This window comes from Bufo gargarizans, unplaced genomic scaffold (assembly GCF_014858855.1).
Source record: "Bufo gargarizans isolate SCDJY-AF-19 unplaced genomic scaffold, ASM1485885v1 fragScaff_scaffold_778_pilon, whole genome shotgun sequence".
Taxonomy (NCBI): Eukaryota; Metazoa; Chordata; class Amphibia; order Anura; family Bufonidae; genus Bufo; species Bufo gargarizans.
Window position 1 is genome coordinate 117274 of NW_025334185.1, and position 72089 is coordinate 189362.

The window sequence follows — 72089 nt, forward strand, 5'->3', positions numbered from 1 at the left end:
CGGGTCCGCTGAAAACTCAGAAAATGCACCGTTTGTCATTCGCCTGTCCTAAAAAAACACGGATGCACACAAGATTGGCATCCATGTCCGTAGGCTACTTTCATACAGACGGATCCGAAGATCCGTCTGCATAAAAGTTTTTTCAGAGCTGAGTTTTCACTTCGTGAAAACTCAGATCCGACAGTATATTCTAACACAGAGGCATTCCCATAGCGATGGGGACGCTTCTAGTTAGAATATACTGAGAACTGTGTATATGACTGCCCCCTGCTGCCTGGCAGCACCCGATCTCTTACAGGGGGCTGTGATCAGCACAATTAACCCCTCAGGTGCCGCACCTGAAGGGGTTGATTGTGCGTATCATATCCCCTGTAAGAGATCATATTGTATTAATATCATTGGTGGCCAGTGTGCGGCCTCCGCTCTCCCCCCCCCCCCCGCCCGATCATTGGTGGCAGCGGAGAGTTCCGATTGGAGTCCCAGTTTAATCGCTGGGGCTCCGATCGGTAACCATGGAAACCAGGATGCTACTGCAGTCCTGGTTGCCATGGTTACTTAGAAATATTAGAAGCATCATACTACCTGCTGCACTGTCTGTGACCGGCCGGGCGCTCCTCCTACTGGTAAGTGACAGATCATTAAGCAATGCGCCGCACAGACCTGTCACTTACCAGTAGGAGGAGCGCCCGGCCGGTCACAGACAGCACAGCAGGTAAGTATGATGCTTCTAATATTGCTAAGTAACCATGGCAACCAGGACTGCAGTAGCGTCCTGGTTGCCATGGTTACCGATCAGAGCCCCAACGATTAAACTGGGACTCCGATCGGAACTCTCCACTGCCACCAATGATTGGGGTGGGGGGGAGAGGGGAGGCCGCACACTGGCCACCAATGATATTAATACAATAGAGGGAGGGGGGCCGGGGTGGGGCCGCACACTGGCCACCAATAATAATACAATGGAGGGAGGGAGGGGGGGCCGGGGGGCTGCACACTGGCCACCAATGATAATACAATAGAGGGAGGGGGGACGGGGGGTCCGCACACTGACCACCAATGATAATACAATAGTGGGAGGCGGGGCCAGGGGGGGCCGCACACTGGCCACCAATGATAATACAATAGAGGGAGAGAGGGGGGGTCGCACACTGGCCACCAATGATAATACCATAGAGGGAGGGGGGGGCCGCACACTGGCCACCAATGATAATACAATAGAGGGAGGGGGGGGCCGCACACTGGCCACCAATGATAATACAATAGAGGGAGGGAGGGGGCACCGCACACTGGCCACCAATGATAATACAATAGAGGGAGGGGGGGACGGGGGGGGCACACTGGCCACCAATGATAATACAATAGAGGGAGGGAGGGGGGGCCGCACACTGGCCACCAATGATAATACAATAGAGGGAGGGAGGGGGGGCCGCATACTGCCCCCTGCTGCCTGGCAGCCCCTGATCTCTTACAGGGGGCTATGATACGCACAATTAACCCCTCAGGTGTGGCACCTGAGGGGTTAATTGTGCGGATCACAGCCCCCTGTAGGAGATCGAGTGCTGCCAGGCAGCAGGGGGCAGTCATGTACACAGTTCGTAGTATATTCTAACTTCAAGCGTCCCCATCACCATGGGAACGCCTCTGTGTTAGAATATACTGTTGGATATGAGTTTTCACGATGTAACTCAAATCCGACAGTATATTCTAACATAGAGGCGTTCCCATGGTGATGGGGACGCTTCAAGTTAAAATATACCATCGGATTGGAGAAAACTCCGATAGGGACTCCTGACTTTACATTGAAAGTCAATGGGGACGGATCCGTTTGCAATTGCACCATATTGTGTCAACGTCAAACGGATCCGTTCCCGTTGACTTGCATTGTAAGTCAGGACGGATCCGTTTGGCTCCGCACGGCCAGGTGGACACCAAAACGACGTTTTCCTTCATGTCCGTGGATCCTCCAAAAATCAAGGAAGACCCACAGAAGAAAAAACGTACACGGATCACGGAACTACGGAACCCGTTTTTGCGGACCGCAAAAAAAACCGGTCATGTGCCTTAAGCAAACTGTGTCCAAAATCAGACATAATATTTACACGAAATGTTGTCTATAAAGAAATTTTATAGAAAACTTTTGAGAAGTAAAAATAACAAAATTTTTCCTGAATATCTGCTTCAGATATTGTATATTGCAGATTGTTACAAATGTTTTACACTAAGGCAATAATAATTATACTTACTGTATTGTGATATATAGGTTTCCAATTTATTTTTATTATTATTTTACTTTTGACTTCTTGCCAAAATATTTTTGACAAAAAAATAAATAAAACAAGAAATACAATGTGGACTGTTCCTACTAATGTTTAGGCACTACTGTTCTAGCGCCCGTTATTGTAACGGGCTTAATGTCTAGTATTAGATTAAATCCGGTAGAGTACAGAGCAATAATAGCAGAGTACATATAGGCAGGTTACGGGATCATAGATACAAGTATCTACAAGAAACAAGAACCATTTTCACTTCATTTTTTATTTCTTATTTTTATTTTATTCTTATTTCCTTTACTTTCTCATCACTTTAGTTTATCTATTTATCTCTATTTTCCTTCTTTCTTCTTATTCCTTTACTGTTTTTTATTTTATTTTCTTCATTTTGGTTTCTACCTCTACTTTGTATTTCTTTTTGTCGGAATAGTGAGAAAAGGGGGCGAGTGAAGGAGACACTGGGTTAGGCCTCATGCACATTCTCGGCCTCCGTTCCGTTATTTTTTTGCGGATAGGATGGGGACTCATTCATTTCAATGGGTCAGCAAAAAAATCCTGATAGTTCATCCGTTTGTGTTCCGTGTCCGTTGTCCGTGTTTCCCTTCAGCAAAAAAAATTGTGCATGTCCTACTTTTTTCACATTTGCGGACAAGGATAGTCATTTATTACAAGGGATCTGTGGAAAAAAACGGATCCTCCCAAAAAAAATAAAATCAGAAGGCACAATTTGCGGACGCAAAAAACAACTGTCGTGTGCATGAGGCCTTAGTATGAGCGCTCATCTGGATCCTCTATATGCTCCTTCACTCGCTGCATCAAGTGTCTGACAGCAGTGGGTCGTCTGGGGGTTTATATCATAAGTAGTGTTGAGCGAACTTGTGTTTTAAGTTCGGCTTCTAAATTTCGGGTTATCAAAGTATCCCGTTATGGATTCCGCTACCACGGACCATAACGGAATTTAGAATCCATAACGGGATTCTTCGATAACCCGAAGCCGAACTTTAGACGCCAAACTTAAAACACAAGTTTGCTCAACACTGATCATAAGAGAATAATATTCCGGATGCTCCTTGTTAGTTTTATAACGTATGAAGTAGATCTTTATTACGGTGCCCAGTACAAGCACAGGGCACAGTACTGGTACCAGTAGTGTCAGTGACATTCACAGTATATATGCACACTACTAGTGATGAGCGGCAGGGGTCATATTCGAATTCGCAAATATTTTGCGAATGTTTCGTAGAATATTTGTAGAATATTCTTTAGGAGTAGTGTTGATTGCGAATTTTTGCAATACAAATTTTCATAATGAAAATTTTTGTGATGCGAATTTTCGTAATGAGAATCAATGAGATCGTGAAAACTCATATCCGATAATATATTCTAACCCCCAGGAGTTCCCATGGGGACGGGACGCTTGTCGGGGTGGAGTATGCCAAAGTGGAACAACTGTACAGATAAAAAAATAAAATACGAATATTCTAGAAAACTAATATATTAGTTTTTTAGAATATTCGTAATGTTCAAAAACAAGAATATATAGCAATATAGCGAATATTCAAAAAAACAAAAAACGGATATAGAGCATTTGAGCTAATATAGTGCTATAATCTTCTTTGTCTAATAGTTGTAATTTTTTTCTCATCTGAAGTTCAGATTGGAAAGAAATTACAACTATTAAAAAAAAACACATTAAAGCTATATTTAAAGCTATACATTTTTCTGAATATTCGCTATATTGCTATATATTCTTGTTTTAGAACATTACGAATATTCGAAAAACGAATATATAGCACTATATCGAATATATTAGTTTTTTTTTAGAATATTCGTCTTTTTTTTTTAAATCTGTGCAGTTGTTCCACTTTGGCATACTCCTCCCCGACAAGCATCCCCATCACCATGGGAACGCCTGGAGGTTAGAATATACCATCGGATCTGAGTTTTCACGATCTAATTGATTCTCATTATGAAAATTCGCAATCAACACTACTCCTAAAGTCAAAGATATTGCAGCCTTCTCATTGGCCCACAAGCTAGAAGCAGTGAGGGATCATGTGTACTGATGGGAAAAAAAATCTCGAATATTTGAAATTACGACTATATATAACTATATTCTAAATATTCGCGAATTCTCGAAGTGCCGATATTCAAGATAAAAATTCGCAATTTGAATATTCGTGATCAACACTACACACTACTACAACCCCTGCCGTCTGCATGGAGAACAGCTGTGGTTTACGACCCTCTCACACCCATCATTGTCTTTCTGGTCATTCAACAAACAGAAGTCCCCAGAATCCTTCTTTTACTTTACTGGAATAATTAACTGGAAGATTCTAGACTCACTGGTCAGGAAAACTCTGGAACTTTTCTTTCCTGGCCTCTGACTCCATTTTGTCTGCATTAAACCTCACATCTGTTTCTCCCACATACGGCCTTTTTTTTCATTCACCCACAAATATGATTACATTTCAATAGGAACCAATCCCTTCGGCAGTCCTTTGTGTGAGGCACCCAAGTCCTTTCTGCTGACAGTCCTGGACCCTGTGGATATTTAGCCCTTGTTGGACGTCACACTCCACCTCCCTGCCTTCAGCGGCCGCAATGTCCTCTCCGTGAAGTGATTCCTGTCAGCACAGTCTTTATTGCTTTACACTGCCGCACTTATTCCAGCGTGACATTCAGATGTTGTTTCTGTCTGAAATTTTATTTTATTTTTTACACTTCACATTAATTCTTCACGTGATTGGAGTACATCAATATATTAAAGGGGTTTTGCCATCACATACAATGGAGGCATATCACTAGAATATGCCCCTATTGTCTCATAGGTGACCCACACCTATTGTCTCTGGGACCCACACCTACAACAAGAACGGAGCTGGTAAATGAATGGAGGGCACACTGCGCATGCACAGCCGTCCTCCATTCATTTCAATGGGGCCGCCAAAAATAGCCAAGCGCTGGCTCGGCTATTTCCGTCTGCCCCATTGAAATTATTGGGAGCAAGGGCCGCGTGTGCGTGGTGCACTCACATTCACTTGTATGGGAGCAGCGGGGAGCAGCACTTGGTGGTGGACGGACCCCGTACAAAACTATGAGCACAATACTAGTGTGAGGGGGTACAATTTTTTTAAAAAGTATTGGGGGGGGGGAGAGAAAGGAATAAAATAATTTAACTCACCTCATCCACTTGTTCGCGCAGCCCGGCTTCTCGTCTGTCTTCTTTGATGACCTGGAGGAAAAGCACCTGTGGTGATGTCACTGCGCTCATCACATGGTCAGTCACATGATCCATCACCATGGTGATGGATCATGTGATGAGCGCAGTGATGTCACCAAAGGTCCTTTTCCTCCAGGTCATCAAAGAAGAAGATAGAGGAGAAGCTGGGCTACGCGAAGAAGTGGATGAGGTGAGTTAAATTATTATTTTTATTAAACCCCTCCAGCCCTATTGTACTATGCAGTCTGTATTAAGAATGATAATATTTTCCCTTATAACCATGTTATAAGGAAAAATAATAAAATCTACTGTACATAACACCTAACCCAAACCCGAACTTCTGGGTTCGGGTTTGGGTACCAAGCATGCCGATTTTTCCCACGCGCGTGCAAAACGCATTATAATGCTTTGCACTCGCGGGGAAAAAATCTTGCATTTTCCCACGATGCACCCGCATCTTTTCCCGCACATCACCTGCAACGCCCATGTGAACCCAGCCTTAAGAAATTTGAGCTAAGAGTGTGATTGTTACCCCTGCTACATCTGTACTTTCATTGTACAGGTCAGTACGAATCTAGCGATACCTTATATGTATAGTTTTTCTTGCATTTTGATAGTGATAAAATAATAAAAAAGTTTGTAAAAATTTGTTTTATTTTTTCGTTGCCATATTTTGACCCCCAATAACTTTTTTGTAATTAAGTGTACGCCGCTGTGTATGGGTAGAATAGACCCTCGGAGATGATGAGTGCTGCGGGTAAGAGCGTTCCCTTATGGTGATCCCTGGCCCCAACTAACATGGCTGCTCCTGAGGAGAACCTAAGGATAAGACCAAGGGCGTCAGAGAAGCTTCATAGACATAGACCATCCAGGGGAACAAATGACGGAAGTGACTGACATCAGGCTTTCAGAGTGAAAGATAATTTTACCGAATTCACTAAATTTATTTGTACACAAATGATCTGCTCAAAAATACGTAAAAAATGGCGCACTTCAGAGTTATCCTTATTCACTGTCATTGGGGACAAAACCGAACAGAACGTAGTGCAGCAGAATGCGTTCTATTCCATCTGGCTGCGTTCCCATGACGGATACAAAAGCGCTGCAAGCAGGGTCTTTGCGAGCGTCATGGGAAACGTATCAAGACCAGTGTTGAGCGAACTTGTGTTTTAAGGTTCGGGTTATCGGAGAATCCCGTTATGGATTCCACTACCACGGACCATAACGGAATTCTATGACGGCATGCACTATGGCCAGCATAGACTTCCATTATGACGGAATTCCTCTTATAGGCTTCCATGGTGCATGCGTCAGAAAATTCCGTTATAGTCCGTGGTAGCGGAATCCATAACGAGATTCTCCGATAACCCGAACCTTAGACGCCAAACTTAAAACACAAGTTTGCTCGACACTGATCGAGACGGAAGCGTTTTTGCTGATCCCTGCCGGATCTAGAAAAACTGAGATGTTAAAGTAGCCTTACATGCTGATGGCCACCAGTCTACAGTGTGCACACCAGTCTGAAAGAGAAGAAACGGTTACTGCGTCACCCAGTATTACCATTATAGCTTCAGCCAATCATCACATGTCCTCATTATAGACACCATTTACGCTGATTAAAGGTGCCGATAGGTGTGAGGGTAGGCCGTGCTGTTTTACGAGACCCTCCAAACATTTTACTTTCTCCATATTTTTACACGCTTTGTCCCTACGGCGTTCCTTTTGCGGCAAAACTCTCTGTGCCCTTCATTCTCTGGGTCAGTATGATTACAACGAGATAAGCGATGAAAAAAATGGCGAATCAGCCATTTTGATACTTTTTTCTATTATGCCATTCGCTGTATTGAAAAATATTTTTATATTTTAATAGTACGGGCGTTTTTGGACGTGGTGATGCCCATGATGTTTATATTTTTTCATTATTTACGTATTTATTAGGAAAGTAGGGTGATTTTAATTTTTATATTTTTTCTATTTTTTTTATATATTTTATTTGTACTTTTTTATGCCAGTCTAGGGGGCTACAATGTTCAGTACTTAGTTTTTTAGAGATTATTTCTATATATCCATAAACTGTATCGTATTACATGAATTGCTATTTTCCTATGATGGCATGCCACCTGCTGGCCAACACAGGAACCGCACCTATAATACGCAGGGACTCAGCCTATTAGAATTCATTACCAGCATCCCCGATGCCAGTATTAACCCAGAAGTGAGCGCCTCCAGGTTTTTCGCCCTTTAGATGCCTTGATCACACTCAATTACGGCATCAAAAAGGCTTTAGTGACCACGATCGGCATTATTGCCAGTCGTGGTCATTTGCCGCTATGGCCGGCTATGGTGCCCACTGCATGCACGAGCAGGAGCAATGTTTAAAGATCGCTGGTAGCAAATGGGTTAATATTGAAGATCTTTTCTTTACAAGCTGTGGGACATTATGTGTAAAGCTGGCAGTCTTAAACCTATTGTCCCCCCAAAGCCATAGCAGCTCCTGGACAGATAGACTGGCTGTTTTACCCCAAAGAAAGAGGCCATTAATCTACGTCCTGAACTGATTGTCATTAGTGGTTGGTGCAGGTCCAATGTCTGATAGCAGCACCGAGGAATTTCGGATTGTGATATCGTATTCTACTTTTCTGTTTGAGGTGTTGGGCCTTGGACTGGACAAGCAGGTGCATTATTAATAGGAGAAGGTTTATTCTTCCCACCTTCTTCAGATACTTACACTAAGTTTAATGCTGGACAAGTATCAAGAGAATGATCTCCCTGCAACTTCTCACTTTATAACTTTTTACTCTATGAAGGTTCGCCATAGCATTTTGAAGTTGTTGCCCCTTATCCAGATTTCCTTGTAAGAAAGAAGCTGTACGTACAGAGGGTGAAGCCAGTAACTTTGCCTCCTCAGAACATCTCTCTGCACCTCCTCCTCAAACAGAATGGGAACGTGTCATCAGAAAATGACCTGCTGTTTAAATCACTTTTTTATTTTTAACATATTTTTTAAAAAATTTTGATGATGTTATTTTTAATTTTCCATTTCACTTTTTTATATTTAAACTACAGACATCGCTGAGTACAACATTTCCAGTGAATTCTTATCAGACATGTCCCATGAAAAAGGTCCTCCATAACTTTCAATAAGATCTTCATCTAAACCCATAAACCTTTCAGGATCCCTCCCTGCGTTCATAGCTTTTCCTGCCTGAACCTTAGGTGGTTCCTCTCTCTAGTCAGATGCAACGCTGTAGTCAGGTGTCTTCTGGTCCGTACAGAACAGTCTTGTGCCTGAAGTCTTCTCACTCTTAGTGCATCCAATGCTTCCACTGAAGATTCAAGTCACTGTTTGTTGGTTCCCCAAATCCTTGGTTTCTGGAAATCTTCTGCTTTTTGTTCAGTCCTCTGTCTTCTCCAGAAGTCCCTAGAATCTTCCTTTTACTTTACTGGAATGATTAAGGCCTCATGCACACGACCGTTGTGTGCACCCGTGGCCGTTGGCCCGTGTAACGTTTTTTTCTGCGGTCCCATTGACTTTCAATGGGTCCGTTGAAAACTCGGCTACTGCACCGTTTTGTCACCCGCGCCCGTGACCTGTGTTTCCTGCCCGTCAAAAAATATAACCTGTCCTATTTTTTTCACGGCTAACGGGTCGCGGCCCCATTCAAGTGAATGGGGCCGTGAAAAACGCGGTTGCACACCCGTTTGACATCCGCGTCCGCGCCCGTTTTATTTCATCTTATGGCATGGGCAAATTGTCTGGCCAAACTTGTGGCAATAAAATTGAAAAAAATAAAAAATAAAATGGAAGTTTTAGGTGACAGGATATGCAAATTTCTAGCCATCCGTGGTAAACAGCTTGTGTGTGGTGAGGCAGCCATTTCAGCAGGTTAATTTCATCCACCATGCCGCGATGGAATGTTGAAAAACTAATAACCCTCGTACAGGAGAGGCCCGAGCTATGGGATACCCGTCAAAATTCCTATAGTGACCGATTAAAAAAGGATGCTTCGTGGGAGCAAGTGGCACGGAGCATGCGCAGAAGTGAATGGGCCAAGGCTGATGGCCGAATTAGGTAAGTGTTATCAATGTAGTTGTGCTGTCCTTGCTCTCTGTGTGGCCCTAAGATGTAGTTTTAAATTCCCTGAGGTGACAATAGTGTTTTTTGGGTGGTCCAGCCTCCTTTTGCCGAAAGGCCTGTACAAGGTTTTTTAAAGAGACGTCTATTTTTCCCCTTTATTAATTATTTACCTCACAATTGTCTTCTATGTCATTTCTAAACAGTTAAACAAACCAAAACCCGCTGGGCGAATTGCCGGAACCAATTCCGGCGGGAGATGACCAGCAAAGGCCGGAGTGGGGAGGGAACCTCGAGGAAACGGGCCTATATTTATACGGCCCAGTTGCAGTTTCTGCGCCCAGTAATGGAATTGAGGCCGTAAGTATTTTTAATGTATTTTTCAAAATGTTTAATATTTTCACACTTACGTTTTATTTTTGGCAAGCTAAAGTGTTCAAGAAACTAATGGATACAGTTGTGTTGTTCTATTGAAGACCTATACTTTCTGTAGGGCAGCCATGTCATAACTGACTACATCCAGCTCTTTAACAACTGAAACTCCCAGCATGATAGATTAGCTCTAATCAGTCCTGCTTGGAGTTGGAGTTGGGCATCAGCTGGTGGGCAACAGTTTGTCCATGCCTGGTGTTGGTTGGCTACATCAGTTTTGTGGTGGAGTCAAACCAGGGCCCACCGCTTATGAGATGAATGATGAGACGACACGTGAAGTGTGCAGATGGCGCCTCCCTTCTCTGTTTTGTTTGTGTAGAAGCAATTTATTGTCCCTCCTGGAACATAGATGTTTCCAATTGGAACAAGCGAATAGAGATGACACTTGCGCACTGCACGCATTATTTCCTCATACAGGAGATCATCGTGTTTGTCGGCTCCTAGTCACACACCAATATTTTAAAAAGCTTTCCGAAAGCCTCCCGTTTAAATGGGAGCCCTGAATAGGGTTTTTTGGTAAACTATTTTAGGGCGACATGAGATTTTTACCATAGCGACCTATTATCTAACTTTTGGTTGTTTTAGAAATGGTTACCCTTTAGGTATTGGCATTGGCATTTATATTGCTGAAATGGTATTGCACCAAACACAACATGGGTTCCTTACATTGCTCCTATAAAATGACAATAACCACCTCCTAGGCAAAAGGGTAAAACTGAGGTTACAACTACGCTTGACCAGCAGGATTAAAACTACTACTCTCACCATGGTCAAGTGTGGCCTGGTACATGTTGTTTCTCTGTAAATGATGTTCTACTAGGTTCAAATTACATCTTGTATCTTTGGATGGTGGTAGGTGGGCACATACAGATGAGTTGGCCTGAATTTCAGCACTGGTTTTGGTCCTTGAATGAGGAATCCTCCTCAGAGGCTGGACAGCTCCAAGCAGCAAACAATGTTTTCTCATTTCCGGAACATTAGGCCTTTACAAGACTTATCCCATCAATAGATTCCAAATGCAATTCAAATTGGATTTCCACTTTTCACATTGAAGCAGTTATTCGTTGTGTAAAATCAAATCTCTGATGTATGCTGCCACTCCGTATATATATTGTATTCGCACGGTTGTTTTCGACTAATATAATCTATGTGCTTTTGTAATGTTGAAATCAAATGATCTAATGTTTTTTTTAACAATACAGTACTGTGGACAGTCTGGATCCGTCCCAAGATTCTGATACGTCGGGCAGTGAAACCCCTGCGGTATTTTCACCCCAAGCAAGTAGTGCTCCAACGCCGGCTGAGGACCCGGAGGACTCCACACCGGCCGAGGCCCCCCTACCACTGGCCAGTCCACCCCAGATTGTCCAGCCCCAGCCCAGACGTCGCCGCCAAATCCCTCCCACTACCTCTGGGCAAGAGAGTCGGGAAGTTATTGACGCCCACGTCATTGATTTTCTTGCCCAGAGGAGGAGTGATGGAGTTGAGGAGAAAATATTGCGGGGCTTAGGACCGCTAATGAAGCACATCACTCCTTTGGAGCATCATGAGTGCCTTGCTTCATTAGCGGTCGTTATAAAAATGTTTGCTCTACCGAACCATGGTGACATTCTGGGGAAGCTAAATGCCATGAAAGTCGACCTTGAGAATGCTGGACAGCAGAAAAGGCCCGGACCCTTTGAATTTGCGCCCCAAACATCCCAAGGGCCATCATACCATCAACAACCCCAGTATGGACTACCCCAGGGCCCAATGCAACAAGTGGGTCAGCCCCTTTACCCGGGCAGTTTCACATCTGTGGCACCTCAACAGGCCAATGTAAGGCCACGATCCACGTTTACTCCGGCATCATTCACTCAGGACCTTATGAATTTGTAAACATGTTTAATCTTTTTGTTATGTGCACTATATGTTTTTTCCAAAAATGTTGGAACCATTGGCTTCTATTTTATTACATTGATCTCAAACTTCAACATAAATGTTGTTTGGCCCAAAAAGTAGTCGTCTGTTTTTTATTTGGCACACTACAGAAAACATTTCCTTTTCAATTTTCTATATAAAAAAGAAACACCACACACTTTTCCTCACAAAGCAACACTTTATTTGGATGAGCAACATCTTTTATTTTGGGATACGGTCTTGATGAGGTATTAGAAAAAATTTTGGACCAGAAAATACAAATATAAAGTCTATTTACATTTTGACCAAAACATCATTTATATTACTTTATATGCAGATTTAAATGTGTGATGTCCAAAAAATCTCAGCCCGCAAGCCCACGTCAAGGGTCCTCATTATCTTGCGAGTCCCTACACTCAACTACCACAATAATTGTTTGTATTCTATCTACAAAATAAAAAAAAGCTAAAGAGCCCAGAAGATTTCAAAAACTGCCACGAATAGCGTCCCTTTGCCATGGCACGGACCCCTCTGTGCTGTAAAAGTAGTCTGCATAGAGTTCCCGAACTGCAATGCCTGCAGTCCCAGTTCGTCTATGCAGGGTCCTTTCCAAACCCAAATCTGAAGACGTAGGAAGCTCTTCCATGTCAACAGAAGAGGAAGCCTCGTGAATCCTGGTGAAGTTGTGTAGAACAACACAAGCTTGAATCACCAGGGTAGCATTCTCCGGATCCATCTGTATGGATGACAAAAACACCCTCCACTTGCTAGAGAGTATCCCGAAAGCGCACTCAACATACCGATGGGCACAAGTCAACTGGTAGTTGAAGATACGCCTCCTGACATCCAAACCACGCTCTGGGAAGGGCCGCATAACATGTGGAGTCAATGCAAACCCTTCATCCGCCACGATGACAAATGGAGCCGGCGGACCAGCAGATCCGGGCAGTCTTCTGGACTCGGACAGGGCAAGCTGGTTGGCACGAAGCCGCTCACCCATTCTAGAAGCACTAAAGATGCGAGCATCCGCAGTGCTTCCATAGGCCCCAATATCAACCATTATAAACCGGTAGTTACTGTCAGCAACAGCCATCAGCACTACCGAAAAATATTGTTTATAATTGAAGAAACGGCTCCCTGAGTGTGGCGGCTTCTTCACATGGATGTGCTTGCCATCCATTGCCCCGATACAGTTAGGAAACTGCGCAGAATTTTGGAAGCCCTCAGCGATCCGAACCCAATCCTCCACCTTGGGCTGCGGCATCACCGTCTCTCGGAGTTGCTGCCACATGACATGGCAAGTGTGTCGTACAATACTCGAGATCGTCGAGGTTCCTAAAAGAAACTCAAAATGCAGGGATGCAAAATAGTTCCCAGTTGCAAGGAATCTGTTGAGAAAAAAAACCCCCAGTAAACTGCAAATATAAGGGAACAACAGATTCAAGATTCAAGCATAATGTTGTATACACACCATGATTGTAAACACCCTATGTCTAGTGGTGGGGAACATATGGGACGGGTGCCAGAGGCGGCACTCAAGGCCCACTGTGTGGGCACCCACACCTATTGTAAAGACTATATGGTTTACAAATATACACCCTTGAGTTTACCAAGCATTCATCAGAACAGGGCACACTATGCTTACTACCGGCAGCACTGATTGGAAGCCTGAAATTATAGTAAAATGCAAAACTGCAATGACGTTAAACTATATTGTAGTACATTATTCATGCAAAATTGCTTGGTTGAAAATTTGGAAAAAAATGCTACGGATCTGGCTAGAACATTGCCAACTCAGTCTAATAACGTCTCGCCATCACTGCCCTATGTCCTTGGTTGATTAAACTGAAAAAAAAAAGAAGGTGTATATGAGCTAAACACTAACAGCTATTGGGGTGTGGGCAGTACTACCACAACTAAGTTACATCAACTGTGTTTAGCCCCTTTATAAATGCGGAGAGTGTTGAGCACGTTCAAAATATTGTGAACATTAGGCATGACGAAGATGTTAGCTGGAAATCTCAGGGGTTCGCAGCAGCACAATCCTACGAAATACGGTACAGAACGGTATATAGTCTTCGCTCAGGGTGGGGCACGCAGATAGAGATCCTGACTGAGGGACCAAATTCTTTTCTAAAAAAAAAACAACCTACACTCGCCAGTAATTCAAGAAAAATATGAAATTATTCACTCAGACAGGCAGGTCACAGCTTGCTGTAACATGGCTGACTGACGCAATCAAACAACATTTTAAACAAACTACTGGCGAGTGCAGAGGCTTCATGGATTGTCTGGAGGCCGATAGCTAAACACACGTTTGAAACTTGCACAAAAGCAAACCCCAAAAAACAATATTGGGATGTTAGGTGCCAGGGATTAACGGGATAAAAAAACAAACACAAACAAATGAAAGAAAAAAAAAAAGGGGAAAGAAACGTTAGTTCTGCAAACAGTAGCACATGTCTAACAGCAGACATTTTCTAGCACACGTTCCTCCTGACACAAGCCGTGCACATTACTGTTTTAACTATAAAAGTACTATACTGCTTACCTCAACGTGACGATGAGCCTTTCCTCAGGAGAAATGCTGCGCCTCATATTGGTGTCCATGAAGGTAAGGACAGTACGTAGAGACGACAGCAAGCGATCAAATGTAGGCACTGACATCCGACAGAAGGAATAGAACTTCGCAGGATGCAGGCGCAGATCTTCGTAGAGGGTATGGAAGTGTCCTTTCCAGTACCATTGGGAAACTATCGGATGGACCCAAAATCGTCGCCTTCTACTCGGTTCCTCAGTCAACAAAGGAGGGCGCAGACCCCATTGCCGAGAAACGAGCCAATGCAGTAAGACCTTGTCCTCAGAATCAGACATGATGATACAGCAAAGAGAAGCAGCCAAAATAACCTCTGTACTCTGGAAAGACTACAGAAAATGGCCACAAATGCAGACTCAGGTGCCCCTGATTTATACCAGTATCCTGGGTGGAGTTATTAAAATTACATTTTTTTCACCAGGCCAAGTTTTCTGACGGTGCGCAAAAAAACGGGAACACGGACACACGGAAGCACAACGGAAGAAAAAACGGGCACAGATCACGGAACAACGGAACCACGTTTTGCGGGCCGTTAAAAAATACTGTCGTGTGCAGGAGGCCTAACTGGAAGATTCTAACTAACTGGTCAGCCAGGAAGACTCTGGAACTTTCCATTACTGACATCTGACTCCATTTTGTCTGCATTAAACCTCAGATCTCTTTCTCCTACACTTTATCTACACATTCCTTCTATTTTCTATTTCTCCATTTCTTAATTCTATATTTTCTATTCTCTACTCCTCCCAATATTCCATGTTCTGCCTCCTGTTTCCGTCGTCATATTCCCGCCTTCGTATCTTCCCCTCCTCTTGCTTTCCTTCCCCTCTATGTTTCCCTTTCCTTCTCTTACTACATACTCCCTTTGTCTTCCCTTCTTTCTCTTCTCCACTTGTGTTTTTCCCTATTCTCACCACTACATGCCGCTGTCTCCTTTACGTGATACGTGGTGTTTACCACCACCGTCATACACGTCACCACGCAGTACCCATGAGGTGGCTTCATCAGCCACTGCGCTGCGACATCTGCGACTCATGCAAACCCATCTCCTCTACTGCTTACGTCACCAGCACACTCCAATGAGGGTAACATCATAAGCGCATGCGCATCCACAGCCATCACGCTGTGACATCACGCCACCATCATCCATTATGTAAGGCCGCACGCACTGACTGCTCACCCACTGCCCACATTGGCCGTAACTCACACCCACTTCCAGGTATGTGTCCTCCTTGGTCACCTCACACGTGCTATTATGTTGAAGCACAGATGTCTCCAGGAATTGTCTTGTGTGGCATGAACTCTAGCAATAAAACGCCTTCTGTATCCCAAAAAACTACTGCCATGATTTTTCTATCTGAGTGCTGTGCGCGACATAACTTTGGACCCCTTGCACTTCCATTGCGTTGGTGACCCCTTGGGATTCCATTGCATGGACTTTTGCCTCTAATGTAGAAGGTTGTGAGTTCAAATCCCGTCAGAAACTTTTCAGAAATAGAGGCTAAATTAGATTTAAATATACTGGGTGTCCCCAAGCACTGACTCCATATATGGAGTATAGCTATATATGGAGGCAGAGCAGGGACTCCTAAGTCCCTGGGGGATTCCCTCACTGAACAGCGATCTTCTGCATAGACCTCCCCTCTTCAGAGCAGGGGTTACCTGGTTTAATGCTCGGTTTCTCTTGAACTCTTATTGACTTCCATTCTGCTCGGTTGCTCTGTAGAGTACCCGAGCATCGCAAAGTGTTTTACTCGGGCACCCGAGCACTTTGGTGGTCGATCAACACTATGGTGGACCCATATTTCATCACCCGTAATAATTTGAGAATAGAAGTCTCCAGAATTCTTTTGGCTAAATTGCTGCCGACAATTTAAATTACTCAGGCGTCAACATTCGTGGCGCCCACTGGGAACTGAACTTTGACATCATCAAAACATTGTGAATGATACTGGAAACTGTGCCAACTAAAATGCCCAATGCATTAGCTATAATACTGACCTTCATCTGACTGTCATCATTATCTGTCTGCTTCATTACCTGGCTGTCATCACCATCATCTGTCTGCTTCATTAACTGACTATCGTCAACATCATTATCCGTCTGCTTCTTACCTGAATGTCCATGCCATCATCATCTGTGTACTTCATTACTTGACTGTCATCACCATCATCATCTGTCTACTTTATTACCTGACGGACATCTCAATCAATTGACTATAATTGTTCGGTTTCTGTCAGTTATCTGTGGGTGTAGTTCTGTATTATTTATTGATAACTTACTGTATGTTCTGGGGGTGTTTGACTGTCACGGTCCCTCCCATGACAGAGGTTAGAAGATCTGAGAGACTGGCGGCACGTGAGGTTATCTGACAGTCTCTCTGTTTTCACTTGTTGCAGTGTTGTTGTTGGTAATGACCACACCTCTTATCCCAGGTGCAGCTTGTGGTCATTACTGCTACCCAATTTAGTCTGGACTCACACTTCTTACCATGCAGTTACTATTATCTGCCTAGAGTTGGAGGAGCTGGTGTGTGGTTCTTGGTGTTCCTGCTCATCCATTATCTATTGAAGATAAGTGTACTTCTCTTGTATTTTGTTGTTTTCTTTTGCTCCTTGTTTACTAGGCCTCAGGGAGATGCTGTATCATTTATCTGGGAAGGAACCAGTAGTCTCAGACCCTGTCACTACTCGTAGGGATTTTCAGGGTTAGTAGGTTTACGGTGTATGAATATTCCCACCTTCAGGGTCTATTCATACTGACAGAAGTCAGGGCTAGGTTCAGGGTTTCCTAGGTGGTCACCCGTTCCCTTTCCTTAGCCTTGAGGCCTAGTTCCTGGTCATTTTCCTTTTGTTCTCATTCTGGTATTTATCCCCTTCCCCTACATTGCGACACTGACACCAGTATAATAAATAATACAAGGTAGGTGGGGGCCTAGGTACAGATTAGGGATGAGTGAACCCGAACTGTATAGTTCGGGTTCGTACCGAATTTTGGGGTGTCCGTGACACGGACCCGGACATTTTCGTAAAAGTCCAGGTTCGGTGTTCGTCGCTTTCTTGGCGCTTTTTGAAAGGCTGCAAAGCAGCCAATCAACAAGCGTCATACTACTTGCCCCAAGAGGCCGTCACAGCCATGCCTACTATTGGCATGGCTGTGATTGGCCAGAGCACCATGTGACCCAGCCTCTATTTAAGCTGGAGTCACATAGCGCCGCCCGTCACTCTGCTCTGATCAGTGTAGGGAGAGGTTGCAGCCGCGACGTTAGGGCGAGATTAGGCAGGAATTAACTCCTCCAAAAGACTTCATTCATTGATCGATCTGCAGCTGTGGATGATTGAACTGCTACTATTCAATTGCTCACTGTTTTTAGACTGCCCAGGGCGTTTTTCATTCACTTTTTTCTGGGGTGATCGGCGGCCATTTTGTGTCTTGTGGTGCGCTAGCACAAGCTGCCACCAAGTGCATTTAACCCTCAATAGTGTGGTTGTTTTTTGGCTATATCCTACATCAGGGTGAAGCTGTCACACCAAGTGCATTTAACCATCAATAGTGTGGTTATTTTTTGGCCATATACTACATCAGGGGCAAGCTGCGCCTGTCACCAAGTGCATTTAACCCTCAATGGTGTGGTTGTTTTTTGGCTATATCCTACATCAGGGTGAAGCTGTCACACCAAGTGCATTTAACCATCAATAGTGTGGTTATTTTTTGGCCATATCCCAGTCTAATTCTGACTGTAAACGTATACCTGTCACCCAGCGCCTAAATAATAGGCCTCAAATTTATAGTCATCCAAATCTGTCGTTATTGCTGTGGCTGGTCAAGTTATTTAGTGTCCGTCAAAGCACAGTTTTTGTTCTGGGTTGAAATACAATTCCCAATTTTGCAATTTCCTCATTTAGTGGTTTCTGCTGTATCAGGGCTACATTAAATCTATCCCTAAAAGGGTATATCAGATTCAAGGTGCACATAGGGTCATTCAGAATAACTTCACACACACTCTACTGTGCATATCCCAGTCTAATTCTGTCTGTAAACGTATACCTGTCACCCAGCGCCTAAATAATAGGCCTCAAATTTATATCCAGCTAAATCTGTGGTTACTGCTGTGCCTGTATTAGTGTAATACGGTACCTGAATAGATAGCCAGATAGTGTTAGGTGTCTGTAACAAAAGGCCTGAATTTGAATACAATACATTGGGCCAAATAATATTTTTGTTGTTGTGGTGAACGATAACAATGAGGAAAACATCTAGTAAGGGACGCGGACGTGGACGTGGACATGGTCGTGGTGGTGTTAGTGGACCCACTGGTGCTGGGAGAGGACGTGGCCGTTCTGCCACATCCACACGTCCTAGTGTACCAACTACCTCAGGTCCCAGTAGCCGCCATAATTTACAGCGATATATGGTGGGGCCCAATGCCGTTCTAAGGATGGTAAGGACTGAGCAGGTACAGGCATTAGTCAATTGGGTGGCCGACAGTGGATCCAGCACGTTCACATTATCTCCCACCCAGTCTTCTGCAGAAAGCGCACAGATGGCGCCTGAAAACCAAGCCCATCAGTCTGTCACATCACCCCCATGCATATCAGGGAAACTGTCTGAGCCTCAAGTTATGCAGCAGTCTCTTATGCTGTTTGAAGACTCTGCTGGCAGGGTTTCCCAAGGGCATCCACCTAGCCCTTCCCCAGCGGTGGAAGACATAGAATGCACTGACGCACAACCACTTATGTTTCCTGATGATGAGGACATGGGAATACCACCTCAGCACGTCTCTGATGATGACGAAACACAGGTGCCAACTGCTGCGTCTTTCTGCAGTGTGCAGACTGAACAGGAGGTCAGGGATCAAGACTGGGTGGAAGACGATGCAGGGGACGATGAGGTCCTAGACCCCACATGGAATGAAGGTCGTGCCACTGACTTTCACAGTTCGGAGGAAGAGGCAGTGGTGAGACCGAGCCAACAGCGTAGCAAAAGAGGGAGCAGTGGGCAAAAGCAGAACACCCGCCGCCAAGAGACTCCGCCTGCTACTGACCGCCGCCATCTGGGACCGAGCACCCCAAAGGCAGCTTCAAGGAGTTCCCTGGCATGGCACTTCTTCAAACAATGTGCTGACGACAAGACCCGAGTGGTTTGCACGCTGTGCCATCAGAGCCTGAAGCGAGGCATTAACGTTCTGAACCTGAGCACAACCTGCATGACCAGGCACCTGCATGCAAAGCATGAACTGCAGTGGAGTAAACACCTTAAAACCAAGGAAGTCACTCAGGCTCCCCCTGCTACCTCTTCTGCTGCTGCCGCCTCGGCCTCTTCTGCTGCTGCCGCCTCGGCCTCTTCTGCTGCTGCCGCTTCTGCCTCTTCTGCTGCTGCCGCCTCGGCCTCTTCCTCCACCTCTGGAGGAACGTTGGCACCTGCCGCCCAGCAAACAGGGGATGTACCACCAACACCACCACCTCCGTCACCAAGCGTCTCAACCATGTCACCGGCAGCGTTCAGCTCTCCATCTCACAAACATTTGAGAGAAAGTGTAAATTCCCACCTAGCCACCCTCGATCCCTGGCCCTGAATGGCAGCATTTCTAAACTACTGGCCTATGAAATGCTGTCATTTAGGCTGGTGGACACAGACAGCTTCAAACAGCTCATGTCGCTTGCTGTCCCACAGTATGTTGTTCCTAGCCGGCACTACTTCTCCAAGAGAGCCGTGCCTTCCCTGCACAACCAAGTATCCGATAAAATCAAGTGTGCACTGCGCAACGCCATCTGTAGCAAGGTCCACCTAACCACAGATACGTGGACCAGTAAGCACGGCCAGGGACGCTATATCTCCCTAACTGCACACTGGGTAAATGTAGTGGCAGCTGGGCCCCAGGCGGAGAGCTGTTTAGCGCACGTCCTTCCGCCGCCAAGGATCGCAGGGCAACATTCATTTGCCTCCTGTTGCCACCTCCTCCTTCTCGGCTTCCTCCTCCTCTTCTTCCACCTGCTCATCCAGTCAGCCACACACCTTCACCACCAACTTCAGCACAGCCCGGGGTAAACGTCAGCAGGCCATTCTGAAACTCATATGTTTGGGGGACAGGCCCCACACCGCACAGGAGTTGTGGCGGGGTATAGAACAACAGACCGACGAGTGGTTGCTGCCGGTGAGCCTCAAGCCCGGCCTGGTGGTGTGCGATAATGGGCGAAATCTCGTTGCAGCTCTGGGACTAGCCGGTTTGACGCACATCCCTTGCTTGGCGCATGTGCTGAATTTGGTGGTGCAGAAGTTCATTCACAACTACCCCGACATGTCAGAGCTGCTGCATAAAGTGCGGGCCGTCTGTTCGCGCTTCTGGCGTTCACATCCTGCCGCTGCTCGCCTGTCTGCGCTACAGCGTAACTTCGGCCTTCCCGCTCACCAGCCTCATATGCGACGTGCCCACCAGGTGGAACTCCACCTTGCACATGCTGGACAGACTGTGCGAGCAGCAGCAGGCCATAGTGGAGTTTCAGCTGCAGCACGCACGGGTCAGTCGCACTACAGAACAGCACCACTTCACCACCAATGACTGGGCCTCCATGCGAGACCTGTGTGCCCTGTTGCGCTGTTTCGAGTACTCCACCAACATGGCCAGTGGCGATGACGCCGTTATCAGCGTTACAATACCACTTCTATGTCTCCTTGAGAAAACATTTAGGGCGATGATGCAAGAGGAGGTGGCCCAGAAGGAGGGGGAGGAGGAAGAGGAGGAAGAGGGGTCATTTTTAGCACTTTCAGGCCAGTCTCTTCGAAGTGACTCAGAGGGAGGTTTTTTGCAACAGCAGAGGCCAGGTACAAATGTGGCCAGCCAGGGCCCGCTACTGGAGGACGAGGATGAGGAGGAGGTGGAGGAGGATGAGGATGAAGCATGGTCACAGCGGGGTGGCACCCAACGCAGCTCAGGCCCATCACTGGTGCGTGGCTGGGGGGAAACGCAGGACGATGACGATACGCCTCCCACAGAGGACAGCTTGTCCTTACCCCTGGGCAGCCTGGCACACATGAGCGACTACATGCTGCAGTGCCTGCGCAACGACAGCAGAGTTGCCCACATTTTAACGCTGTGCGGACTACTGGGTTGCCACCCTGCTGGATCCACGGTACAAAGACAATGTGCCCACCTTACTTCCTGCACTGGAGCGTGATAGGAAGATGCGCGAGTACAAGCGCACGTTGGTAGACGCGCTACTGAGAGCATTCCCAAATGTCACAGGGGAACAAGTGGAAGCCCAAGGCCAAGGCAGAGGAGGAGCAAGAGGTCGCCAAGGCAGCTGTGTCACGGCCAGCTCCTCTGAGGGCAGGGTTAGCATGGCAGAGATGTGGAAAACTTTTGTCAACACGCCACAGCTAACTGCACCACCACCTGATACGCAACGTGTTAGCAGGAGGCAACATTTCACTAACATGCTGGAACAGTACGTGTGCACACCCCTCCACGTACTGACTGATGGTTCGGCCCCATTCAACTTCTGGGTCTCTAAATTGTCCACGTGGCCAGAGCTAGCCTTTTATGCCTTGGAGGTGCTGGCCTGCCCGGCGGCCAGCGTTTTGTCTGAACGTGTATTCAGCACGGCAGGGGGCGTCATTACAGACAAACGCAGCCGCCTGTCTACAGCCAATGTGGACAAGCTGACGTTCATAAAAATGAACCAGGCATGGATACCACAGGACCTGTCCGTCCCTTGTGCAGATTAGACATTAACTACCTCCCCTTAACCATATATTATTGTACTCCAGGGCAGTTCCTCATTCAATCCTATTTTTATTTTCATTTTACCATTATATTGCGTGGCAACCCAAAGTTGAATGAACCTCTCCTCTGTCTGGGTGCCGGGGCCTAAAAATATCTGACAATGGACTGTTCCAGTGTTGGGTGACGTGAAGCCTGATTCTCTGCTATGACATGCAGACTGATTCTCTGCTGACATGAAGCCAAATTCTCTGCTATGGGACCTCTCTCCTCTGCCTGGGTGCCGGGACCTAAATATATGACAATGGACTGTTCCAATGTTGGGTGACGTGAAGCCTGATTCTCTGCTGACATGAAGCCAGATTCTCTGCTATGGGACCTCTCTCCTCTGCCTGGGTGCCGGGGCCTAAATATATGACAATGGACTGTTCCAATGTTGGGTGACGTGAAGCCTGATTCTCTGCTATGACATGCAGACTGATTCTCTGCTGACATGAAGCCAGATTGTCTGTTACGGGACCTCTCTCCTCTGCCTGGGTGCTGGGCCTAAATTTATGACAATGGACTGTTGCAGTGGTGGCTGACGTGAAGCCTGATTCTCTGCTATGACATGCAGACTGATTCTCTGCTGACATGAAGCCAGATTCTCTGTTACGGGACCTCTCTCCTCTGCCTGGGTGCTGGGCTTAAATATCTGACAATGGACTGTTGCAGTGGTGGCTGACGTGAAGCCTGATTCTCTGCTATGACATGCAGACTGATTCTCTGCTGACATGAAGCCAGATTCTCTGTTACGGGACCTCTCTCCTCTGCCTGGGTGCTGGGCCTAAATTTATGACAATGGACTGTTGCAGTGGTGGCTGACGTGAAGCCTGATTCTCTGCTATGACATGCAGACTAATTCTCTGCTGACATGAAGCCAGATTCTCTGTTACGGGACCTCTCTCCTCTGCCTGGGTGCCGGGGCCTAAATATATGACAATGGACTGTTCCAATGTTGGGTGACGTGAAGCCTGATTCTCTGCTATGACATGCAGACTGATTCTCTGCTGACATGAAGCCAGATTCTCTGTTACGGGACCTCTCTCCTCTGCCTGGGTGCCGGGGCCTAAATATATGACAATGGACTGTTCCAATGTTGGGTGACGTGAAGCCTGATTCTCTGCTATGACATGCAGACTGATTCTCTGCTGACATGAAGCCAGATTGTCTGTTACGGGACCTCTCTCCTCTGCCTGGGTGCTGGGCCTAAATTTATAACAATGGACTGTTGCAGTGGTGGCTGACGTGAAGCCTGATTCTCTGCTATGACATGCAGACTAATTCTCTGCTGACATGAAGCCAGATTCTCTGTTACGGGACCTCTCTCCTCTGCCTGGGTGCCGGGGCCTAAATATATGACAATGGACTGTTCCAATGTTGGGTGACGTGAAGCCTGATTCTCTGCTATGACATGCAGACTGATTCTCTGCTGACATGAAGCCAGATTCTCTGTTACGGGACCTCTCTCCTCTGCCTGGGTGCCGGGACCTAAATATATGACAATGGACTGTTCCAATGTTGGGTGACGTGAAGCCTGATTCTCTGCTGACATGAAGCCAGATTCTCTGCTATGGGACCTCTCTCCTCTGCCTGGGTGCCGGGGCCTAAATATATGACAATGGACTGTTCCAATGTTGGGTGACGTGAAGCCTGATTCTCTGCTATGACATGCAGACTGATTCTCTGCTGACATGAAGCCAGATTGTCTGTTACGGGACCTCTCTCCTCTGCCTGGGTGCTGGGCCTAAATTTATGACAATGGACTGTTGCAGTGGTGGCTGACGTGAAGCCTGATTCTCTGCTATGACATGCAGACTGATTCTCTGCTGACATGAAGCCAGATTCTCTGTTACGGGACCTCTCTCCTCTGCCTGGGTGCTGGGCTTAAATATCTGACAATGGACTGTTGCAGTGGTGGCTGACGTGAAGCCTGATTCTCTGCTATGACATGCAGACTGATTCTCTGCTGACATGAAGCCAGATTCTCTGTTACGGGACCTCTCTCCTCTGCCTGGGTGCTGGGCCTAAATTTATGACAATGGACTGTTGCAGTGGTGGCTGACGTGAAGCCTGATTCTCTGCTATGACATGCAGACTAATTCTCTGCTGACATGAAGCCAGATTCTCTGTTACGGGACCTCTCTCCTCTGCCTGGGTGCCGGGGCCTAAATATATGACAATGGACTGTTCCAATGTTGGGTGACGTGAAGCCTGATTCTCTGCTATGACATGCAGACTGATTCTCTGCTGACATGAAGCCAGATTCTCTGTTACGGGACCTCTCTCCTCTGCCTGGGTGCCGGGGCCTAAATATATGACAATGGACTGTTCCAATGTTGGGTGACGTGAAGCCTGATTCTCTGCTATGACATGCAGACTGATTCTCTGCTGACATGAAGCCAGATTGTCTGTTACGGGACCTCTCTCCTCTGCCTGGGTGCTGGGCCTAAATTTATGACAATGGACTGTTGCAGTGGTGGCTGACGTGAAGCCTGATTCTCTGCTATGACATGCAGACTAATTCTCTGCTGACATGAAGCCAGATTCTCTGTTACGGGACCTCTCTCCTCTGCCTGGGTGCCGGGGCCTAAATATATGACAATGGACTGTTCCAATGTTGGGTGACGTGAAGCCTGATTCTCTGCTATGACATGCAGACTGATTCTCTGCTGACATGAAGCCAGATTCTCTGTTACGGGACCTCTCTCCTCTGCCTGGGTGCCGGGACCTAAATATATGACAATGGACTGTTCCAATGTTGGGTGACGTGAAGCCTGATTCTCTGCTGACATGAAGCCAGATTCTCTGCTATGGGACCTCTCTCCTCTGCCTGGGTGCCGGGGCCTAAATATATGACAATGGACTGTTCCAATGTTGGGTGACGTGAAGCCTGATTCTCTGCTATGACATGCAGACTGATTCTCTGCTGACATGAAGCCAGATTGTCTGTTACGGGACCTCTCTCCTCTGCCTGGGTGCTGGGCCTAAATTTATGACAATGGACTGTTGCAGTGGTGGCTGACGTGAAGCCTGATTCTCTGCTATGACATGCAGACTGATTCTCTGCTGACATGAAGCCAGATTCTCTGTTACGGGACCTCTCTCCTCTGCCTGGGTGCTGGGCTTAAATATCTGACAATGGACTGTTGCAGTGGTGGCTGACGTGAAGCCTGATTCTCTGCTATGACATGCAGACTGATTCTCTGCTGACATGAAGCCAGATTCTCTGTTACGGGACCTCTCTCCTCTGCCTGGGTGCTGGGCCTAAATTTATGACAATGGACTGTTGCAGTGGTGGCTGACGTGAAGCCTGATTCTCTGCTATGACATGCAGACTAATTCTCTGCTGACATGAAGCCAGATTCTCTGTTACGGGACCTCTCTCCTCTGCCTGGGTGCCGGGGCCTAAATATATGACAATGGACTGTTCCAATGTTGGGTGACGTGAAGCCTGATTCTCTGCTATGACATGCAGACTGATTCTCTGCTGACATGAAGCCAGATTCTCTGTTACGGGACCTCTCTCCTCTGCCTGGGTGCCGGGGCCTAAATATATGACAATGGACTGTTCCAATGTTGGGTGACGTGAAGCCTGATTCTCTGCTATGACATGCAGACTGATTCTCTGCTGACATGAAGCCAGATTGTCTGTTACGGGACCTCTCTCCTCTGCCTGGGTGCTGGGCCTAAATTTATGACAATGGACTGTTGCAGTGGTGGCTGACGTGAAGCCTGATTCTCTGCTATGACATGCAGACTAATTCTCTGCTGACATGAAGCCAGATTCTCTGTTACGGGACCTCTCTCCTCTGCCTGGGTGCCGGGGCCTAAATATATGACAATGGACTGTTCCAATGTTGGGTGACGTGAAGCCTGATTCTCTGCTATGACATGCAGACTGATTCTCTGCTGACATGAAGCCAGATTCTCTGTTACGGGACCTCTCTCCTCTGCCTGGGTGCCGGGGCCTAAATATATGACAATGGACTGTTCCAATGTTGGGTGACGTGAAGCCTGATTCTCTGCTATGACATGCAGACTGATTCTCTGCTGACGTGAAGCCAGATTCTCTGTTACGGGACCTCTCTCCTCTGCCTGGGTGCTGGGCCTAAATATATGACAATGGACTGTTACAGTGGTGGGTGACGTGAAGCCTGATTCTCTGCTATGACATGAAGACTGATTCTCTGCTGACATGAAGCCAGATCGTCTGTTACGGGACCTCTCTCCTCTGCCTGGGTGCTGGGCCTAAATATCTGACAATGGACTGTTACAGTGGTGGGTGACGTGAAGCCTGATTCTCTGCTATGATATGAAGACTGATTCTCTGCTGACATGAAGCCAGATTCTCTGTTACGGGACCTCTCTCCTCTGCCTGGGTGCTGGGCCTAAATATCTGACAATGGACTGTTACAGTGGTGGGTGACGTGAAGCCTGATTCTCTGCTATGATATGAAGACTGATTCTCTGCTGACATGAAGCCAGATTCTCTGTTACGGGACCTCTCTCCTCTGCCTGGGTGCTGGGCCTAAATATATGACAATGGACTGTTACAGTGGTGGGTGACGTGAAGCCTGATTCTCTGCTATGGGACCTCTCTCCAATTGATATTGGTTAATTTTTATTTATTTTATTTTTATTTTAATTCATTTCCCTATCCACATTTGTTTGCAGGGGATTTACCTACATGTTGCTGCCTTTTGCAGCCCTCTAGCTCTTTCCTGGGCTGTTTTACAGCCTTTTTAGTGCCGAAAAGTTCGGGTCCCCATTGACTTCAATGGGGTTCGGGTTCGGGACGAAGTTCGGGTCGGGTTCGGATCCCGAATCCGAACATTTCCGGGAAGTTCGGCCGAACTTCTCGAACCCGAACATCCAGGTGTTCGCTCAACTCTAGTACAGATCTTGCACTGTAATCCAAGACTTCAGGTTTTATAGATTTTTTCTGCTCTTTCTGCCTAGTAAAATACAAAGATGGCAAAGTCATTACGGTCACTGGTGTAGGGCTTTTACAGGGCTAAAGCCCACCTTTCTCTTGCTCCTGAATAACTGATTTAACTGGTCATAGAATTAAATGGAAACAATGTGGCATCAGGGGAAGCTTGACACTGTCACCAGGAAACTGAAAAAAGTAAGTGGCACAAAGCACAGATTGCCGTTGCTTAGGTGACACCTTGGCACAGACCTCCCTCACATTGTTGGAAGTATTTACACATCTTATTAGTACTTATTTGCCTGACTGCTAGGAATCACCACATCATAATCCCTGAAGAAGGAAGCAGTGAATAAAAGGGAGCAGCCTAGTTATCTTCTCAACCAGAGATTCCAGAAACAACAAATGTTTTTTTGTTATATGTAGAGGTGAGCGAATTTCTAAAAAATTTGATTCAGCCGGTTCACCGAATTTTGCGAAAAGATTCAGTTTGATCCGAATTTGCAGTAACACGCATAGGGAGTCTGCTGTGAAACAATACTGTGAGTCTGCATGACATGCAGATGACAGGCGTCGCTCTTAGAATCACTGCGCACTTCACTTATTTGGGCAGTTATGGGGCCAACACTGACCAAATATTTCAAGTGTGAACTCGGCCTTACAGGTCAATGTTAGCGCCAGGTATAAAGACCTGTGCAAGATCCACTATAGCGTGAAAGAGCGCACTCCTTTTACACCGTCGTCAGCTGATTCCACATAGATGTCTACAGAACCTGTTCTATTAAACGCTTATACAAGTAGAGCCCCCGACAGAGTGGAGAGGGGGTCAGCAGTAAGTGTGTGTTGATGTCACTGATTATTTTGCCCTTCCTCTGATCCGTCAAGACAATAACTCCCAAAAAACCGGATCCTGTCTGTGGAGCATCCGCCTTCACTCTGTCAGCATTTGGTCAGTAATCCATCAGTATTGCTAAGGCCCAAAAAAAAAACAGGAGTGGATCCAAAACAGAGATGACACGTAAATGGAATATTTGCATGTCTTCTGTGTTTTGTGCCCACTCCTGCTTTTGGCTACCAAATCACAAACCAATTCTGATGCAAAATAGGGACCATGTCATGCAGGCATTACAGCTGTCACATAGACGGGATCTGTTGTGCATCTAATTTTTCCTTCCTTCTGACAGAACAGAAGAAGTGTCAAATAAATGGTGATGTCAGCCATGTCGAAAGACAAAACAGTGGCCCAGTCATGAAGTGGGGAGGGTGGGAACAGCATGATAAGTCCACAGAGTGGCCCTATGACATAGTGGTGAGGAAGCAGCATAAGGAGACCACAGAGTGGCCTAATTACAGAGTTTGGAGGTGGCAGCAGCATCAGGAGGAGGCCACAGAGTGGCACAATGACAGTGTGGAGGTGGCAGCAGCATCAGGAGGCCACAGAGTGGCACAATAACAGAGTGTGGAGGTGGCGGCAGCAGCATCAGGAGGCCACAAAGTGGTACAATGACAGAGTGTGGAGGTGGCAGCAGCATCAGGAGGCCACAGAGTGGAAAGGTGACATAGTGTGGAGGTAGCAGCAGCATCATGAGACCACAGAGTGGCAAGGTGACATAGTGTGGAGGTGGCAGCAGCATCAGGAGACCCCAGAAGGCAAGGTGACATAGTGTAGAGGGGGCAGCAGCATCAGAAGACCACAGGGTGACCCGGTGACAGAGTGGGCAGGTGGGTGGCAATACCAGTACCAGCTGAAGATGGTGGGTGAAAGAAGGAGCACTTGGCATCATATGTGTGGTATCAGGTGATGGGTGGGCAGCATCAGAATAGTAGCTCAGGCAGTGTCACTGCCTTTGCTGTGTGCGCTGTGACACTTTTGCCACGCTTGCAGTTGCCCTGGCAATGTGTTGCTTTTATGGCATGTGGTGGCAGTGTCTCGGCTTTTGGTGTGTGCACCGTGACATGGTTGCCACCTATGCAGTTGCCGATGGCAACATGTTGCTGTTATGGCAGTGTATGGGCTTTTGCTGTGTGCGCCGTGACATGGTTGCCATGCATGCTGTTGCCTGTGGTAACGTGTTACTTGTTGGCTGGTGTGTGCACTTCCCCTTTTAGTGGTATCCTCCCTCTGTCTGGTGCTGGAAGGGTTAATTCCCTGACTGGGTGTGGTCACTAGGGTTTTATCCCCTGTGGCTCCCTGGCTGGTGTCAGTTGTACTTCAGCTGTCTTTTTTGCTGGAGCTCTGCTCCAGTCCAGGGTGTTCTATCTGCCAAGTCCTTGAGGGCCACCTTGTAGGACATCGATGTCATCTGCGATGTAATTTCTTTGTCTCCCTTATCCTCTGTGTACCCAACCTCACCTGTTGTATGTTTGGTGTGGCTTTATGTTTAGGGTTTGTTGTATGTCTTGTTTGTTGTTACATGTCTGGGATGTTGTTGGCGTTTGTCCCTACATGTGTGCAAGACGTTACCCTGTGTGTGTTGTACCTCTGGAAGGGGGCTGGTTTCCCGGAGGGCTGAACCATAAGTCTGTATGCAGTGCTGCCTGGGGTTGCAGTGCACCTTGCTGTTTCGGGCCCAGGCAGAATCAGGAGTGCTGGATACCTGTGTGTGGTGTTGTTTGTACGGTGTCCTATTTGGTGTGTGGGCACCTGTACTTTTGCACGGGTTCCAGTCGTGGTGGCTGCGGCAGGTAAGTATGTTTCTGGTGTTCTTACCTGCCGACTCTGTTGCTGCATATTGTCTTTTCCATTCCCTGCTGCTAGGCCATTTGAGACTCCTGTTCATCTGTGTCTGGGAAGAACAGGTTGTCTCTCCCCTGCTCCTATGTGAGGGATTATCAGGGTGACTCAGGGCCATAGGTATCCTCGTATGAGCCGTCCTACCATCCAGGTCCGCTCATACGGTGAGGAGTTAGCGTGAGGATTAGGGACGCTTTAGGAGGTGACCTGCTCCCTGATTCCGGTGTCCTGGCCTAGTTGCGTCTCCTTTATACCTGACATTGTACGTGGGTGTTTTTCCCCACTCCTCACTGTGACAGGCAGGTAGCCAGAAGAAACCGGTCTCTTTTGTTAAAGTGTTGGTGTGGCACCATAGATGATCTAGTCTGATGCATTAGGCATTGATGGGTGGAAATCCTGGCAGATCCACACCTGATTTATCTTGACAAAGGTCAGTCTCTCCACATTTTGGGAGGACAGGCGAATTCTTCTTGGGGTAACTATTGGCCCCCGCTGCACTATACATCCGCTCTGATGCCACACTATTGGACTGGGCAGGACAGCTTCTCCAGGGCAAACTCTGCCAGTTATGGCCACAAATACAGTTTAGCTGCCCAGTAGTCCAGCGGATCTTCAATATGGGGTGGCTGTCCAAGTATGCCACCACCTGCTGGTTCAGGTTCTGCTCCAGGTCTAGCTGCTGCTGCTGTTGAGTCGTTTCTTCACTAGGCGGGTGAAGAAAGCTGCTCATCAGCGACTCTAGACTTAAGTTGCTGCTGATGGAGCTGTAACTGCTCCTACCCCCCCACCCTGTCATAGAAGCCATGACAGAGGAACGTGAGCGCTAAGGACCCCCCCTCTCAGACCTGCGAGAGGATGGACAATGGCGCAGAGACTCAGCGGCCAACTGACTACATAGGATGTCTCTATAGTAGTTCAGCTTGTCCTCCCTCTGGCTGAGGGAACAGAAAAGGACAGAGGCAGGTTGAGGACAGGTGAGGACACTGGGCCTGCTCCCAGGACATGCTAACTAAGGGTTGTGTCTGACGAACTGGCTGGGAGTGTCTGATGTCACTTGGAATGAAGTGGATGACCAAGTCAACCATTCAAGAACCGCTAGGTTGCTGGTCAAGACACGACCGCTAGATGACAAATAAGACATAGAAATATTTCCTTGTAACAACCCCTGTTAATGGCTGTATCACACAGCACTTGCACCCCAATAAGAAGAACGGTTTGCTGCAATGGCAATTTGGATCCGCAGTCAGTGCAGCAAGGTGTAATAGGATTGTTCCTATTCCCCAGGCTGTAACCTCCCCTACTGAACCCTGTCCTGCTTCAGTACTGTGGAATGGTTCCTCCCTATCCTTTCCCTGAACTTCTATACAGCAAAATAAAAGTTTCAAAGTCTTTCCTAGCACTGTCCCTAGCGCCTGCTGATGTCTCTCCCTGCACTAAGTACACTGAAAAATGGCTGAATACAAGATGGCTGAGGCTATTTATAGGGCTGTGACATCACAGGGCTGGCTGGCTGCTGATTGGCTGCATGCATGGCATTGTGGGTGATCCCACGTTCCCATAATTCCTTGCTTCATGTCCTCCCACATGCAGCAGCCATTTTAGGAAAAAATTTGATTTGTTGCCACAAAGCGTGAGGAAATTCGGATTCGGTGCGAATCAAATTTTTCCTGAAATTCGGATTGAATTCCACTTCGTCAACTTCGATTCCCTCATCTCTAGTTATATACAGCATAAAGGTAAATATAAAGGTAAACCCGAGTACAACAACGCACCAAGACACATAGAGTTACTAAACACCAAACATTTTATCTAATCTTCACCCACTGGACACATGAACAAAAATTTAGTCCAGACCATGCAATGGAAAGACTAAAAATAATTCCTTCACCAGACATAACATCCCCCATAATTATATACAGTCCTGTCATTCTGGGGTGTTATATACAGTCCTGTTATTCTGGGGTGTTATATACAGTCCTGTCTCTCTGGGGTGTTATATACAGTCCTGTTATTCTGGGTGTTATATACAGTCCTGTCATTCTGGGGTGTTATATACAGTCCTGTTATTCTGGGTGTTATAAACAGTCTGTTTATTCTGGGGTGTTATATACAGTCCTGTCATTCTGGGGTGTTATATACAGTCCTGTTATTCTGGGGTGTTATATACAGTCCTGTCTCTCTGGGGTGTTATATACAGTCCTGTTATTCTGGGTGTTATATACAGTCCTGTCATTCTGGGGTGTTATATACAGTCCTGTTATTCTGGGTGTTATATACAGTCCTGTTATTCTGGGTGTTATAAACAGTCTGTTCATTCTGGGGTGTTATATACAGTCCTGTTATTCTGGGGTGTTATATACAGTCCTGTTATTCTGGGTGTTATATACAGTCCTGTTATTCTGGGTGTTATAAACAGTCTGTTTATTCTGGGTGTTATATACAGTCCTGTTATTCTGGGTGTTATAAACAGTCTGTTTATTCTGGGGTGTTATATACAGTCCTGTCATTCTGGGGTGTTATATACAGTCCTGTTATTCTGGGGTGTTATATACAGTCCTGTCTCTCTGGGGTGTTATATACAGTCCTGTTATTCTGGGTGTTATATACAGTCCTGTCATTCTGGGGTGTTATATACAGTCCTGTTATTCTGGGTGTTATATACAGTCCTGTTATTCTGGGTGTTATAAACAGTCTGTTTATTCTGGGTGTTATATACAGTCCTGTTATTCTGGGGTGTTATATACAGTCCTGTTATTCTGGGGTGTTATATACAGTCCTGTTATTCTGGGGTGTTATATACAGTCCGTTTATTCTGGGGTGTTATATACAGTCCTGTTAGTCTGGGGTGTTATATACAGTCCTGTTATTCTGGGGTGTTATATACAGTCTTGTTATTCTGGGGGTGTTATATACAGTCCTGTTATTCTGGGGTGTTATATACAGTCCTGTTATTCTGGGATGTTATATTCAGTCCTGTTATTCTGGGGTGTTATATACAGTCCTGTTATTCTGGGGTGTTATATACAGTCCTGTTATTGTGGGGTGTTATATACAGTCCTGTTATTCTGGGGGTGTTATATACAGTCCTGTTATTCTGAGGTGTTATATACAGTCCTGTTATTCTGGGATGTTATATACAGTCCTGTTATTCTGGGTGTTATATACAGTCCTGTTATTTTGGGTGTTATATACAGTCCGTTTATTCTGGGGTGTTATATACAGTCCTATTAGTCTGGGATGTTATATACAGTCCTGTTATTCTGGGGTGTTATATACAGTCCTGTTATTCTGGGTGTTATAAACAGTCTGTTTATTCTGGGGTGTTATATACAGTCCTATTAGTCTGGGATGTTATATACAGTCCTGTTATTCTGGGGTGTTATATACAGTCCTGTTATTCTGGGTGTTATAAACAGTCTGTTTATTCTGGGATGTTATATACAGTCCTATTAGTCTGGGATGTTATATACAGTCCTGTTATTCTGGGGTGTTATATACAGTCCTGTTATTCTGGGTGTTATATACAGTCCGTTTATTCTGGGGTGTTATATACAGTCCTGTTATTCTGGGGTGTTATATACAGTCCTGTTATTCTGGGGTGTTATATACAGTCCTATTAGTCTGGATGTTATATACAGTCCTGTTATTCTGGGGTGTTATATACAGTCCTGTTATTCTGGGGTGTTATATACAGTCCTGTTATTCTGGGGTGTTATATACAGTCCTGTTATTCTGGGGTGTTATATACAGTCCTGTTATTCTGGGGTGTTATATACAGTCCTGTCATTCTGGGGTGTTATATACAGTCCTGTTATTCTGGGTGTTATAAACAGTCTGTTTATTCTGGGGTGTTATATACAGTCCTGTTATTCTGGGTGTTATATACAGTCCTGTCTCTCTGGGGTGTTATATACAGTCCTGTTATTCTGGGGTGTTATATACAGTCCTGGTATTCTGGGGTGTTATATACAGTCCTGTTATTCTGGGGTGTTATATACAGTCCTGTTATTCTGGGGTGTTATATAAAGTCCTGTTATTCTGGGGTGTTATATACAGTCTTGTTATTCTGGGGGTGTTATATACAGTCCTGTTATTCTGGGGTGTTATATACAGTCCTGTTATTCTGGGGTGTTATATACAGTCCTGTTATTCTGAGGTGTTTATATACAGTCCTGTTATTCTGGGGTGTTGTATACAGTCCTGTTATTCTGGGGTGTTATATACAGTCCTGTTATTCTGGGGTGTTATATACAGTCCTGTTATTCTGGGGTGTTATATACAGTCCTATTAGTCTGGATGTTATATACAGTCCTGTTATTCTGGGGTGTTATATACAGTCCTGTTATTCTGGGGTGTTATATACAGTCCTGTTATTCTGGGGTGTTATATACAGTCCTGTTATTCTGGGGTGTTATATACAGTCCTGTTATTCTGGGGTGTTATATACAGTCCTGTCATTCTGGGGTGTTATATACAGTCCGTTTATTCTGGGGTGTTATATACAGTCCTGTTATTCTGGGTGTTATAAACAGTCCGTTTATTCTGGGGTGTTATATACAGTCCTATTAGTCTGGGATGTTATATACAGTCCTGTTATTCTGGGGTGTTATATACAGTCCTGTTATTCTGGGTGTTATAAACAGTCTGTTTATTCTGGGGTGTTATATACAGTCCTATTAGTCTGGGATGTTATATACAGTCCTGTTATTCTGGGGTGTTATATACAGTCCTGTTATTCTGGGTGTTATAAACAGTCTGTTTATTCTGGGATGTTATATACAGTCCTATTAGTCTGGGATGTTATATACAGTCCTGTTATTCTGGGGTGTTATATACAGTCCTGTTATTCTGGGTGTTATATACAGTCCGTTTATTCTGGGGTGTTATATACAGTCCTGTTATTCTGGGGTGTTATATACAGTCCTGTTATTCTGGGGTGTTATATACAGTCCTATTAGTCTGGATGTTATATACAGTCCTGTTATTCTGGGGTGTTATATACAGTCCTGTTATTCTGGGGTGTTATATACAGTCCTGTTATTCTGGGGTGTTATATACAGTCCTGTTATTCTGGGGTGTTATATACAGTCCTGTTATTCTGGGGTGTTATATACAGTCCTGTCATTCTGGGGTGTTATATACAGTCCTGTTATTCTGGGTGTTATAAACAGTCTGTTTATTCTGGGGTGTTATATACAGTCCTGTTATTCTGGGTGTTATATACAGTCCTGTCTCTCTGGGGTGTTATATACAGTCCTGTTATTCTGGGGTGTTATATACAGTCCTGTTATTCTGGGGTGTTATATACAGTCCTGTTATTCTGGGGTGTTATATACAGTCCTGTTATTCTGGGGTGTTATATAAAGTCCTGTTATTCTGGGGTGTTATATACAGTCTTGTTATTCTGGGGGTGTTATATACAGTCCTGTTATTCTGGGGTGTTATATACAGTCCTGTTATTCTGGGGTGTTATATACAGTCCTGTTATTCTGGGGTGTTATATACAGTCCTGTTATTCTGAGGTGTTATATACAGTCCTGTTATTCTGGGGTGTTGTATACAGTCCTGTTATTCTGGGGTGTTATATACAGTCCTGTTATTCTGGGGTGTTATATACAGTCCTGTTATTCTGGGGTGTTATATACAGTCCTATTAGTCTGGATGTTATATACAGTCCTGTTATTCTGGGGTGTTATATACAGTCCTGTTATTCTGGGGTGTTATATACAGTCCTGTTATTCTGGGGTGTTATATACAGTCCTGTTATTCTGGGGTGTTATATACAGTCCTGTTATTCTGGGGTGTTATATACAGTCCTGTCATTCTGGGGTGTTATATACAGTCCGTTTATTCTGGGGTGTTATATACAGTCCTGTTATTCTGGGTGTTATAAACAGTCTGTTTATTCTGGGGTGTTATATACAGTCCTGTCTCTCTGGGGTGTTATATACAGTCCTGTTATTCTGGGGTGTTATATACAGTCCTGGTATTCTGGGGTGTTATATACAGTCCTGTTATTCTGGGTGTTATATACAGTCCTGTTATTCTGGGGTGTTATATAAAGTCCTGTTATTCTGGGGTGTTATATACAGTCCTGTTATTCTGGGGGTGTTATATACAGTCCTGTTATTCTGGGGTGTTATATACAGTCCTGTTATTCTGGGGTGTTATATACAGTCCTGTTATTCTGGGGTGTTATATACAGTCCTGTTATTCTGAGGTGTTATATACAGTCCTGTTATTCTGGGGTGTTGTATACAGTCCTGTTATTCTGGGGTGTTATATACAGTCCTGTTATTCTGGGGTGTTATATACAGTCCTGTTATTCTGGGGTGTTATATACAGTCCTATTAGTCTGGATGTTATATACAGTCCTGTTATTCTGGGGTGTTATATACAGTCCTGTTATTCTGGGGTGTTATATACAGTCCTGTTATTCTGGGGTGTTATATACAGTCCTGTTATTCTGGGGTGTTATATACAGTCCTGTTATTCTGGGGTGTTATATACAGTCCTGTCATTCTGGGGTGTTATATACAGTCCGTTTATTCTGGGGTGTTATATACAGTCCTGTTATTCTGGGTGTTATAAACAGTCTGTTTATTCTGGGGTGTTATATACAGTCCTGTCTCTCTGGGGTGTTATATACAGTCCTGTTATTCTGGGGTGTTATATACAGTCCTGGTATTCTGGGGTGTTATATACAGTCCTGTTATTCTGGGGTGTTATATACAGTCCTGTTATTCTGGGGTGTTATATAAAGTCCTGTTATTCTGGGGTGTTATATACAGTCCTGTTATTCTGGGGGTGTTATATACAGTCCTGTTATTCTGGGGTGTTATATACAGTCCTGTTATTCTGGGGTGTTATATACAGTCCTGTTATTCTGGGGTGTTATATACAGTCCTGTTATTCTGAGGTGTTATATACAGTCCTGTTATTCTGGGGTGTTGTATACAGTCCTGTTATTCTGGGGTGTTATATACAGTCCTGTTATTCTGGGGTGTTATATTCAGTCCTGTTTATTCTATAATTCCTATTATGATCTGTGATGTTTTGAAGTCTTAGTAGTGACCCGGGTGTCGTTGGTTGTTGGCAGCGGTCATATAATGGGTGAGTAACACGTATTGGCGGTACCTGTATAAGTCGTTAGGAAACACTTGTGATTGTGCTGTGGATTAGTTTCCACTCCTTATTCCTTTACATGGAGTGTTTTTGGTATAATGAGGTTTTCATGGAAACCTTTTTCTACATACACAAAGTCCTGTATATATAGAGGAGGAGGCTGCCGGTCAGACATCACTCCGCTCACAATGGCAGCGTACACGAGCCTCCTCCTGGTGATCGCCCTCTGTGCCGCCACAGGTAAGACCCTGCAGGATGGGTACACTGCTAGAATGATGGGGGGTGTAGTGCTGTGTGGACTGTATACCGGATAAGATACACAGCCCAGCAGACAGTATCACACAGGATAGGATTAGATACACAGCTCAGCAGACAGTATCACACATGATGGGATTAGATACACAGCTCAGCAGACAGTATCACACAGGATAGGATTAGATACACAGCTCAGCAGACAGTATCACACAGGATAGGATTAGATACACAGCTCAGCAGACAGTATCACACATGATGGGATTAGATACACAGCTCAGCAGACAGTATCACACAGGATAGGATTAGATACACAGCTCAGCAGACAGTATCACATAGGATAGGATTAGATACACAGCTCAGCAGACAGTATCACATAGGATAGGATTAGATACACAGCTCAGCAGACAGTATCACATAGGATAGGATTAGATACACAGCTCAGCAGACAGTATCACACAGGATAGGATTAGATACACAGCTCAGCAGACAGTATCACACATAATAGGATTAGATACACAGCTCAGCAGGCAGTATCACACAGGATAGGATTAGATACACAGCTCAGCAGACAGTATCACACAGGGTAGGATTAGATACACAGCTCAGCAGACAGTATCACACAGGATAGGATTAGATACACAGCTCAGCAGACAGTATCACATAGGATAGGATTAGATACACAGCTCAGCAGACAGTATCACACAGGATAGGATTAGATACACAGCTCAGCAGACAGTATCACACATGATAGGATTAGATACACAGCTCAGCAGGCAGTATCACACAGGATAGGATTAGATACACAGCTCAGAAGGCAGTATCACACAGGATAGAATTAGATACACAGCTCAGGAGACAGTATCACACAGGATAGGATTAGATTCACGGCTCAGCAGACAGTATCACACAGGATAGGATTAGATACACAGCTCAGCAGACAGTATCACACAGGATAGGATTAGATACACAGCTCAGCAGACAGTATCACACAGGATAGGATTAGATACACAGCTCAGCAGACAGTATCACACAGGATAGGATTAGATACACAGCTCAGCAGACAGTATCACACAGGATAGGATTAGATACACGGCTCAGCAGACAGTATCACACAGGATAGGATTAGATACACAGCTCAGCAGACAGTATCACACATGATAGGATTAGATACACAGCTCAGCAGGCAGTATCACACAGGATAGGATTAGATACACAGCTCAGAAGGCAGTATCACACAGGATAGAATTAGATACACAGCTCAGGAGACAGTATCACACAGGATAGGATTAGATTCACGGCTCAGCAGACAGTATCACACAGGATAGGATTAGATACACAGCTCAGCAGACAGTATCACACAGGATAGGATTAGATACACAGCTCAGCAGACAGTATCACACATGATAGGATTAGATACAGCAGCTCAGCAGACAGTATCACACAGGATAGGATTAGATACACAGCTCAGCAGACAGTATCACACAGGATAGGATTAGATACACAGCTCAGCAGACAGTATCACACAGGATAGGATTAGATACACAGCTCCGCAGACAGTATCACATAGGACAGGATTAGATACACAGCTCAGCAGACAGAATCACATAGGATAGGATTAGATACACAGCTCAGCAGACAGTATCACATAGGATAGGATTAGATACACAGCTCAGCAGATGGTATCACACATGATAGGATTAGATACACAGCTCAGCAGACAGTATCACACAGGATAGGATTAGATACACAGCTCAGCAGACTGTATCATACAGGATAGGATTAGATACACAGCTCAGCAGACAGTATCACATAGGATAGGATTAGATACACAGCTCAGCAGACAGTATCACACAGGAGAGGATTAGATACACAGCTCTGCAGACAGTATCACACATGATAGGATTAGATACACAGCTCAGCAGATGGTATCACACAGGATAGGATTAGATACACAGCTCAGTGGACAGTATCACACTGCTTAGATACATGACTGTATGTGACCTGTGACTTCCCTTTCTCTGCAGCTCTCTCTCTGCAGTGCTTTACCTGTACATCCCAATCTTCCAACGATCATTGTCTGACACCGGAAAACTGCACCAGCAGCGACAAGTATTGTCAGACGTCTGTGGCATCCGTCTCAGTCGGTGAGTTCAGTATCTCAGTTTTATCACCTGGGGCCCCGAGTCATCACAGCCGGGTATTTGCCTTCAATAGCTGCCCATTAGTGTTGATCGAGCACCAAAGTGCTCGGGAGCTTTGGACGAACACATCGTATGATCTTGTTCTACCGAGCACCCGAGCACAATGGAAGTCAGTGGAAGAACCCCAGGCACCCCCTGCTCGGAAGAGGAGAGGGTGTCTGGTTCACAAAATAGGTTAGAAATTGATGCAAACCCCATCAAAATGGTTTGGAAACAGCATTAGGAGGATAGCTGGATGCGTCTTGGACTCCTAATATCTATGACATACAATAGACAACCACACAAAGGCTGTATGCCAGTAGCCAGTTATGTGAAACGCTGTTTCCAAACCATTTTGATGGCGTTTCCATCAATTTCTAACCTATTTTGTGAACCAGACACCCTCTTCTCTTCTTCAGAGCAGGGGGCGCCTGGTTTGATGCTCGGGTCTCCCATTGACTTTTATTGTATTAAATTGTACTCGAGCACCCGCAGTATTCGGCCAAGCACTCCGATGTGCCGAGCAGTTCAGCCGAGCATTCTCGCTCAACACTACTGCCCATATGTAATTATATACAACCCTGATAATACCAGGTTGTCACAGCCCCGCCCCTTTTAGTAAGTTTACTTTATAAAATGTTGTTTTTCCTTGCAGCTGGGGCTTCGGCTGCCACCATCAATAAGATGTGTGCCGTGTCCTGCACTGCCTCCAGCACTAACGTCCTTGGCGTCTCCAGCTCCACCACCTGCTGCTCCACCGACCGGTGTAACACCAGCGGCAGCACCAGCCTCCAGTCCAGCTATGCCGCCATCATCCTGGCGCTGGGATCCATCCTGACAATCCTGAAGAGCTCAGTCCTGTAACCTCAGGGACGAGCGGTTCACTGATCAGCTATTGCTATGGGAATAAAATCTTTAATTTGGTATCTCTGCTTGCTGTTACTGAATGGAAACCTCCCTGTTTGTATCAATAAACTGAATTCTCACACAGATCTAATGCTTCTCACCCCTGAAGGTTTGTTTCAGTTGTATCCAGTCCAGACATTGTAAGGGCTCATGCACACGACCACTGTTGTTTTGCGGTCTGTTTTTCACAAGGTTTTTTTTCTCTGATTTAAGTCCTCTTCCGTTCCGTTATTCCACAAAACATATCCGTATGGTTTCCGTATGAGATCCGTTTTTTGCGGATCGGAAACAGAAACAGTAACTTATTAATCACCAAACACATGAGCAATATGGACAGGGCAGAGCATTTCTACAGTATGGATCCGCAAAATACGGATGAAATACGGATGACATACGGATGTGTTCCGTGTGCGTTCTGTATTTTTGCTGACCCATTGACTTGAATGGGGCCTCGGACCGTGATTTGCGAACAATAATAGGACATGCACTACTTTTTAGCGGAACGGAAATACAAAAAAACGGAATGCACACTGAGCACCTTCCGATATTTTTGCAGACCAATTCAAGTGAATGGTTCTGCACACGGTCCGCAAAAAAACCTGAACGGAAGCGAAAAGAAAATACATTTGTGTGCATGAGCCCTAACTGTCAGGACAGTTGCTGATGTGTTTAGGTCATAGAGGACACAATTGTAACGAACCCTCTGCTGTGTGAACAGGACCTGGTCAAGAAATATGTCCCAGAGATGACGGCCTCAGGTTGCCTCCATGTGGAGCCCATACAGTAGTAAAAAGATGGACAGTCCAGGGAGGGGACCCCTACACACACGAGGGAGCTCATTTCTGAAAAGTGCAGAATGTCACTGAAAGTCATTTTCATACAGAGGCCGACTCTTCTCAGCCATTACTGAGCCTACAGTGGTTCCACCCAGTTTTCCATAGATCTGAGTTTATATGTCAGTCTTTACTGCACTTCTGTCATGCTATTCATGTACCAGAAAACTCAGGATTTAGAAAGCTGTAGGTTTATGGAATATTGTTGCCCTCCCATAAACTGCAAATACCAGGATTACTGTTATAAGCAGAAATATAATGTCAAAACATATGTTGCGGCCACGATCAATGCTGCGGTTGTTTGCAGGAGGTGTTAGGGATTACAGCGAGGCAGCGGGAGATGATGTGATCGTGTTTGTCAGGTAAATAATGGCGCAGCTCTTGTCACTGATACTGGGATAACTGAACCTCAAATCAATCTCCAAACAGGAGAAACCATGGACAGGCGGAGAAGACTATGCCTGATATGATACTGAAGGATGAATCATTGCACCCTGGGCAGATCTCGGCTTCAGGACTCTAAGAAAGCTGGGTGTAAAACAACATGGTGTAAGAGGGTGCACCACATGTGTCACACTCGCCTTTTGGTCAATTGTATAATGTTTTTCCATGCATAGAATGTAAGCCTGCAATATTAACTGTTGCCACTAGATGGCTCTGCAGAAGCATAATCCATAAATAGAGGCTGTCAGCAGGAAGTGGGTCAGTGTGTGGCTGATACCACTGGAGGAAGAAGTCTGCGGTGCTGAGGAGAACAGAGAGCTAGCACGGAGGGGTGCCTGAGGTAAGGGCCTGACAACGGAGGAGCGACAGAGAGAAGTGATGTTGATAAAGTGAGCCCTGGAGAGGCGTGCTTGTGGATGTTGAGAGATGATGGTGCAGATGATGACAGTGAATTTTGCTAAGTAAACATTGATGATTTTGGCATCAGTTGCGGTTATCTGAGCCACTATGTACCTAGGTTTCGATCAGTTCTAGAGTAGAAGTCAATGGAGCACAGAGAGGGTTCAATGTCTAGGGCTTTATTTGCCATGAGGAACTTGAGTGTTCATGTATGTATGTAGTGGGTGTGCATACCTCCCAACATTCCGGGATCCTGCAGGATTTCAGTGGCTGTCCCTCAGTCCCGGAACTGCTGAGGTATATCCATAAGACGCAGAGACAGCAGATTGTAATGGTGAAGCAGAGAGCCTTCCATTCAGCAGCCGGCTCTCCACAGCAGCACGATGACCTCAGTCATGAGCTGTGATCATCGGAGGAACCGGGTGAGAATTTACTGTTTTGTTTTTGCTTTTTTACTTCCTCTGAAGAGGGCACATATCTGGACATAACTACTGTGAGGGGCACATATCTGGACATAACTACTGTGAGGGGCACATATCTGGACATAACTACTGTGAGGGGCACATATCTGGACATAACTACTGTTAGGGGCACATATCTGGACATAACTACTGTGAGGGGCACATATCTGGACATAACTACTGTGAGGGGCACATATCTGGACATAACTACTGTGAGGGGCACATATCTGGACATAACTACTGTGAGGGGCACATATCTGGACATAACTACTGTTAGGGGCACATATCTGGACATAACTACTGTGAGGGGCACATATCTGGACATAACTACTGTGAGGGGCACATATCTGGACATAACTACTGTGAGGGGCACATATCTGGACATAACTACTGTGAGGGGCACATATCTGGACATAACTACTGTGAGGGGCACATATCTGGACATAACTACTGTGAGGGGCACATATCTGGACATAACTACTGTGAGGGGCACATATCTGGGCATAACTAGTGTTAGGGGCACATATCTGGACATAACTACTGCGAGGGGCACATATCTGGACATAACTACTGCGAGGGGCACATATCTGGACATAACTACTGTGAGGGGGCAGATATCTGGCCATAACTACAGTGAGGGGCACATATCTGGACATAACTACAGTGAGGGGCACATCTGGGCATAACTACTGTTAGGGGGCACATAACTGGCCATAACTACTGTGAGGGGCACATATCTGGCCATAACTACTGTGAGGGGCACATCTGGGCATAACTACTGTGAGGGGGGCACATATCTGGACATAACTACTGTGAGGGGGCAAATAACTGGCCATAACTACTGTGAGGGGCACATCTGGGCATAACTACTGTGAGGGGGCACATATCTGGACATAACTACTGTGAGGGGGCAAATAACTGGCCATAACTACTGTGAGGGGCACATATCTGGCCATAACTACTGTGAGGGGCACATATCTGGCCATAACTACTGTGAGGGGCACATATCTGGCCATAACTACTGTGAGGGGCACATATCTGGCCATAACTACTGTGAGGGGCACATATCTGGCCATAACTACTGTGAGGGGCACATATCTGGCCATAACTACTAAAAAATAAAAATAAACTCTACGGCACATCCAAAGCAAAACGTGTGTTTATTCACCAGAAAGCGACGTTTCAGTTCTCTCAATGGGACCTTTCTCAAGCAGCGACAAATATACAATGGTGTTTCAGACATGTAGAAAGGCCATTAGGCCTGAATTTGTGGGAGGAGTTAGTCCCCTACTTAAACACCCAGCCCCTACTCACCTCTGCCGTTTGGGCGGCACGGTGTGTTTCGGTGGTCCGGTCTTGGCTCTCCAGCCTAATCGTAAGTCACTGCGCTACTCCCGGTCCCCACCACACCGCACGGTGGTCTCATCAAGGGACCGGAGCGCACATGTCGGAAATTCACAGGGGACCACCCGCGGTCCCCCTCACGTCAGCATCTAGGCGGTTTTCCGTGCACCCGCCTGGGGTGGGGAGGGTTATCATGCTGTTCTCACTGTGCCGCAGCACGTGGGAAAGTCTAGTTCTGCATAGCAGACCTACCTTCCACAAACTTTCATTCTTTGTATCAAATCGCATACTCAGTTTGGCCTGTCAGCGCCACCTAGTGGCTCTTAGGTGTATTTTCTGTCTTTCCACATTGTGTATTTCCCCGGCACCTAACTATAGCAGCAGCTAGTAGCACACTTAGGCTACTTTCACACTAGCGTTCTGAACGGATCCGCTCATATTAATGCAGACGGAGGCTCCGTTCAGTACGGATCCGTCTGCATTAATAACTTTAAAAAAATTCGCAAGTGCGCAAGTAGCCTGCGCGGATCCATTCAGACTTTCAATGTAAAGTCAATGGGGGACGGATCCGCTTGAAGATTGAGCCATATGGTGACATCTTCAAGCGGATCCGTTCCCATTGACTTACATTGTAAGTCTGAACGGATCCGCACGCCTCCGCACGGCCAGGCGGACACCCCAACGCTGCAAGCAGCGTTCAGCAGTCCGCCTGTCCGTGCGGAGGCGAGCGGAGCGGAGGCTGAACGCCGCCAGACTGATGCAGTCTGAGCGGATCCGCTCCATTCAGACTGCATCAGGGCTGGACGGCTGCGTTCGGGTCCGCTCGTGAGCCCCTTCAAACGGAGCTCACGAACGGACCAGCGAACGCTAGTGTGAAAGTAGCCTTACTTGGAAGTCACCACGCAATAACTGTTTGCACAATAGTATACTATGCCTTTACGTACAAAATTAAGCTCAGCCCTGTAAAATAAGCTTTCTTTTTTCTCCACAGATCGTACTGTGTAATTTATAAAAAACAAACAAAAAATATAGCGTCCCTGGCCGTGCTTACTGGTCCACGTATCTGTGGTTAGGTGGACCTTGCTACAGATGGCGTTGCGCAGTGCACACTTGATTTTATCGGATACTTGGTTGTGCAGGGAAGGCACGGCTCTCTTGGAGAAGTAGTGCCGGCTGGGAACAACATACTGTGGGACAGCAAGCGACATGAGCTGTTTGAAGCTGTCTGTGTCCACCAGCCTGAATGACAGCATTTCATAGGCCAGTAGTTTAGAAATGCCGGCATTCAAGGCCAGGGATCGAGGGTGGCTAGGTGGGAATTTACACTTTCTCTCAAATGTTTGTGAGATGGAGAGCTGAACGCTGCCGTGTGACATGGTTGAGATGCTTGGTGACGGAGGTGGTGGTGGTGGTGTTGGTGGTACATCCCCTGTTTGCTGGGCGGCAGGTGCCAACGTTCCTCCAGAGGCGGAGGAAGAGGCCGAGGCAGCAGCAGCAGAAGAGGCCGAGGCGGCAGCAGCAGAAAAGGCTGAGGCGGCAGCAGCAGAAGAGGTAGCAGGGGGAGCCTGAATGACTTCCTTGGTTTTAAGGTGTTTACTCCACTGCAGTTCATGCTTTGCATGCAGGTGCCTGGTCATGCAGGTTGTGCTCAGGTTCAGAACATTAATGCCTCGCTTCAGGCTCTGATGGCACAGCGTGCAAACCACTCGGGTCTTGTCGTCAGCACATTGTTTGAAGAAGTGCCATGCCAGGGAACTCCTTGAAGCTGCCTTTGGGGTGCTCGGTCCCAGATGGCGGCGGTCAGTAGCAGGCGGAGTCTCTTGGCGGCGGGTGTTCTGCTTTTGCCCACTGCTCCCTCTTTTGCTACGCTGTTGGCTCGGTCTCACCACTGCCTCTTCCTCCGAACTGTGAAAGTCAGTGGCACGACCTTCATTCCATGTGGGGTCTAGGACCTCATCGTCCCCTGCATCGTCTTCCACCCAGTCTTGATCCCTGACCTCCTGTTCAGTCTGCACACTGCAGAAAGACGCAGCAGTTGGCACCTGTGTTTCGTCATCATCAGAGACATGCTGAGGTGGTATTCCCATGTCCTCATCATCAGGAAACATAAGTGGTTGTGCGTCAGTGCAGTCTATGTCTTTCACCGCTGGGGAAGGGCTAGGTGGATGCCCTTGGGAAACCCTGCCAGCGGAGTCTTCAAACAGCATAAGAGACTGCTGCATAACTTGAGGCTCAGACAGTTTCCCTGGTATGCATGGGGGTGATGTGACAGACTGATGGGGTTGGTTTTCAGGCGCCATCTGTGCGCTTTCTGCAGAAGACTGGGTGGGAGATAATGTGAACGTGCTGGATCCACTGTCGGCCACCCAATTGACTAATGCCTGTACCTGCTCAGGCCTTACCATCCTTAGAACGGCATTGGGCCCCACCAAATATCGCTGTAAATTCTGGCGGCTACTGGGACCTGAGGTAGTTGGTACACTAGGACGTGTGGATGTGGCAGAACGGCCACGTCCTCTCCCAGCACCAGAGGGTCCACTAACACCACCACGACCATGTCCACGTCCGCGTCCCTTACTAGATGTTTTCCTCATTGTTATGGTTCAGCACAACAACAAAAATATTATTTGGCCCAATGTATTGTATTCAAATTCAGCGGGATATAAATTTGAGGCCTAGTATTTAGGCGCTGGGTGACCGGTATGGATTTACTGACAGAATTAGACTTGGAAATGCACAGTAGCGTGTGTGTGAAGTTATTCTGAATGACCCTATGTGCACCTTGAATATTATATACCCTTTTTGGGATAGATTTCAAATAGCTCTGATACAGCAGAAACCACTAAATTATGAAATTGCTAAATTGGGAATTGTATTTCAACCCTGAACAAAAAATGTGCTTTGACGGACACTAAATAACTTGCCCAGCCACAACAGGACAGCGGTAACAACAGATTTAGCGGGATATAAACTTGAGGCCTAGTATTTAGGCGCTGGGTGACCGGTATACGTTTACTGACAGAATTAGACTGGGATATGGCCAAATAATAACCACACTATTGATGGTTAAATGCACTTGGTGTGACAGCTTCACCCTGATGTAGGCTTTAGCCAAAAAACAACCACACCATTGAGGGTTAAATGCACTTGGTCGCAGCTTGTGCTGGCGCACCACAAGACACAAAATGGCCGCCGATCACCCCAGAAAAAAGTGACTGACAAACGGTCTGGGCAGCCTAAAAACAGTGAGCAATTGAGTATCAGCAGCTCAATGATCCACAGCTGCAGATCGATCACTGGATGGAGTCTTTTGGAGGAGTTAATCTGCCTAATCTCGCCCTACTGTCGCAGGCGCATCCTCTCCCTACACTGATCAGAGCAGAGTGACGGGCGGCGCTATGTGACTCCAGCTTAAATAGAGGCTGGGTCACATGGTGCTCTGGCCAATCACAGCCATGCCAATAGTAGGCATGGCTGTGACGGCCTCTTGGGGCAAGTAGTATGACGCTTGTTGATTGGCTGCTTTGCAGCCTTTCAAAAAGCGCCAAGAAAGCGACGAACACCGAACCCGAACCCGGACTTTTACGAAAATGTCCGGGTTCGGGTCCGTGTCACGGACACCCCAAAATTCGGTACGAACCCGAACTATACAGTTCGGGTTCGCTCATCCCTAGTTACTATTCAACCATCTTTTTGGTTAAAAAAAAACGAATGGAACTTTTCAGTTGATAATAAACCTAAAGAGTCTGAACAGATTTATAAAATACAAAAAGTTCAAGATGGAATACATAAACACCACCATAAGGCTACTTTCACACTTGCGGCAGGATGGATCCGACATGCTGTTCACCATGTCGGATCCGTCCTGCGGCTATTTAGCCAGACAGCCGCTCCGTCCCCATTGACTATAATGTCAATGGGGACTGAGCGGCGGCACGGCGAAATAGCTGCAGGACGGATCCGACATGGTGAACAGCATGTCGGATCCGTCCTGCCGCAAGTGTGAAAGTAGCCTAAGCCTGTTAAAAGAAGGGGACTTTTTAACATCAATAGACTTGAAGGATGCGTATTACCATATTCCGGTATGTGAAAGAGCTCAAAAATGTCTTCGTATTGCAGTCTTTCTGGGAACAAAGTTATATAATTTTCAGTTCCAAGTCCTCCCCTTTGGGATCACCTCAGCTCCGAGGGTGTTCACAAAGGTAATGATAGCTGTAGTGGCTCACTTGAGTAGATGAAATGTCTTAATAATCCCCTAATCTTCTAATTGTGGGAGATTCGAGAGAATGTCTAGAGAAGAATCTATGTCAGACTTGCCAGACTCTGTTTCAAACAGGTGGTGTGATAAACTGGGAGAAATCAAACCCCTGCCCTTAACAGAGTTTAATTTTCCTAGGGGTTCGTTTGGAGTCCACCCATCAAAAAAAAATTTCTTCCAACCGAAAAGGTGACAGGAGTAATAGGAAAGGTCTCAAACTTCCAAAATCTGTCCGTTTGTACGATCAGAGACGGTATGAGACTGTTGGGCACACTAACATCATGTATTCCCGCAGTCAAATGGGCCCAATTCCACACTCGGATCCTCCAGCAGTGGTTATTGGGATGTTGGGACAGAAATCTATTTATCAGATAGTTCAAATTCCCTCTTGGGTAAACCATTCCCTACAGTGGTGGATAGATCCAGATCACCTGAGGGGAAGGAGTTGCCTGGTCTCCTGTCATCTACAGATTGTTTCAACTGATGCAAGTCTATGGGGATGGGGAGCTTATTGCTCTCATCACTCCTGTCAAGACCAGATGTCCAGGGATCAGATGGATCTCTCTTCAAGCTCTAAAAGTACTATCCCAATATATAGTGGGGAAGGACATACAAATAGGATCGGACAACACAACGGTAGTAGCCTATCTAAACTATCAAGGAGGAACAAGAAGTGTGGGGCTAAGCAAAATAGCGGAAATAATCTTCTCCTGGGCAGAGGTTCATCTAAAATCCCTGTCAGCGATACATTTAAAAGGGTCTTTAAACACAAAAGCAGACTTTTTAAGCAGAGTGTCACTGAAGTCGACAGAGTGGAGTCTAGAGGAACAGGTTTTCCTACAGATAACCTCCTTAGGAGGGATCCCGCAGGTGGATGTGTTTGCCTCCGCAGTGAACACAAAACTAAAAAAAATATTTTCACTAAACCCCTTCGGTGGGAACATAGGGATGGATGCCCTGTCCCAAAAATGGGACTTTCATCTGGCATATGCTTTTCCTCTGATACCCAGGGTACTAAAAAAGATACGTCAGGACAGAGCCCATGTGATATTAATAGCGCCATTATGGCCCAAAAAGTCCTGGTTCCCTCTTCTAAAACTCCTGTCAGTACAGAGCCCGTGGATGCTTCCCTGGAAGCAAGATCTATTGTCCCAGGGTCCAATTACATCTGGCTGCCTGTAATCTGAGAGGCTAACTCTGAGAGTGTAAGGCTTATCAGATTCCATAATTAACACCATGGCAGCCCGCAGGAAGGAGATTACCTCCAGGATTTATTCCAGGGTCTGGAAAAGATTCTGCGGCTGGTGGTACCGGTCCAAATATTCATCCCAGGAGTTCTCTATTTAAACTTTATTGGGATTTTTGCAATCTGGATTTTAGAAAGGGTTGCGCCCAAATACTTTAAGGGTCCACATATCAGCTTTATGTTCCGTGTTTGATAAAAAAAGATTGCAGACCATGGGTCATCTGATATCTGAGAGGAGCAGATAGATTAAGACCCTTTCTAAGACCCGCGGTTCCCCTTGGGATCTTAATCTAGTCTTGTCTGTGTTAACTTTAGGCCCCTTTGAGCCTCTTTCAGAAGTCCCGTTAAAATATATTACACTGAAAACGTTATTCCTAGTGGCAATTACCTCAGCGCGTAGGGTAAGTGAAATTCAGGCCCTGAAAATTGTGGACTAGGGATGAGCGAACTCGAACTGTATAGTTCGGGTTCGTACCGAATTTTGGGGTGTCCGTGACACGGACCCGAACCCGGACATTTTCGTAAAAGTCCGGGTTCGGGTTCGGTGTTCGTCGCTTTCTTCGCGCTTTTGTGACGCTTTCTTGGCGCTTTTTGAAAGGCTGCAAAGCAGCCAATCAACAAGCGTCATACTACTTGCCCCAAGAGGCCATCACAGCCATGCCTACTATTGGCATGGCTGTGATTGGCCAGAGCACCATGTGACCCAGCCTCTATTTAAGCTGGAGTCACATAGCGCCGCCCGTCACTCTGCTCTGATTAGCGTAGGGAGAGGTTGCGGCTGCGACAGTAGGGCGAGATTAGGCAGATTAACTCCTCCAAAGGACTTGATTAACTGATCGATCTGCAGCTGTGGATCATTGAGCTGCTGATCCTCAATTGCTCACTGTTTTTAGGCTGCACAGACCGTTTGTCAGTCTCATTTTTCTGGGGTGATCGGCGGCCATTTTGTGTCTTGTGGTGCGCCAGCACAAGCTGCGACCAAGTGCATTTAACCCTCAATGGTGTGGTTGTTTTTTGGCTAAAGCCTACATCAGGGTGAAGCTGTGACACCAAGTGCATTTAACCAGCAATAGTCTGTTCATTTTTTGGCCATATACAAAATCAGGGGCAAGCTGCGCCTGTCACCAAGTGCATTTAACCCTCAATGGTGTGGTTGTTTTTTGGCTAAAGCCTACATCAGGGTGAAGCTGTCACACCAAGTGCATTTAACCAGCAATAGTCTGTTCATTTTTTGGCCATATACAAAATCAGGGGCAAGCTGCGCCTGTCACCAAGTGCATTTAACCCTCAATGGTGTGGTTGTTTTTTGGCTAAAGCCTACATCAGGGTGAAGCTGTCACACCAAGTGCATTTAACCAGCAATAGTCTGTTCATTTTTTGGCCATATACAAAATCAGGGGCAAGCTGCGCCTGTCACCAAGTGCATTTAACCCTCAATGGTGTGGTTGTTTTTTGGCTAAAGCCTACATCAGGGTGAAGCTGTCACACCAAGTGCATTTAACCAGCAATAGTCTGTTCATTTTTTGGCCATATCCCAGTCTAATTCTGTCACTAAATCCATACCGGTCACCCAGCGCCTAAATACTAGGCCTCAAATTTATATCCAGCTAAATCTGTCCCTAGTGCTGTAGCTGGGCGAGTTATTTAGTGTCCGTTCAAGCACATTTCTTGTTCTGGGTTGAAATACAATTCCCAATTTAGCAATTTCATAATTTAGTGGTTCCTGCTATATCAGAGCTCTTTGAAATCTATCCCAAAAAGGGTATATAATATTGAAGGTGCACATAGGGTCATTCAGAGTAACTTCACACACACCCGCTACTGTGTATTTCCAAGTCTAATTCTGGCACTAAATCCATACCGGTGACCCAGCGCCTAAATACTAGGCCTCAAATTTAATTCCCTCTAAATCTCTCGTTACCCACCGCTGTACTGTTGTTGCTGGGCAAGATATTTAGTGTCCGTCAAAGCACATTTTTTGTTCTGGGTTGAAGTACAATTCCCAATTTAGCAATTTCATAATTTAGTGGTTTCTGCTATATCAGAGCTATTTGAAATCTATCCCAAAAAGGGTATATAATATTGAAGGTGCACATAGGGTCATTCAGAATAACTTCACACACACCCGCTACTGTGTATTTCCAAGTCTAATTCTGTCACTAAACCCATACCTGTCACCCAGCGCCTAAATACTAGGCCTCAAATTTAAATCCCTCTAAATCTCTCGTTACCGTTGTCCTGTTGTAGCTGGGAAAGTTATTTAGTGCCCGTCAAAGCACATTTTTTGTTCTGGGTTGAAGTACAATTCCCAATTTAGCAATTTCATAATTTAGTGGTTCCTGCTATATCAGAGCTATTTGAAATCTATCCCAAAAAGGGTATATAATATTGAAGGTGCACATAGGGTCATTCAGAATAACTTCACACACACCCGCTACTGTGTATTTCCAAGTCTAATTCTGTCACTAAATCCATACCGGTGACCCAGCGCCTAAATACTAGGCCTCAAATTTAATTCCCTCTAAATCTCTCGTTACCCACCGGTGTACTGTTGTTGCTGGGCAAGATATTTAGTGTCCGTCAAAGCACATTTTTTGTTCTGGGTTGAAGTACAATTCCCAATTTAGCAATTTCATAATTTAGTGGTTTCTGCTATATCAGAGCTATTTGAAATCTATCCCTAAAAGGGTATATAATATTGAAGGTGCACATAGGGTCATTCAGAATAACTTCACACACACCCGCTACTGTGTATTTCCAAGTCTAATTCTGTCACTAAACCCATACCTGTCACCCAGCGCCTAAATACTAGGCCTCAAATTTAAATCCCTCTAAATCTCTCGTTACCGTTGTCCTGTTGTAGCTGGGAAAGTTATTTAGTGCCCGTCAAAGCACATTTTTTGTTCTGGGTTGAAGTACAATTCCCAATTTAGCAATTTCATAATTTAGTGGTTCCTGCTATATCAGAGCTATTTGAAATCTATCCCAAAAAGGGTATATAATATTGAAGGTGCACATTGGGTCATTCAGAGTAACTTCACACACACGCTTCTGTGCATTTCCAAGTCTAATTCTGTCACTAAATCCATACCGGTGACCCAGCGCCTAAATACTAGGCCTCAAATTTAAATCCCTCTAAATCTCTCGTTACCCACCGCTGTACTGTTGTTGCTGGGCAAGATATTTAGTGTCCGTTCAAGCACATTTCTTGTTCTGGGTTGAAGTACAATTCCCAATTTAGCAATTTCATAATTTAGTGGTTTCTGCTATATCAGAGCTATTTGAAATCTATCCCTAAAAGGGTATATAATATTGAAGGTGCACATAGGGTCATTCAGAATAACTTCACACACACCCGCTACTGTGTATTTCCAAGTCTAATTCTGTCACTAAATCCATACCGGTGACCCAGCGCCTAAATACTAGGCCTCAAATTTAATTCCCTCTAAATCTCTCGTTACCCACCGTTGTACTGTTGTTGCTGGGCAAGATATTTAGTGTCCGTCAAAGCACATTTTTTGTTCTGGGTTGAAGTACAATTCCCAATTTAGCAATTTCATAATTTAGTGGTTTCTGCTATATCAGAGCTATTTGAAATCTATCCCTAAAAGGGTATATAATATTCAAGGTGCACATTGGGTCATTCAGAATAACTTCACACACACACGCTTCTGTGCATTTCCAAGTCTAATTCTGTCACTAAATCCATACCGGTCACCCAGCGCCTAAATACTAGGCCTCAAATTTATATCCCGCTGAATTTGAATACAATACATTGGGCCAAATAATATATTTGTTGTTGTGGTGAACCATAACAATGAGAAAAACATCTAGTAAGGGACGCGGACGTGGACATGGTCGTGGTGGTGTTAGTGGACCCTCTGGTGCTGGGAGAGGACGTGGCCGTTCTGCCACATCCACACGTCCTAGTGTACCAACTACCTCAGGTCCCAGTAGCCGCCAGAATTTACAGCGATATATGGTGGGGCCCAATGCCGTTCTAAGGATGGTAAGGCCTGAGCAGGTACAGGCATTAGTCAATTGGGTGGCCGACAGTGGATCCAGCACGTTCACATTATCTCCCACCCAGTCTTCTGCAGAAAGCGCACAGATGGCGCCTGAAAACCAACCCCATCAGTCTGTCACATCACCCCCATGCATACCAGGGAAACTGTCTCAGCCTCAAGTTATGCAGCAGTCTCTTATGCTGTTTGAAGACTCCGCTGGCAGGGTTTCCCAAGGGCATCCACCTAGCCCTTCCCCAGCGGTGAAAGACATAGAATGCACTGACGCACAACCACTTATGTTTCCTGATGATGAGGACATGGGAATACCACCTCAGCATGTCTCTGATGATGACGAAACACAGGTGCCAACTGCTGCGTCTTTCTGCAGTGTGCAGACTGAACAGGAGGTCAGGGATCAAGACTGGGTGGAAGACGATGCAGGGGACGATGAGGTCCTAGACCCCACATGGAATGAAGGTCGTGCCACTGACTTTCACAGTTCGGAGGAAGAGGCAGTGGTGAGACCGAGCCAACAGCGTAGCAAAAGAGGGAGCAGTGGGCAAAAGCAGAACACCCGCCGCCAAGAGACTCCGCCTGCTACTGACCGCCGCCATCTGGGACCGAGCACCCCAAAGGCAGCTTCAAGGAGTTCCCTGGCATGGCACTTCTTCAAACAATGTGCTGACGACAAGACCCGAGTGGTTTGCACGCTGTGCCATCAGAGCCTGAAGCGAGGCATTAACGTTCTGAACCTGAGCACAACCTGCATGACCAGGCACCTGCATGCAAAGCATGAACTGCAGTGGAGTAAACACCTTAAAACCAAGGAAGTCACTCAGGCTCCCCCTGCTACCTCTTCTGCTGCTGCCGCCTCGGCCTATTCTGCTGCTGCCGCCTCGGCCTCTTCCTCCGCCTCTGGAGGAACGTTGGCACCTGCCGCCCAGCAAACAGGGGATGTACCACCAACACCACCACCACCACCTCCGTCACCAAGCGTCTCAACCATGTCACACGCCAGCGTTCAGCTCTCCATCTCACAAACATTTGATAGAAAGCGTAAATTCCCACCTAGCCACCCTCGATCCCTGGCCCTGAATGCCAGCATTTCTAAACTACTGGCCTATGAAATGCTGTCATTTAGGCTGGTGGACACAGACAGCTTCAAACAGCTCATGTCGCTTGCTGTCCCACAGTATGTTGTTCCCAGCCGGCACTACTTCTCCAAGAGAGCCGTGCCTTCCCTGCACAACCAAGTATCCGATAAAATCAAGTGTGCACTGCGCAACGCCATCTGTAGCAAGGTCCACCTAACCACAGATACGTGGACCAGTAAGCACGGCCAGGGACGCTATATCTCCCTAACTGCACACTGGGTAAATGTAGTGGCAGCTGGGCCCCAGGCGGAGAGCTGTTTGGCGCACGTCCTTCCGCCGCCAAGGATCGCAGGGCAACATTCTTTGCCTCCTGTTGCCACCTCCTCCTTCTCGGCTTCCTCCTCCTCTTCTTCCACCTGCTCATCCAGTCAGCCACACACCTTCACCACCAACTTCAGCACAGCCCGGGGTAAACGTCAGCAGGCCATTCTGAAACTCATATGTTTGGGGGACAGGCCCCACACCGCACAGGAGTTGTGGCGGGGTATAGAACAACAGACCGACGAGTGGTTGCTGCCGGTGAGCCTCAAGCCCGGCCTGGTGGTGTGTGATAATGGGCGAAATCTCGTTGCAGCTCTGGGACTAGCCAATTTGACGCACATCCCTTGCTTGGCGCATGTGCTGAATTTGGTGGTGCAGAAGTTCATTCACAACTACCCCGACATGTCAGAGCTGCTGCATAAAGTGCGGGCCGTCTGTTCGCGCTTCCGGCGTTCACATCCTGCTGCTGCTCGCCTGTCTGCGCTACAGCGTAACTTCGGCCTTCCCGCTCACCGCCTCATATGCGACGTGCCCACCAGGTGGAACTCCACCTTGCACATGCTGGACAGACTGTGCGAGCAGCAGCAGGCCATAGTGGAGTTTCAGCTGCAGCACGCACGGGTCAGTCGCACTACAGAACAGCACCACTTCACCACCAATGACTGGGCCTCCATGCGAGACCTGTGTGCCCTGTTGCGCTGTTTCGAGTACTCCACCAACATGGCCAGTGGCGATGACACCGTTATCAGCGTTACAATACCACTTCTATGTCTCCTTGAGAAAACACTTAGGGCGATGATGGAACAGGAGGTGGCCCAGGAGGAGGAGGAGGAGGATGAGGAAGAGGGGTCATTTTTAGCACTTTCAGGCCAGTCTCTTCGAAGTGACTCAGAGGGAGGTTTTTTGCAACAGCAGAGGCCAGGTACAAATGTGGCCAGCCAGGGCCCACTACTGGAGGACGAGGAGGACGAGGATGAGGAGGAGGTGGAGGAGGATGAGGATGAAGCATGGTCACAGCGGGGTGGCACCCAACGCAGCTCGGGTCCATCACTGGTGCGTGGCTGGGGGGAAAGGCAGGACGATGACGATACGCCTCCCACAGAGGACAGCTTGTCCTTACCCCTGGGCAGCCTGGCACACATGAGCGACTACATGCTGCAGTGCCTGCGCAACGACAGCAGAGTTGCCCACATTTTAACCTGTGCGGACTACTGGGTTGCCACCCTGCTGGATCCACGCTACAAAGACAATGTGCCCACCTTACTTCCTGCACTGGAGCGTGATAGGAAGATGCGCGAGTACAAGCGCACGTTGGTAGACGCGCTACTGAGAGCATTCCCAAATGTCACAGGGGAACAAGTGGAAGCCCAAGGCCAAGGCAGAGGAGGAGCAAGAGGTCGCCAAGGCAGCTGTGTCACGGCCAGCTCCTCTGAGGGCAGGGTTAGCATGGCAGAGATGTGGAAAACTTTTGTCAACACGCCACAGCTAACTGCACCACCACCTGATACGCAACGTGTTAGCAGGAGGCAACATTTCACTAACATGGTGGAACAGTACGTGTGCACACCCCTCCACGTACTGACTGATGGTTCGGCCCCATTCAACTTCTGGGTCTCTAAATTGTCCACGTGGCCAGAGCTAGCCTTTTATGCCTTGGAGGTGCTGGCCTGCCCGGCAGCCAGCGTTTTGTCTGAACGTGTATTCAGCACGGCAGGGGGCGTCATTACAGACAAACGCAGCCGCCTGTCTACAGCCAATGTGGACAAGCTGACGTTCATAAAAATGAACCAGGCATGGATCCCACAGGACCTGTCCGTCCCTTGTCCAGATTAGACATTAACTACCTCCCCATAACCATATATTATTGGACTCCAGGGCACTTCCTCATTCAATCCTATTTTTATTTTCATTTTACCATTATATTGCGATGCTACCCAAAGTTGAATGAACCTCTCCTCTGCCTGTGTGCTAGGCCTAAATATATGCCAATGGACTGTTGCAGTGGTGGCTGACATGAAGCCTGATTCTCTGCTATGACATGCAGACTAATTCTCTGCTGACATGAAGCCAGATTGTCTGTTACGGGACCTCTCTCCTCTGCCTGGGTGCTGGGCCTAAATTTATGACAATGGACTGTTGCAGTGGTGGCTGACGTGAAGCCTGATTCTCTGCTATGACATGCAGACTGATTCTCTGCTGTCATGAAGCCAGATTGTCTGTTACGGGACCTTTCTCCTCTACCTGGGTTCTGGGCCTAAATTTATGAAAATTGACTCTTACAGTGGTGGGTGACGTGAAGCCTGATTCTCTGCTATGATATGAAGACTGATTCTCTGCTGACATGAAGCCAGATTGTCTGTTACGGGACCTTTCTCCTCTGCCTGGGTTCTGGGCCTAAATTTATGAAAATTGACTCTTACAGTGGTGGGTGACGTGAAGCCTGATTCTCTGCTATGATATGAAGACTGATTCTCTGCTGACATGAAGCCAGATTGTCTGTTACGGGACCTTTCTCCTCTGCCTGGGTTCTGGGCCTAAATTTATGAAAATTGACTCTTACAGTGGTGGGTGACGTGAAGCCTGATTCTCTGCTATGATATGAAGACTGATTCTCTGCTGACATGAAGCCAGATTGTCTGTTACGGGACCTTTCTCCTCTGCCTGGGTTCTGGGCCTAAATTTATGAAAATTGACTCTTACAGTGGTGGGTGACGTGAAGCCTGATTCTCTGCTATGATATGAAGACTGATTCTCTGCTGACATGAAGCCAGATTGTCTGTTACGGGACCTTTCTCCTCTGCCTGGGTTCTGGGCCTAAATTTATGAAAATTGACTCTTACAGTGGTGGGTGACGTGAAGCCTGATTCTCTGCTATGATATGAAGACTGATTCTCTGCTGACATGAAGCCAGATTGTCTGTTACGGGACCTTTCTCCTCTGCCTGGGTTCTGGGCCTAAATTTATGAAAATTGACTCTTACAGTGGTGGGTGACGTGAAGCCTGATTCTCTGCTATGATATGAAGACTGATTCTCTGCTGACATGAAGCCAGATTGTCTGTTACGGGACCTCTCTCCTCTGCCTGGGTGCTGGGCCTAAATATATGCCAATGGACTGTTGCAGTGGTGGCTGACGTGAAGCCTCATTCTCTGCTATGACATGCAGACTAATTCTCTGCTGACATGAAGACAGATTCTCTGTTACGGGACCTCTCTCCTCTGCCTGGGTGCCGGGGCCTAAATATCTGAGAATGGACTGTTCCAGTGGTGGCTGACGTGAAGCCTCATTCTCTGCTATGACATGCAGACTAATTCTCTGCTGACATGAAGACAGATTCTCTGTTACGGGACCTCCCTCCTCTGCCTGGGTGCTGGGCCTAAATATATGCCAATGGACTGTTGCAGTGGTGGCTGACGTGAAGCCTCATTCTCTGCTATGACATGCAGACTAATTCTCTGCTGACATGAAGACAGATTCTCTGTTACGGGACCTCTCTCCTCTGCCTGGGTGCCGGGGCCTAAATATCTGAGAATGGACTGTTCCAGTGGTGGGTGACGGGAAGCCAGATTCTCTGCTATGGAACCTCTCTCCAATTGATTTTGGTTAATTTTTATTTATTTAATTTTTATTTTAATTCATTTCCCTATCCACATTTGTTTGCAGGGGATTTACCTACATGTTGCTGCCTTTTGCAGCCCTCTAGCTCTTTCCTGGGCTGTTTTACAGCCTTTTTAGTGCCGAAAAGTTCGGGTCCCCATTGACTTCAATGGGGTTCGGGTTCGGGACGAAGTTCGGATCGGGTTCGGATCCCGAACCCGAACATTTCCGGGATGTTCGGCCGAACTTCTCGAACCCGAACATCCAGGTGTTCGCTCAACTCTATTGTGGACCCTTTCTTTACGGTATTCCGTGACAAAGTAGTGTTTAGATTAGACAATTCCTTCCTACCTAAAGTTGTTACTAATGTCCACAGACAGGAGGAAATTACGGTTCCCTCTTTCTGTTCTAATCCAAAAAAGGAAGGGGAAGTTAAATTCCACAAACTGGATGTACGGAGAGCCATCCCGGCTTATCTAGAAGCCACAAAACCCTTTAGGAGATCAGACTACCTATTTGTGCAGTTCCTAGGGACTTATAAGGGTCATAAAGCCACAATTCCTTGTCCAGATGGATAAAAATGCCTATATCTGAGTCCTACAATACCCTGGGTGAGACCCCACCAGGAAATCTAAAAGCCCATTCTACAAGATCATTCTCTACATCCTAGGCGGAAAAAGCAAATGCCTCCATAGAACAAATTTGTAGGGCTGCAACATGGTCAAGTCCTCACACATTTACCAGACATTACAGAGTGGATACTACGGCAAAGCAGGAGCTTTCCTTTGAAAGGAAGGTTTTGCAGGCCATAGTCCCTCCCTAAAGGATCAATCTGTTATATCATGGTATGCCGTCATGGAGGATGAAAGGCAAAAACCATATTACTTACCGGTAATTTTCCTTTTCATGAATCCTCCATGATGGCATGGGTCCCCCCCCCCAAAAAAAATAAAAATAAATTGGTATATGTAGGTGTGGAAAAAAAGAAGGAAAAAACTCTCTAGGCCGTCGGTTCAGAAAGACACTGAGGAGGAGCCGGAGGAAGGTCAAATTTATTCTTCCTGTCCCTACCTGGTTGGAGGTGGGTCATCTCTCATGGTATGCCGTCATAGAGGATTCATGAAAAGGAAATTACCGGTAAGTAATATGTTTTTTTAGCGGAAACGGAAGTGTGGAAATTAATGGGTCCGCACCCGTTCCACAAAATTGCAGACCCATTTTGCGGACGTGTGAATGGAGCCTAAATCCTATCCTTGAAGAGGACCTCGGCAGTATGAATTCTTCATAGTACATGATGGAGGGAAAAGGTCCTTTTGGAGTACAAGAAATAGTCACTTCAGTGTGAGTCGGCTAAATCCTATCCCTGAAAAGAACCACAGCGGTATGAATCCTCCATAATAGAGGTAAAAGGTCCTTTTGGGGTACGGGAAATAGTCACTTCAATGCGAGTCGGCTAAATCCCATCCCTGAAAAGGACCTCAGCAGTATGATTCCTCCATAATAGAGGGGAAAAGGTCCTTTTGGGGTACGGGAAATAGTCACTTCAATGCGAGTTGGCTAAATCCTATCCTTGAAAAGGACCTCAGCAGTATGATTCCTCCCTAGTACAACATAGATGGAAAAGGTCCTTTTGAGAATATAGGAAATTTCTAATTTGTTTTTTAAACAAATAATGTTAAAGGGGTTATCTGATATCGAAAATATCTCGGGCCCCTTGTATGGATTATACGTGCTCAGGGCACCCGCGTCGCTCCAGATCCCTGCATGGCCGCCGCTGCATCTCCCCGTCACTCGAATCAAAATATCTGGCAACGGGGAGAGCAGGCAATAGCAGGCCGCGACTGGAACGAGCCCCCTTGGGTCTGGTCACCGTTGCGGCCTGCTATTGGCTGCTCCCCCGTCACTGGATCTTTTGATCCGAACGACATGGAGATGTAGCAGTGGCCATACAGAAATCCGCAGCGACGCGGGTGCCACTGAGCAGGTAAGTATAATCCATACAAGGAAAGTACAGAGACCACATGACCAGATGTTTTACCATGAATATCACAGGAACGACATTTCTGAAGATACAAGTGCTCAGAAGTCACATGATAGTTTTTTATTGTTTATTGTAAAGATTTTTCAGAAATAGAAATAAACATAAAAGAGGCTTATTCTACAATAGTCACCTATATAACTTTTTTGTATACTATAACACTGTATCCATGTAGATGTGTTACTGGTCATAGTTAATGACCAGGTCCTAATAGACAAGGGGATTTAGCCAAGTCATTGAGAAACAACTAAATCCTAACAACAGAGTTCAATAACCAGATTAACAAAGCAGAAGAAGAGGTCGCTACAAATGATGGGAAATAGACAGCTCCTCTGCAGTCGGCCATTTCCTATCACTGGGGAGGACCAGGTCCTTATGGAGTATAGTATTTAGCCAACTCGCTGTGAACTGGCTATATACTTTTTCAGTTCAGGACCTGAACACTAGGGGGCAAAAAGGTCCTTACCGGTGATAGGAAATAGCCAGCTCACACTGAGTCGGCTATTTACTATCACTGGTGAGGACCAGGTCCTTGCAGAGTAGTATATAGCCTGTTCACAGAGAGTTGGCTAAATACTATACTCCTTAAGGGCCTAGTCCTTAACTGTGATAGGAAATAGCCAACAGAGATCACATGGGGAGATGTTTCTGGCAAGCGCTTTACCATGAATATCATAGGACCGGACATTTCTACCAATACAAGTACTCCAAAGTCACATAACAGTTTTTTTGGTTATTTTAAAGATTTTTCAAATATAAAAATAAACATAAAAGAGGCTCATTCTACAAACCGGATTCCAAAAAAGTTGGGACACTCTACAAATCGTGAATAAATACTGAATGCAATGATGTGGAGGTGCCAACTTCTAATATTTTATTCAGAAAAGAACATAAATCACGGAACAAAAGTTTAAACTGAGAAAATGTACCATTTTAAGGGAAAAATATGTTGAATCAGAATTTCATGGTGTCAACAAATCCCCAAAAAGTTGGGACAAGGCCATTTTCCCCGCTGTGTGGCATCTCCCCTTCTTCTTACAACACTCAACAGACGTCTGGGGACCGAGGAGACCAGTTTCTCAGGTTTAGAAATAGGAATGCTCTCCCATTCTTGTCTAATACAGGCCTCTAACTGTTCCATCGTCTTGGGCCTTCTTTGTTGCACCTTCCTCTTTATGATGCGCCAAATGTTCTCTATAGGTGACAGATCTGGACTGCAGACCGGCCATTTCAGTACCCGGACCCTTCTCCTACGCAGCCATGATGTTGTGATTGATGCAGAATGTGGTCTGGCATTATCTTGTTGAAAAATGCAGGGTCTTCCCTGAAAGAGATGACGTCTGGATGGGAGCAGATGTTGTTCTAGAACCTGAATATATTTTTCTGCATTGATGGTGCCTTTCCAGACATGCAAGCTGCCCATGCCACACGCACTCATGCAACCCCATACCATCAGAGATGCAGGCTTCTGAACTGAGCGCTGATAACAACTTGGGTTGTCCTTGTCCTCTTTGGTCCGGATGACATGGCGTCCCAGATTTCCAAAAAGAACTTTGAATCGTGACTCGTCTGACCACAGAACAGTCTTCCATTTTGCCGCACTCCATTTTAAATGATCCCTGGCCCAGTGAAACGCCTGAGCTTGTGGATCTTGCTTAGAAATGGCTTCTTCTTTGCACTGTAGAGTTTCAGCTGGCAACGGCGGATGGCACGGTGGATTGTGTTCACTGACAATGGTTTCTGGCAGTATTCCTGAGCCCATTCTGGGATCTCCTTTACAGTAGCATTCCTGTTTGTGGTGCAGTGTCGTTTAAGGGCCCGGAGATCACGGGCATCCAGTATGGTTTTACGGCCTTGACCCTTACGCACAGAGATTGTTCCAGATTCTCTGAATCTTCGGATGATGTTATGCACAGTTGATGATGATAGATGCAAAGTCTTTGCAATGTTTCGCTGGGTAACACCTTTCTGATATTGCTCCACTATCTTTCTGCACAACATTGTGGGAATTGGTGATCCTCTACCCATCTTGGCTTCTGAGAGACACTGCCAGCTCTGAGAAGCTCTTTTTATACCCAATCATGTTGCCAATTGACCTAATTAGTGTTAATTGGTCTTCCAGCTCTTCGTTATGCTCAAATTTACTTTTTCCAGCCTCTTATTGCTACTTGTCCCAACTTTTTGGGGATTTGTTGACACCGTGAAAATTTGAATCAACGTATTTTTCCTTTAAAATGATACATTTACTCGGATTAAACGTTTGATCCTGTCATCTACGTTCTATTACAAATAAAATATTGACATTTGCCATCTCCACATCATTGCATTCAGTTTTTATTCACAATTTGTTTAGTGTCCCAACTTTTTTGGAATCCGGTTTGTACTATAGTCACCTATATAACTTCATTGTATACTATAACACTGTATCCATGTAGAAGATGTGTTACTGGACATAGTTAATGGCCAGGTCATAATAGACAAGGGGATTTCACCAAGTCATAAAAAATCAACTAAATCCTAACACAGTTCAATAACCAGATCAGGGACCAGGTCCTTACAAAATATAGTATTTAGCCAACTCACTGTGAACTGGCTAAATACTATTTCAGTTCAGGACCTGAACACTAGGGGGCAAAAAGGTCCTTCCCGGTGATAGGAAATAGCCAGCTCACACTGAGTCGGCTATTTACTATCACTGGTAAGGACCAGGTCCTTACGGAGTATAGTATTTAGTCACAACCGTTCCTGTGCTGGGTCTGAAGGTGGCTGCAGGTTTCTCCCAGGAGGACCATCCCTACCACTGGGGTTACTTCTTCTGTGCTTGTTGGGTTACTGGTCTCCAGGCAGGCTGTATCTCATCACTAGCCTCCTGGGGCAACTAGGAACCAGGACTGTCCAGCTGCATGTCAGGAGGGGGCCCTCAGCTTGTCTCTGGCTGGTGCCTTCTCACTTCTGTCTCCACAGACTCCTGACTATGACCTAACCCCTCCCTGTCTGGGTCTGGACATTTATACTAGGGGCTCCCTATCTCCCTCTAGTGTCTGGGATGTTTAACTACACCCAACTAGGCCTGCTATGGATGTCACAGGGGAAATAACACATGTAAAACACACAGAGAAAAACACATTAAAGGCATATAAGAATATAACATCACTGTCCCTTGTGAGCAGAAGTAACACGTGACCCAATGTCCCTTGTGTAGTGCCCACCCTACCTAGTTGGGACACTACACCACATTATAGTTAATTACCCCCACACTGCTCCATATAGTCAATTTCCCCACACGACCCTATATAGTTAATTCCCCCCACACTGCCCCATATAGTAATTTCTCCACACTGCCTCCCCATATATAGTAATTTCCCCCCACTGCCCATATAGTAATTTCCCCACACTGCCCCATATAGTAATTTCCCACACTGCCCCATATAGTAATTTCCCCCACGCCCCTATAGTAATTTCCCCACACTGCCCCATATAGTAATTTCCCCACACTGCCCCATATAGTAATTTCCCCCACACTGCCCCATATAGTAATTTCCCCCACTGCCCATATAGTAATTTCCCCACACTGCCCCAATAGTAATTTCCCCCACACTGCCCCATATAGTAATTTCCCCACACTGCCCCATATAGTAATTTCCCCCACACTGCCCCATATAGTAATTTCCCCCACACTGCCCCATATAGTAATTTCCCCCACACTGCCCCATATAGTAATTTCCCCACACTGCCCCATATAGTAATTTCCCCCACACTGCCCCATATAGTAATTTCCCCACACTGCCCCATATAGTAATTTCCCCCACACTGCCCCATATAGTAATTTCCCCACACTGCCCCATATAGTAATTTCCCCCACTGCCCCATATAGTAATTTCCCCCACACTGCCCCATATAGTAATTTCCCCCACACTGCCCCATATAGTAATTTCCCCCACACTGCCCCATATAGTAATTTCCCCCCACTGCCCCATATAGTAATTTCCCCCACACTGCCCCATATAGTAATTTCCCCACACTGCCCATATAGTAATTTCCCCACACTGCCCCATATAGTAATTTCCCCCACACTGCCCCATATAGTAATTTCCCCACACTGCCCCATATAGTAATTTCCCCCACACTGCCCCATATAGTAATTTCCCCCACACTGCCCCATATAGTAATTTCCCCACACTGCCCATATAGTAATTTCCCCCACACTGCCCCATATAGTAATTTCCCCCACACTGCCCCATATAGTAATTTCCCCACACTGCCCCATATAGTAATTTCCCCCACTGCCCCATATAGTAATTTCCCCCACACTGCCCCATATTAATTTCCCCACACTGCCCCATATAGTAATTTCCCCACACTGCCCCATATAGTAATTTCCCCCACTGCCCCATATAGTAATTTCCCCACACTGCCTCCATATAGTAATTTCCCCCACACTGCCCCATAGTAAGTTTCCCCCACACTGCCCATATAGTAATTTCCCACACTGGCCCCATATAGTAATTTCCCCCACACTGCTCCATATAGTATTCCCCCACACTGCCCCATATAGTAATTTCCCCCACACTGCCCAGGATAGTAATTTCCCCACACTGCCCCATATATTAATTTCCCCACACACTGCCCATATAGTAATATTCCCCACACTGCCCCTATATAGTATTTCCCCACACTGCCCCATATAGTAAGTTCCCCAACACACTGCCCAATATAGTATTTCCCCCACACTGCCCCATATAGTAAGTTTCCCCCACACTGCCCCATATATAAGTTCCCCCACACTGCTCCCATATAGTAATTTCCCCCACACTGCCCATATAGTAATTTCCCCCCACACTGCCCCATAATAGTAATTTCCCCACACTGCCCATATAGTAATTTCCCCCACACTGCCCCATATAGTAATTTCCCCACACTGCCCCAGATAGTAATTTCCCCCACACTGCCCTCATATAGTAATTTCCCCCACACTGCCCATATAGTAATTTCCCCCACACTGCCCCATATAGTAATTTCCCCCACACTGCCCCATATAGTAATTTCCCCCACACACTGCCCCATATAGTAATTTCCCACACTGCCCCATATAGTAATTTCCCCCACACTGCCCCATATAGTAATTTCCCCCACACTGCCCCATATAGTAATTTCCCCACACTGCCCCATATAGTAATTTCCCCACACTGCCCCATATAGTAATTTCCCCCACACTGCCCCATATAGTTTTCCCCACACTGCCCCATATAGTAATTTCCCCCACACTGCCCCATATAGTAATTTCCCCCACACTGCCCCATATAGTAATTTCCCCACACTGCCCCATATAGTAATTTCCCCCACACTGCCCCATATAGTAATTTCCCCCACACTGCCCCATATAGTAATTTCCCCCACACTGCCCCATATAGTAATTTCCCCCACACTGCCCCATATAGTAATTTCCCCCACACTGCCCCATATAGTAATTTCCCCCACACTGCCCCATATAGTAATTTCCCCCACACTGCCCCATATAGTAATTTCCCCCACACTGCCCCATATAGTAATTTCCCCACACTGCCCCATATAGTAATTTCCCCACACTGCCCCATATAGTAATTTCCCCCACACTGCCCCATATAGTAATTTCCCCCACACTGCCCCATATAGTAATTTCCCCCACACTGCCCCATATAGTAATTTCCCCCACACTGCCCCATATAGTAATTTCCCCCCACTGCCCCATATAGTAATTTCCCCCACACTGCCCCATATAGTAATTTCCCCCACACTGCCCCATATAGTAATTTCCCCCACTGCCCATATAGTAATTTCCCCCACACTGCCCCTATAGTAATTTCCCCCACACTGCCCCATATAGTAATTTCCCCACACTGCCCCATATAGTAATTTCCCCCACACTGCCCCATATAGTAATTTCCCCACACTGCCCCATATAGTAATTTCCCCCACACTGCCCCATATAGTAATTTCCCCCCACACTGCCCCATATAGTATTTCCCCACACTGCCCCATATAGTAATTTCCCTCACACTGCCCCATATAGTAATTTCCCCCACACTGCCCCATATAGTAATTTCCCCACACTGCCCCCATACTAGTAATTTCCCCACACTGCCCACATAATAGTAATTTCCCCCACGACTGCCCCTATAGTATTTCCCCCACACTGCCCAATATAGTAATTTCCCCACACTGCCCCATATAGTAATTTCCCCCACACGCCCATATAGTAATTTCCCCCACACTGCTCCCCATATAGTATTTCCCCCACACTGCCCCCATATGTAATTTCCCCCACACTGCCCCATATAGTAATTTCCCCACACTGCCCATAGAGTAATTTCCCCCACACTGCTCCATATAGTAATTTCCCCCACACTGCTCCCATATAGTAATTTCCCCCACACTGCTCCCATATAGTAATTTCCCCCACACTGCCCCATATAGTAATTTCCCCCACACTGCCCATATAGTAATTTCCCACACACTGCCCCCCATGTAGTAATTTCCCACCACACTGCCCCATATAGTAATTTCCCCCCACACTGCCCCATATAGTAATTTCCCCCACACTGCTCCCATATAGTAATTTCCCCCACACTGCTCCCATATAGTAAATTTCCCCCACACTGCCCCATATAGTAATTTCCCCCACACGCCCCATATAGTAATTTCCCCACACTGCTCCCATATAGTAATTTCCCCCACACTGCCCCATATAGTAATTTCCCCCACACTGCCCCATATAGTAATTTCCCCCACACTGCCCATATAGTAATTTCCCCCACACTGCTTCCTATAGTAATTTCACCACACTGCCCCATATAGTAATTTCCCCCCACACTGCCCCATATAGTAATTTCCCCCCACACTGCCCCATATAGTAATTTCCCCCACACTGCTCCCATATAGTAATTTCACCCACACTGCCCCCATATAGTAATTTCCCCCCACCTGCCCATATAGTAATTTCCCCCCACACTGCCCCATATAGTAATTTCCCCCCACACTGCCCCATATAGTATTTCCCCCACACTGCTCCCATATAGTAATTTCCCCCACACTGCCCCATATAGTAATTTCCCCCACACTGCCCCATATAGTAATTTCCCCCACACTGCCCCATATAGTAATTTCCCCCACACTGCCCCCATATAGTAATTTCCCCCACACTGCCCCATATAGTAATTTCCCCCCACACTGCCCCATATAGTAATTTCCCCCACACTGCCCCATATAGTAATTTCCCCCACACTGCTCCCATATAGTAATTTCCCCACACTGCCCATATAGTAATTTCCCCACCACTGCCCCATATAGTAATTTCCCCCACACTGCTCCCATATAGTAATTTCCCCCACACTGCCCCATATAGTAATTTCCCCCACACTGCCCCATATATAGTATTTCCCCACACTGCCCCATATAGTAATTTCCCCCACACTGCCCAATATAGTAATTTCCCCCACACTGCTCCCATATAGTAATTTCCCCCACACTGCCCCATATAGTAATTTCCCCCCACACTGCCCCATATAGTAATTTCCCCCACACTGCCCCATATAGTAATTTTCCCCCACACTGCCCCATATAGTAATTTCCCCCACACTGCCCATATAGTAATTTCCCCCACACTGCCCCATATAGTAATTTCCCCCACACTGCCCCATATAGTAATTTCCACCACACTGCCCCATATAGTAATTTCCCCCACACTGCCCCATATAGTAATTTCCCCCACACTGCCCCATATAGTAATTTCCCCCACACTGCCCCATATAGTAATTTCCCCCACACTGCCCCATATAGTAATTTCCCCACACTGCCCCATATAGTAATTTCCCCCACACTGCCCCATATAGTAATTTCCCCCACACTGTCCCATATAGTAATTTCCCCCACACTGCCCCTATAGTAATTTCCCCCCACTGCCCCTATAGTAATTTCCCCCACACTGCCCCATATAGTAATTTCCCCACACTGCCCATATAGTAATTTCCCCCACACTGCCCCATATAGTAATTTCCCCCACACTGCCCCATATAGTAATTTCCCCCACACTGCCCCATAGTAATTTCCCCCACACTGCCCATATAGTAATTTCCCCCACACTGCCCCATATAGTAATTTCCCCCACACTGCCCCATATAGTAATTTCCCCACACTGCCCCATATAGTAATTTCCCCCACACTGCCCCATATAGTAATTTCCCCACACTGCCCCTATAGTAATTTCCCCCACACTGCCCCATATAGTAATTTCCCCACACTGCCCCTATAGTAATTTCCCCACACTGCCCCATATAGTAATTTCCCCCACACTGCCCCATATAGTAATTTCCCCCACACTGCCCCCATATAGTAATTTCCCCCACACTGCCCCCATATAGTAATTTCCCCCACACTGCCCCCATATAGTAATTTCCCCCTACACTGACTCCATTATAGTAATTTCCCCTCACATGCCCCATATAGTAATTTCCACCACACTGCCCCCATATAGTAATTTCCACCACACTGCCCCATATAGTAATTTCCCCCACACTGCCCCCATATAGTAATTTTCCCCACACTGCCCCATATAGTAATTTCCCCCACACTGTCCCATATAGTAATTTCCCTCACACTGATCCATATAGTAATTTCCCCCACACTGTCCCATATAGTAATTTCCCCCACTGCCCCATATAGTAATTCCCCCACACTGCCCCAATATAGTAATTTCCCTCACACTGCCCCATATAGTAATTTCCCCCACACTGCCCCCATATAGTAATTTCCCCCACACTGCCCCATATAGTAATTTCCCTCACACTGCACCTATAGTAATTCCCCCCACACTGCCCCATATAGTAATTTCCCCCACACTGCCCATATAGTAATTTCCCCCACACTGCCCCATATAGTAATTTCCCCCACACTGCCCCATATAGTAATTTCCCTCACACTGCTCCATATAGTAATTTCCCTCACACTGCTCCCATATAGTAATGGGGTGTTATATGGGGTGTTATATACTGTCCTGTTATTCTGGGGTGTTATATACAGTCCTGTTATTCTGGGGTGTTATATACAGTCCTGTTATTCTGGGGGTGTTATATACAGTCCTGTTATTCTGGGGTGTTATATACGGTCCTGTTATTCTGGGATGTAATATACAGTCCTGTTAGTCTGGGGTGTTATATACAGTCCTGTTATTCTGGGATGTTATATACAGTCCTGTTATTCTGGGGTGTTATACACAGTCCTGTTATTCTGGGGTGTTATATACAGTCCTGTTATTCTGGGGTGTTATATACAGTCCTGTTACTCTGGGGTGTTATATACAGTCCTGTTATTCTGGGGGTTATATACAGTCCTGTTATTCTGGGGTGTTATATACAGTCCTGTTATTCTGGGGTGTTATATACAGTCCTGTTATTCTGGGGTGTTATATACAGTCCTGTTATTCTGGGGTGTTATATACAGTCCTGTTATTCTGGGGTGTTATATACAGTCCTGTATTCTGGGGTGTTATACAGTCCTGTATTCTGGGGTGTTATATACAGTCCTGTTATTCTGGGGTGTTATATACAGTCCTGTTATTCTGGGGTGTTATAATTTTAGATTAATATTAGAATGCAAAAGTCACAGAAAAACACTCAGATCATTTCTGTCATTAGGACGTAACTTCCCTAAGGCCTCTGTCCGTAGAATCCATCTAGCTTCCTTCTGCAGCAGTAGACGATGTCTGCCCCCCCCCCCCCCCCAGTGGTGGATTAGGGACTAGTTCAATAGCAACAAACTTCAGTGTTTTACAACTTCGGTCATGCACTTCCCTCATAGGTGTAATAAATCCAGGGCAGCCTGTTCCTGATTGTACAGAATTAATATGTTCCCCGACTCTCTCAAACAGGCATCTAATAGTTTTCCCGATATAGACGTGGCCACAGCTTCATGTAAATAGATATACTACAAACGTATTCCTGCATGTGATAAAGTCCTTAAAGGGGTTGTCCGGGTTCAGGGCTGAACCCGGACATCCCTCCATTTTCACCCCGGCAGCCCCTCTGACTTGAGCATCAGAGCAGTTTATGTTCCGATGCTCTCCTTTGTCCTGCGCTAAATCGCACAGGGCAAAGGCATTTTCTGGAGATCCGGTGACGTACCGGGGCTCTCCGTGGGGCTGCCAGGAACCCCGGTGACGTCACCGGCACTGATGGGCGGGATTTAGTGCTGCCCTAGCCAGTAAAACGGTTAGGGCAGCGCTAAAGCCCGCCCATCAGAGCCTGTGACGTCACCGAACAAACTGCCGGGGCGGAAGTTTCCGCCTGGCAGTGTGTTATTAAAAACAAAAGAGCCCGTGCACTGCGCGATCTAGCGCAGGGTAAGTGAGCGCATTGGAGCATGAGATATGAAAATAAGGGTATGTCTGGGTTCAGCTCTGACCCCGGACAACCCCTTTAACTCTGAGTTGCACACCTCCAAAATCTAGTATTTTACTCTGAGAGATGAACGAGTGATAGGAGCAGTTACCACATTTAAAGCTCCCCTTCGGTCTATTCTCATGTAGCCAAATACTTTTTATTGCCCCTGTAAAGCCGCTTCTGACCAGCTTATCTCTAATAGTGGGGCTTTTCCTGAATGTCACCAGTGGTTTATCACCGTACTCGGCAAAACAGGCGTCCCTTCTCAGAATATCCCAGTGTTTATGAATGGCCCTCCGTATGTCATTACCAGTACCTTCTCTTCCCTAGTCACCCTCTGTCCTTTTCTATCTTGGCCTATTGTACTGCAAGAAAGTAAATCACGCTGGGAAAAACTCCCAGCCTTATGCATCGCAGTGTCCAGCATCTTCATGGGCTAGCCTCTCTTCATAAGGCGTTCTTTTAATTGAGTGGCCTGTTCTTCGAAACCTTCCTTCGGGCTACTGATGCGTCTCAGCCTGATATATTGTCCATATGGGACGGATCTTTTAACACTAACAAGATGAAAACTGTTGCGGTGTAGCAGAGAGTTGGTCGTCGCGGGCTTACGAAAACCTTTAGTGACCAACTCGCCGCCCATCACCTCAACAGACACATCCAAAAATTCAAGGCGTTCACCGCCATAATTCAGGGAGAAGAACATGCCCGTACTATTACCTTCATTCAGAAAAGCAACAAAATCAGCACATTCGGCCTTAGTGCCCGACCAGATCATGAAGATGTCGTCCTCATATCGTAAGAACAGTTTACTACCACAAAGATGTGGATTACTGGTAGAGAATATGTAACGGTCCTCTAACCTAGCGAAAGTACAAGATACGGGAGTACGCATAGCGGTACCGCACCTTTGGCGATACCACTAATTCCCAAACTTAACGACGTTGTTAGTTAAAATAAAAAATAATGCCTCCCTAACAAAATCAAAAAACAAAGTGCTCTTACCTACGTTCTCCAGGACATAGAGGGCAGCTGCAACACCCGCTCCATGAGGGAAACCAGACTGAAACCCTCCTGCCACTGAAAACCGAGCGCGAATTGGCGCGAAGCGGCCGTCGCTGCTAATATGTGTAGGATGTGTGCGTACTGCGCCTGCCTGTCACCCTGAACATTGTTTTTCAAGATTAAAGGACTGTTTTTACAACACAGCATCGGGGAGAGCCGCCCTGTTCATTTTCTTTTATTTATAAAT

General features: G+C 46.3%; 1 protein-coding gene across 1 annotated transcript; it reads left to right on the plus strand.

The window, feature by feature from the left end:
- The first annotated feature begins 37157 nt into the window (after positions 1-37157).
- Positions 37158-40473, plus strand: LOC122922840 (lymphocyte antigen 6E-like). The gene is made up of 3 exons (XM_044273592.1): positions 37158-37286; positions 39326-39445; positions 40137-40473. Exons 1-3 carry the CDS (start codon positions 37235-37237, stop codon positions 40343-40345), a joined length of 381 nt encoding a protein of 126 aa, XP_044129527.1. The 5' UTR covers positions 37158-37234; the 3' UTR covers positions 40346-40473.
- Positions 40474-72089: the final 31616 nt, after the last annotated feature.

Coding starts and splice junctions, on each gene's coding strand:
- LOC122922840 (XM_044273592.1), top strand. CDS start 37,235: ATGGCAGCGTACACGAGCCTCCTCCTGGTGATCGCCCTCTGTGCCGCC. Junction 37,287..39,325: donor CGCCCTCTGTGCCGCCACAG/GTAAGACCCTGC, acceptor CTTTCTCTGCAG/CTCTCTCTCTGCAGTGCTTT. Junction 39,446..40,136: donor TGTGGCATCCGTCTCAGTCG/GTGAGTTCAGTA, acceptor TTTTCCTTGCAG/CTGGGGCTTCGGCTGCCACC.